We start from the raw sequence: 72,089 nt of genomic DNA, 5'->3' as shown, positions 1-72,089 counted from the left end.
AAGAGACAATATTAAAGGTGCAACTCTGTACTGATGCAAAGGAAAGATAGGAAGAATAATAAGGGGCTAATATGGCTGCATAAAGGTTCCTTAAATGACCTGAAAATCAAAAAGGAATATGACAAAAGATGGAAACTCAGACTAATACTGATAAGAATAGTGCAAAAAAAATAGCACAAACAAGAAGGAACAAAATCAGAAAGGTTAAGGCAGAAAAAGAGTTATACTTAACAAGGGACATAAAAGGCAAGGAAGTGATTCTAGAGATACATTAGGAGCAAGAGAAAGATTAAGGGAAGAATAGTTCTATCCTTTAGCAGGAAAAGAAACCTAATAATGAACAACACCAAGAAGTCTGAAGAGTTTATTGCTATTTTACTTTGGCCTATCACCAATATGGCGTATCATATTAACAACAAAGGGGAAGAAACACAAGCATGAAGAGGGAAAGAACATTTACACAACGTGCATATATTTACACACAGATACATACATATTCTTTTTTTAACATTTTTACACACTGTTTTAATTATTTCTGCATAGCAAATGCTTATTGGATAGTTGACAGGATAGTCACCTAGTCGCTCCCCGTCTCCCTTGCTGCCTCTACCAGGCAGAATTAGAAACAAATAAGAGACCAGGGCAAAAGCAAGTAAAATGGAAAAAAAGCTAAACTAAAGAAAAACGTTGGGAGTAGGTTAAAAGTAAATGAACAGAAGCTATTGTGGGTATGTTATAGACTTAATAACATGCTAATTTATGCATGCAACAGAGAGGGGTTAAAATAAGATATTTGTGATCAGGGACTGCATATTAAGAAAAACTGTTCCATCTATCTATTTATAGTACTCATCACTCCAGTGTCTTCTTGCTTCTCATATATTTGTGGAATGTTTTCTTGTTTCCTTTATTTCTCTAGCTAGTTTGAGCTCATTTTGTGCCTTGGCATTTCTAATTTTGCTTCTATATACTTGTGTTATTTTACATTCATCCTTGCAAATTTGACCTAGTTTTCATTTTTTGTATGTATATATTCTACTGTGTAGGACAGTTAGGAAGAATGGAAAGAGACTGCCTGTTTTAATAAAGATATCTTGGTTAAAACAGGTAGTCTCTTCCATTCTTCCTAACTGTCCTATGCAGTAGAATAGTTTGCTCTTGTGCCCTTAATAATGTCTCTTTAAAAAACTGCCATTCAGTTGTTTTTCCTCTTAGACTTGCTTCATGTGGGATCTTACCTACCCACTCCCTTTTGCAAAAGTTTGCCTACTTGAAATCCATTGTCTTTATTTTCCTGTTCTCCCTCCTACCATTCCTTAGCATCATGAATGCTACCATTTCATGATCACTTTCACCCAACTTGCCTTCAGCTTTCAAATTGTCAGCCAGATTCTCCCTATTTGTCAAAATCAAATCTAGAACAATATCTTTCTCCACCTTATGATATAAAAAACTGTTTCCAATACATTCCAAGAACTTCTTGTATAATTTGTGCCCTGGTATGTTGTTTTCCCAACAGACATCTGGGTAGTATAAGTCCCCCTTCACCACCAAGTCCTGTACAGACTTTTAAGATACTGAATTGATTCCCCCACCCTCAGATCCTGTGCTTTCGATGATTTTGTAAGTTGTTTAAAAAAAGCCTTATCTGCCTTTTTTCCTGGTTGAGTGGTCTACAGTAGATCCCCATCATGGCATCACCCTTGTTTTTCACCCCTTTTATCCTTATGCAGAGACTTTCAATAAGTCTGTCTATTTCCATACCTCCCTCAATCCTAGGCTGTGTCTACACTGGCCGCGAGTTCTTGCACAAGAACTCTGATGTTCTAATGTAAGAAATCAGTGCTTCTTGCACAAGAACTATGACACTCCCACTCAGGAATAAGCCTCTTGCTCAAGTGTTCTTGCACAAGAGGACAGTGTAGACAGGCAACATGAATTTCTTGCGCAAGAAAGACCGATGGTTAAAATGGCCATCGGAGCTTTCTTGCACAAGAGAGCGTCTACACTGGCATGGATGATTTTGCGCAAAAGCACATTCTTGTGCAAAAGCACATGCCAGTGTAGACGCTCTCTTGTGCAAATACTTTAATGCAAAAACGCTTGTGTTAAAAGTATTTGCGCAAAATCTTGCCAACGTAGACATAGCCCAAGGGTATAAGGCAACACCTCTTCCCTTTTTTTGTTTATTTATCCTTCCTGAGCAAACTGTACCCTTCAATACTAATATTTCAGTCACGTGTATAGTATAGTTGTTTATTTACTAGTATTTCTTCCTTCTTATTCCTTATACTTTTTTTCCATCAGTGTAAAGACTTTTAAGATACTGAATTGATTCCCTCCACCTTCAATTCGGTCTTATTTTTCCTTTATCCCTATTATTACATGGTAATGGAACCAAATGCATTTGGTGATTGACCCAGCAAATTCCCTGTAGTCCTAACAGCAGTATTATCCATGTGTCAGCTGCAGCACTGACATCTCCAAATGTCTCAAGTCCCATATACATTTGACACAATTAAAATGTTTTCAGGTCTTGTTACTAATAGGGAAAATCTTATTTTATTGGTATCAACAGATATTCCCAAAACATATCCCTGACACTTAGTGGTTAAAAGACAAAAGCAAACTTAAGCCATGCCGATTGTTTTGTGCGTGGATTAAAAAAAAAGGATCTTATGCTGATCCCTGTTTCATTCCCATGCTATGAAGTTCAAACCCAGCTTGTGTTTTTCCTGTTCTCCAAGTAGTCTGTACATTTCACCAGTACAGGCAGTACCTGGGTTACGTCAGTCCGACTTAAGTCGGACCCCTAGTTACGAACGGGGGGGGGGGAGGGGCGCAGCTAGTGCGGGGTGCCTCCCCCACTATCGCCACCTCCGGCGGCGCGGGGGGCACTTCCCCCCAGAAGACCAGGGAGACGTGGAGCTAGTGCCCCCCCCCAGCAGACCAGGCTTTTCTCGCTGACGCCTCGGGTAGAGCAGCTGGGGGGCTGCCGGGTTGGTCCCACAGCGCAGAGGTGCGGCGCTACTGGACCAACCCAGCAGCACCCCAGCTGCTCTGCCCCAGGCATCCCCAAGTCAGCCGCTGTTGACACTGATCAGCGGCTGATTCCAGGAAGCCTGGGGAAGAGCAGCTCTGCCTCGGGCTTCCTGTAGTCAGCCGCTGGTCAGTTTCAGCAGCATCTGACTTGGGAACACCTGGGCCAGAGCAGCTGGGGTGCTGCCGGGTTGGTCCTGCCACGCCAAGGGTCGGTGCTACCAGACCAACCCAGCAGCACTCCAGCTGCTTTGCCCCAGGCGTGTCTGATTCAGCCGCTGCTGGTCAGTTTCAACAGTGGCTGAATCTGGATGCCAGTTCCAACTTACATACAAATTCAACTTAAGAACAAACCTACGGTCCCTATCTTGTACGTAACCCGGGGACTGCCTGTATCCAATTCTTAAATTTTAATTATTGTTTAAAGGGCTGCATGTCATATTTTCTAAAGCACCCCTTCATTAATTTGGAGTTAGCAGAGTAGTCAGAAAGCTAATATGATGCTACAGAGGAAGTCTTAAGATGGCATAAGACACTTACACAAAGTTTTTTCTAATTCAATAATACTAACACTTCTAACATACTTGGTATATTTAAAACTCAGCCAGTAATAGTATGTACAATTTACAGATGCCATTTTACACAACTGGCCTTTATTGTTTTAAAGTTCTTCCAGGAAGGAAGAACTCTTTAAAGCTCTTCCAGGAAGGACTGCTTGGCAGAGATGGCGTTCACCTTTCCAGGAGCGGGAAGGCCTTGTTTGGACACAGACTGGCTAACCTTGTGAGGAGGGCTTTAAACTAGGTTCGACGGGGACAGGTGAGCAAAGCCCACAGGTAAGTGCTGAATGTGCGGGACTGGGAGATGCGTTGGAAATGGGGGGGACTACGGCCTATAATGGCAAGGAGAAAGGAGGGTCAGGGCACAACAGGGAGGCAAGATCAAATGAGTATCTTAGATGCCTATATACAAATGTGAGAAGTATGGGTAATAAGCAGGAAGAACTGGAATTGCTAACAAATAAATACAACTATGATATCATTGATATTACAGAAACCTGGGGGGATGGGACGCATGATTGGAATGTTGGTATGGAAGGGTATGGCTTGCTCAGGAAGGACAGACAGGGAAAAAAGGGAGGAGGGGTTGCCTTGTATATTAAAAATGTACACACTTGGACTGAAGTGGAGATGAACGTAGGAGATAGCTGTGTAGAGAGTCTCTGGGTTAAGCTAAAAGGGGTAAAAAATGAGGGTGATGTCATGCTAGGAGTCTACTACAGGCCACCTAGCCAGGTGGAAGAGGTGGATGAGGCCTTTTTTAAACAATTAACAAAACTATCCAAAGCCCAAGATTTGGTGGTGACGGGGGACTTCAACTATCCAGACATATGTTGGGAAACTAACACAGTGGGGCACAGGCTATCCAATAAGTTTCTAGACTGCATTGGAGACAACTTTCTGTTTCAGAAGGTTGAAAAAGCTACCAGAGAAGAAGCTGTTCTGGATTTGATTTTAACAAATAGGGAGGAACTAGTAGAGAACTTGAAAGTGGAAGACAGTATGGGGGACAGTGATCATGAAATAATAGAGTTCACGATCTTAAGGAAAGGTAGAAGGGAGACCAGCACAATTGAAGTAATGGATTTCAGGAAGGCAGATTTTGATAAGCTCAGAGAACTTGTAGGTAAGGTCCCATGGGAAGCAAGACTGAAGGGAAAAACAACTGAGGAGAGTTGGAAGTATTTCAAAGGGACGTTGTTAAGGGCCCAAAAGCAAACAATTCCGCTGTGTGGGAAAGATAGAAAATATGGCAAAAGACCAGCTTGGCTTAACAAGGAGATCTTGCAGGATCTCAAAGTAAAAAAGGAATCATATAAAAAATGGAAACTAGGACAAATAACAAAAGATGAATATAGGCAAGCAACACGGGAATGCAGGGGCAAGATTAGAAAGGCAAAGGCACAAAATGAGATCAAACTAGCTACAGGCATGAAGGGAAACAAAAAGACTTTTTATAAATACATTAAAAGCAAGAGGAAGACCAAGGACAGGGTAGGCCCACTGCTCAGTAAGGAGGGAGAAGCAGTAACAGGAAACTTGGAAATGGCGGAGATGCTCAATGACTTCTTTGTTTCGGTCTTCACCGAGAAGTCTGGAGGTGTGCCTAACGTAGTGAATACAAGCAGAGAGAGGGTAAGTTTAGAAGATAGGATACACAAAGAACAAGTTAAAAATCACTTAGGAAAGTTAGATGTCAGCAAGTCACCAGGTCCTGAGGAAATGCATCCCAGAATACTCAAGGAGCTGATAGAGGAGGTATCTGAGCCTTTAGCTATGATCTTTGAAAAATCATGGAAGACAGGGGAGATACCAGAAGACTGGAAAAGAGCAAATATTGTGCCCATCTATAAAAAGGGGAATAAGAACAACCCAGGAAACTACAGACCGGTCAGTTTAACGTCTGTCCCAGGGAAGATAATGGAGCAGGTAATTAAGGAAATCATATGCAAACACTTGGAAGGTAATAAATTGATAGGGAATAGCCAGCATGGGTTTGTGAAGAACAAGTCATGCCAAACTAATCTGATAGCTTTCTTTGATAGGATAACAAGCCTTGTGGATCGGGAGAAGCGGTGGATGTCATATACCTAGACTTTAGTAAGGCATTTGATACGGTCTCGCATGATATTCTTATTGATAAACTAGGCAAATATAACTTAGATAGGGCCACGATAAGGTGGGTGCATAATTGGCTGGATAACCGTAGTCAGAGAGTTGTTGTTAACGGTGCTAAATCCTGCTGGAAAGGGATAACAAGTGGAGTTCCGCAAGGGTCTGTTTTGGGACCCATACTGTTCAATATCTTCATCAATGATGTAGACATTGGGATAGAGAGTATTAAGTTTGCAGATGATACCAAACTGGGTGGGGTTGCAACTTCTTTGGAGGATAGGGACATAATTCAAAATGACCTTAGCAAGTTAGAGAAATGGTCCGAGGTAAACAGGATGAGGTTTAATAAAGAGAAATGCAAAGTGCTCCACTTAGGAAGGAACAATCAGTTCCATACATACAAGATGGGAAGCGACTGTCTAGGAAGGAGCATGGCGGAAAGGGATCTAGGGGTCATAGTGGACCACAAGTTGAATATGAGTCAACAGTGTGATGCTGTTGCAAAAAAAGTAAATATGATTCTAGCTTGTATCAACAGGTGTGTTGTAAGCAAAACTCGTGAAGTCATTCTGCTGCTCTACTCTGCACTAGTTAGGCCTCAGCTGGAGTACTGTGTCCAGTTCTGGGCGCCACATTTCAAGAAAGATGTGGAGAAATTGGAAAGGGTACAGAGAAGAGCGACAAGAATGATTAAAGGTCTAGAGAACATGACCTATGAAGCCAGGCTTCATAAACTGGGCTTGTTTAGTTTGGAAAAAAGAAGATTAAGGGGGGACATGATAGTGGTTTTCAAATATCTAAAAGGGTGTCACAAGGAGGAAGGAGAAAATTTGTTCCTCTTGGTTTCTGAGGACAGGACAAGGAGTAATGGGCTTAAAGTGCAGCAAGGGAGGTTTAGATTGGACATTAGGAAAAAATTCCTAACTGTCAGGGTGGTCAAATATTGGAATAAATTGCCAAGGGAGGTGGTGGAATCTCCCTCTCTGGAGATATTTAAGAACAGGTTAGATAGACATCTGTCAGGGATGGTGTAGACGGAGCTTGGTCCTGCCTTGAGGGCGGGGGGCTGGACTCGATGACCTCTCGAGGTCCCTTCCAGTCCTATGATTCTATGAAAGTTGTTATGGAATAGTTAAAATATGAAAAAGATTACTCTAGAGAAATAAGTACGCTTGCCCATTATGATTTCTGTTAAAATGTTCCAGTAATAAATAGCTAAAATAATTCTGCCCAAGAACAACAGGATATGAAATCATTCCAGCACAGACTGGAAAAGTATGTCCTGTTGGAGGGCAGTTCCACCATCTGGAGCTATTGTGAAGATTTGAAAAAACATTTACAGGAAACTTTCCCAGAGCATTCCATATGTCAAAGAGCTTTGGATTGAGTCCTTCTTCCTATCTGCACTTCCATTACTTTTCACCATCCTCAGCACTAAGCAAGATGTTATTCTTTCTGGGGTCAAACATCAGATTCCCGGATTTTACTCCTTCAGTCTTATTCCAGCTGGAAAAATGCAAAGGAACTGAGACTAAAGAGAAAATTGCAGGCTACAGCTACGAAACATCACAGGACTTGTTTACATATGGAAAAAGCCCATAGTAGGTAGTGTGTGCAAACTATTCAGCCTTTGAGAGTGCCTTTGTGCACAGTAGCTTAGTGCACATTGGAAGTACATTAAGCTAAATTCAAATACACCTGTAGTTAGGGCTGGCTTTAGGAAGTGCGGGGCCCAATTCGAACAGTTTTGGCAGGGCCCCACCACCCAGAATTTTTTGTTGAGCAAAAAAAAAAAAGACACCCACACCCACACAACAAACCACAATCACACACATAAATATCACATCAGAAGTAGATCTGATCAAAATGTATATCAATATAGTTGAACATTTTCAAAACAAAATGCCATCCTTTATTATGCCAAATTTTACACAAAATTAAATCAGTTGCTTTAAGTGTAGGTCAAATATTTTCAATTGCAAACTATCCAATCTTTTCAATAAAGTTTAAAGTTTGATTTTTAAAAAGTTACTAGAGAGCGTTGCAGTTTTCTGTTACGCTGATTTACTTTTTAAATACAGGCAGTCCCCGGGTTACGTACAAGATAGGGACTGTAGGTTTGTTCTTAAGTTGAATCTGTATGTAAGTCGGAACTGGCGTCCAGATTCAGACACTGCTGAAACTGACCGCCAGTTCTGACTTACATACAGAATCAACTTAAGAACCCCAGGCGTCCCCAAGTCAGCTGCTGCTGAAACTGATCAGCAGCTGATTCCAGGAAGCCCGGGGCAGAGCAACTCTGCCTCGGGCTTCCTGTAGTCAGCCGCTGGTCAGTTTCAGCAGCAGCTGACTTGGGGACGCCTGGGGCAGAGCAGCTGGGGTGCTGCTGGGTTGCTCCAGTAGCGCCGCTCCTGGGTGCTACTGGACCAACCTAGCAGCACCCCATCTGCTCTGCCCCAGGCGTCCTGATTCAGCCGCTGCTGAAACTGACCAGCAGCGGCTGAATCAGGACCTGGGGCAGAGCAGCTGGGGTGCTGTCGGGTTGGTCCAGTAGTGCCCAGAGCGGGCGCTGCAGGACCAATCAGCAGCGCCCCAGCTGCTCTGCCCCAGAGTCCAAAACAAAAGCCTGGTCTGCTGGGGGGCGGGGGGAGCACACTAGCTGCCTCCCCCCCAGCAGACCAGGGACACGGGGAGCAGAGCCTCTGAGGCTTTGCTCTGGCAAAGCCTCAGAGGCGAGGGACCCCGCCGCGGCTGCGGCTTCAGTCCGGGAGCCTGTGGTCTGCTGGGGACGGTCCCCAGCAGACCACAGGCTCCCGGACTGAAGCCGCAGCCGCGGGGGGGGGGGGGGATCCCGCGCCTCTGAGGCTTTGCCAGCAGACCCCAGCAGACCACAGGCACCCAGATTGAAGCGGCAGCAGCGGCGGTTCCCCGCGCCTCTGAGGCTTTGCTCTGGCAAAGCCTCAGAAGCACGGGAACCCGCCCGGTGCCCCTGGTCTGCTGGAGATGGTCTCCAGCAGACCAGGGGCACCGGAGCAGCTTACGAACGGGGCTTTCTCGCCCCGACTTCCGGGGCGAGAAAGCCCTGTTCGTAAGTGCGGATCCGACATAAGTCGGATCTGCGTAAGTCGGGGACTGCCTGTAGCAAAAATGGAGTCTTTGTTAAGAAAGCGTCAGTTCTATGGTCAAATTCCAGTCCTTAGTGATTTCAGCACCAATGATTTCACTAGGTAATATGGAACCTCACCACCATTGCCTTCTTTGCACTGCCCTTCAACACACTGCCTGCATGTTGAGTCCAAGGTCAGTCTAGACAAGATTTTATCAATGATTTTTGCTCAAGCGATCACTGAGACAAGACAAGGACTCTCAATTGATTTTAGTCAGCTCTGCCTTTAAACACTGGGGCTGTGTCTAGACTGGCAAGTTTTTCCACAAAATCAGCTGCTTTTGCGGAAAAACTTGCCAGTTGTCTACACTGGCCGTTTGAATTTCCGCAAGAACACTGACTTCCTACTGTAAGAAATCAGTGCTTCTTGCGGAAATACTATGCTGCTCCCATTCGAGCAAAAGTCCCTTTTGTGCAAATCATTTGCGGAAGAGGGCCAGTGTAGACAGCACAGTACTGTTTTGCGCAAAAAAGCCCCGATGGCTAAAATGGCGATCGGGGCTTTTTTGCGGAAAAGCATCCGTGCCAATCTAGACATTCTTTTCCACAAATGCTTTTAACGGAAAACTTTTCCGTTAAAAGCATTTGCGGAAAATCATGCCAGTCTAGACGTAGCCTGTATGTAAATTTTCAGATATAATTGAGGACTCCCAAATAGATTCTACACCACCAGAAATAAAACCAGTTTCCATCTTCTGTGACTTTCAGTTAGATGTGACTCACTATCCTCTGCTTAGTGTTCAAGTTATGGTAGACCCTAAGCCAGGTCATATTAAGTTCAGGTCTTTTACCTTTTAATCCTACAATATGGATAACAACATTTCATTCTCCCAGCTCCAAGTCTTAGGTGAATTTCAACCCAAAAGAGCCAACACTGATCACCTTGACACAGCAAGTGTGTCTACTGATCTCTGTGGCAAAGTAAGTTGTCTATATAAATGTCTGCTCCTGAAGCCTTTTCCTACAGTTGACTAACAGATGGCAGTAGATAGCTCATTCAGACCACTAGCTGATAATAGTTAGTCACCCTGACCAGTCATTAACCAGAGTCATGGACTCACCCTACTCTCCATTGTTGCTATGATTCTCTGATGACCTGTGACAAAAAAGGAGGGTGGAAAGGGAAACTGAAGGGAGAGTCCTCTCTAAATTCACCAATCAAAGAGCAACCCAAAAATCACAAGGAACACCTACACAAAAGTTATGACAATGGTCTACAAATCATAAGATTTTTTAAAAATAAAACGTGTTGGATTTTTATTGGCCTTTTGTTTCTTGAGTATTTAGGGTTCATGTTTTAAAGCTTTCCTCCTTACCTGTAAGGCCCAGAAATATAGAGCACTTTTTTAAAATGAAAGCTGAGATTCCTATATAATCAATTGACGCCAGGCTTTAGAAAAACACCAAATGTTTTGAGACTCATGGTAAAACAATGGAGGAATTGTTTTGCCCATGCTTTGCCCACAGTATAAATAAAAAAACCCACAATATCTTCTCCACTAAACATCCTAATGAGATACTGCAAATGGTGCAATGAATTCAACAGCTCCTGACATGAACAGGTATCAACCTAGTTTTTCATATTTGAGATGGGTTACTAGGAATCATACATGACACTATGAAATCTTTCCACACTCAAGTCAGCATATTCACAAAGCACCTATCATTTTGATCCATGCATTTATTGGATAGTGAAAGAGAAAGGAGGGGAATTAGTGTAGATAAATGTTCAAATTAAAAAAAAAAAAAAGCCTGCAGGAGTTAGGACTGGGCTCCTACATCTCATGTTCAGAACTGACTAGGACACTTATGACCAGATTTTCAAAGGTGTGTAAAGATCAGATAGATATCTTTGAAGAGCCGAGTTGGCAACTGTCTCTTTAGGAGCTTAATTACCTTTTAAAATCTGAGCTTAGATTTCTAAGTCCAATTTTCAAAAATGACTTTAGTCACTCAAGTGCTTTTAAAAATTTTAACTGGGGGCCTAAAGAGACAAAAATAGACAAAAGACAGGAAATATGGTATTCCTTTTAAAAACGTGTGACATCTATTTTTAACTAAATTTTATATTATTTTTCTCCCAGGGGCAACTGACCACTCCAGCCCTCTCACTACGCCACTGCCCCCCAACCCCTGCAGATCTATCATTTTATTCATGTGCAAGATCTGTGAGAGCTGTCCCATGAATCTGTAGTTAGCGTCTGTGGCACCTGCTTCTGGGTGGTGTCTTAATGCTGCCACATTCACCTCCAAAGAGGGGGCTTCCCAAAGCAGGCCCTTGCTGCTGACCCCCAAGCCATCCACAGGTCCAATCTCCTTTCAATGGGCCCACTTCCCAGGGCTCATTGATCTTGGATCTGGCTTCCATCCCCTCTCCAACCTTTGCAACTGCCCAGAGGTGCTCACCTTCCGCCTTATCTATTCCCACCTCATTCACCCCACAGAGACAGTCTCTGCCTCACTTGTCCTAGGGACTAGTCTACCAAGACGTAATACAAAGTTTCCATGTAAAAGGACTCACTACAAAGCTAAAAACTTTAATGAGAGTGATTAATACAGAGACGTGTCTACATCTGCTGCAGGGAGACACCTCTGCCTACCTCCACCCATTTCCCCCAGAGTCTACAGCCCCATTGCAAAGTGGGGGAGTGGAAGGAAAGAGGCTGAGGCCCATCAACGGGACTGAAGCAGTCATGAGCAAGCCATGCCCAGGAGCCATTCTCCTGTCCATTGCTGGTGCAGTGTTGCTTCAGGAACGCTAAAATGCAGTCACCTTTAGGATGGGCTGGACAGCTGTTTAACACCTGTACAAGGTTTCAGGCAGAGGGCAGTGCGGGCTGCCTTCTGCAGAGCCCCCATAAGAACTACTGTGCCCTCCTGGCTTAGGAAAAAAATGAACAGGAGGATTGGAAATTTACCCGCCCAGTCTCATGTCCCCTAGGCAGGGAATGAGCCATCTACATTAAGCCTCAGCTGGAGTATCATGTCCAGTTCTGGGTGCCACATTTCAGGAAACGTGGAGAAACTGGAGAAAGTCCAGAGAAGATAACACAAATGATGAAAGGTCTAGAGAACATGAGATATGAGGCAAGGCTGAAGAAATTGGCCTTGTGTACCTTAGAAAAGAGAAGACCGAAAAGGAACATGAAAGCAGCTTTCAAGTATCTAAGGGTATGTCTACACTACCACCCTAGTTTGAACTAGGGTGGTTAATGTAGTCATACGAACTTGCAAATGAAGCCCAGGATTTGAATTTCCCGGGCTTCATTTGCATGTTGCCGGGCGCCGCAATTTTTAAATGTCCGCTAGTGCGGACTCTGTGCCCGCGGCTACATGCGGCACGAACTAGATAATTCGGACTAGGCTTCCTATTCCGAACTATCTGCACGCAGAGGGAGGCTGGCGGGGGGGGGGGAGGGGCTGGAGCCCGCTCCAGCCAGAGTCTGGGGGAGACCCAGCTCCACATATTGCTGAAGCAGAGCCCCCGGCTCTGAATAGTAACTCGCCAGCACTTCCGGTTTCAGGGGCACAGGGCCCCCTTAGGCACGGGGCCCGATTTGGCCGAATCAATTGAATCTGCCTAAGGCCGGCCCTGCCTGTAGCATGCATTCAGAACATTTACCTGGAGAGTAAGCTAGGGTGCGAATTTAAAGCATACTAGAGACTCTGTATTAAATTCCTTATATAGACACAACCTTAGTAAAAGTATCTCACTTAAAAAATAGTATCATTTTAGTTCATAGATTACTCACAAAACAAATTTATTACATATTTTGAAGAGATTGTTTGTAGATTAAAATAAAGTCACACTTCTCAATTACCTACAGATACTAAATTTTGCATAAAAAATTCTGCCACTTACGTGAGTTGAATGCACTACTTTTTAAACCAGAATATGCTAGGTGAAATGTTTCAATAATTATTTTTGCTTTTCATTGGAAAAAAGTCATGACTATTATGATTAGAGTTCATAAAAATATTTGCTAACAAAATTAAAATCGAGTTGCTTGTCAACTGTCATTTTAGTGCAAAGAAAATTTTTACTGTTACAAGTCACGAAATAAGTCAAATTATTCCCAGAAAGAGTAATGGAAGTGATACGAGTTTCTGATTCAAATTTACCATGTATGGTAATTATTCAATAAAATGAACAACGTGTGAAGTTGAAATCCTACAAATTTAAAACTGTTCTTTTTCTTCTCTTTTGCAAGCACATTAATGAAAAATTCTGTTACATATCTTTAATTTATTGAATTTTCCTATAAGTGTAATCTGTGCAAAATGACTTTGCCTCGTCAACAACGGGCCTCACATGCTAGTTTGATATAATTCTGTACTGGTAGGACACCTTACCCTCAGTCTTCCATGAGGCAAAATTTATATTCCATGGTCTTAATTCCTTTGGTGGTACTATTTATCCTTTGTGTGATAAAGCGAGAATTTATTGTAATATTTTAAAGAAGCCTATGTGTGTGTCAGTGTCTTCTATATGCTGTATTGTTGCTTAGTGGGTAAAAGGGGACAGGCTAAGACCCAGATGAAAACTGTGCCTAGCTGTCTGGAGCCTTAGATCCCAGATCAGTGGAGCTCTTGAGAAGATAATTACAAATCCAATTTCCTAGGCTTGGACACCTAGCAACCAATGATCCAGAGAGATCTGGACATCCAGTGATGACTGCAGGGGAGAGTCACAAGAGGGCACTGGTTACATGACTGTCCCCCCACATGACTCCTCCCCATGTCACTTCTAGCCTGGGAGAATGCCCTGCTTCTTCCCACCTCAGGCCCTGCCCCCACTCCACCCTTTTCCCCACTCCACCACTTCTCCCACCCCTGCTCTGCTCCCTCTCTGGCTCCTCTCACCCCTACTCTGCTTCTGCCTTGCCCCCATTCCACCCCTTCCCAAGGCCTATCCCCAATGGTGCAGCCCAGGGACTGGAGGGGGGTTGGAGCAGGCTGCAGGGGTTGAGCTGACCCATGCACTCATTGGCTGTGGTGGGAAATAGGGCAATTTGCCCCCAGCTTGCTCTTCTCCACTCCGCTTCCCGCCGCTGATGAGCGTGTGGAGGCAGTTCCAACCCTTCCTCTTGGTTAGTATAGAAAAATGAAAGTTACAGCAGTCCATTCCGGGTGCTCTGCTTCTCAAAGCCATTGAATGTGGAGTGAGCCCGAACTCTGTAGCTGGCACCAGGCCCTCCCCCTAGTTACCTGGGCTGAGTTGTTGGGAAAGGGAGCTTGGGGAAGGGATGGAACCGCCACCCACATTCACCAGCAGCAGGAAGCACAACACCCAGAATGGACTGTGCTGAAACCTTCATTTTTCTATGTTAAACAAAGTCTTCCTAAGCTGTGTTCCAGTCAGCTAATAAACCCCACTGTTTCACAACACTGGGGCAGCGTCACTGCAGATTCTTGAGGAACTGAATTATTTCTTTAGACTGTGCAAGTTTGTCTCAGTGGGACTCTCTGAACAGTGCTCATGTTATGAACCAGGAACGCTGAAGGCCAAGAGATCCAGTTAAAGGGGCAACAAAGCTCCATAGCTTACTGAAAAGAAAAAGTGGGATCTCTAGGGGTCTGGCACATGGATGAGGTTCTCCTAAGATGGTTCCAAAGCTGGGACTATAGCACTGATCCTGTGGATCTGTGACAGCACATACTGAGTATAAAGATAGTATGAAATCATACAGTTGTAGTTTTGTAGTCAGGGGGAATACTTTGCAGTGGGAGTTTTGCCTTAGTAAAGATTACAGGATGTGGCCTTATATTCAGTATTCTGACACAAAGAACCTTGCACATAGAACTCTGTTCCCTAAAACAAGGGCCTATGAAGTACATACTATATTTGTGTTTGGTAACTTAGGATATGTCTACACTACCACCCTAGTTCGAACTAGGGTGGTAATATAGGCAACCAGAGTTGCAAATGAAGCCCGGGATTTGAATTTCCTGGGCTTCATTTGCATCTTGCCGGGCGCCGCCATTTTTAAATGTCCGCTAGTGCGGACTCCGTGCCGTGCGGCTACATGTGGCACGGACTAGGTAGTTCGGATTAGGCTTCCTATTCCGAACTACCGTTACTCCTCGTGAAAGTATAGGATAGGAAGCCTAATACGAACTACCTAGTCTGTGCCGCGTGTAGCCGCACGGCACGGGGTCCGCACTAGCGGACATTTAAAAATGGCGGCGCCGGCAAGATGCAAATGAAGCCCAGGAAATTCAAATGCTGGGCTTCATTTGCAACTCCAGTTGCCTACATTACCACGCTAGTTCGAACTAGGGTGGTAGTGTAGACATACCCTTAGAGCTACTGGACTTTTGTTACTTGGCACATGTTAATGAAGTTTGTACTCTAGCCCAGAGATAATTTCCTAGGAGTTTTTCAGTGAGAGTTATAAAGAGGAATTCCTGAAACTTCACGTATATTTGTAGAGTTCTTAACGGTAACAATTGGTGTATCTTGGAAACATTTTCATCCACTGTAAGACTGAACTAACTGTTGACACAGGTGTAATTGAAGACAGAATTTGTCCATAGACTGCAAATTTGCAAGATTTCTACTTACCCATTACTTTTTATATTTGGCTTTTTTTCTCCCCACAGCCTGCCACTTTTACATGAGTAGTGTCAGAGGGCTGAATTTTAAAGATTAGCTTGTCTGTGTTTTACTTAGCCAAAACGACATTGAGCTAGGTCTGTGACCTTTGCATTTTCTTCAGTCATTTCTTAATGTTAACTTGAAACCACTTTAAATGCACCAATGGTACATATAGCTTAATACGTGTTGAGGTATCAAGTTTGTACCAGTGACTAGTGGCTATAATTAGAAAGTGGATAACACTGGTATTGGACACCAGATAAGCAGGGTGACCAGGTCATAACAATGAAATATCAGGACACATTGGGGAACTATCAACCCTGCCCACATTCCATTCCTGTTCTGCGCAGGCTTTGCTCTCACTCCACCCTAAGTCCTAGGAGAAGCAGAGCTCCTGCTTTGCATCCCTCTTCACCCTCTGCCCACCATTGGCTTGCTGCATCCCTCCACAGTCCCCCACCCACTGCTCCCCTCTTCCCACCACCACTATCTGCCACTCATCTCCTCACTTCTCTGTCAGCCAACCCCCGGCCTACCTCAAAAATACCCTGCTTGCTGCTGGCTTGCTTCTCGCCTCCTCATTTCCCCTTCTACCTCTGCTGACTCACTGATTGCCTCCTCACTTCCCCGCTGACTGCTCACATTTCTGCTCACCTTCTCTCTCCCCTCTGTCCCCCACTAACCTCTCCATTCCCTTGCCAGACACCTCTCTGCCTGCCACAAGAATCCCTGCCAGCTGCTGGTTCGCTGCTCACCTCCTCACCACCCTCTGCTGCTGGCTCCCTGCTCATGTCCCTGCCCTGCTGCTGGCTCCTGCTTGCCTCTTGACTCCCCTCCCCCATCCACTGCTTGCTTCACTGCTCACCTCCTTACCCCTTCAACCACTGCTTGCCTGCTCTCATCTCCCCCACTGCTGGCTTCCCGTTCATCTCCTACCTCAATTGCTGGATCCCCCCTTGCCTCCTCCCCCGACCCCCTGCTTGCCTCCGTGCTCACCTCCTCACCCCCCGCCACTGCTTACCTTGCTGTTCGCCTCCTCTCATTCCTCCTGCCACTAGCTTACCACTCACCTCCTACCCTCACTGCTGGTTCACTGCTTGCCTTCTCACCTGAATATCAGGACAAATGGTGTCCTGATCATACATTGGTCAATACCAATTTTTTGGAGAAAGAGTTAAATATTGGCACAATCCCAATTTTATCAGGACATTGGTCACCTGAGCCACAAGGAATCTGGTTGGGCTAGTCACTAATATATTTGTCTCATGTATCATTTCACCTTGAGACTCCTAAAAAGCATGAGACAAGTACACAACAAGTACTTTTTTTTTTCTGGCAGTTGTGATGGAGTAAAATGACTCCCATGTTGTGACGGTTTTGGAAAGCATCAGATAATGATTGTTTGTTTATTCTGACCTAGCTGGTAGTACCCATTTCTAATTTCAATTATTTCATGATTAAAAAGTTACCCATGTTTATGTGTTTATCTTGTCATTGAAAGAGTGGTGAGAAGACAGAAGAGTTGGTGAGCAAGTCTGTTCCTGTGAAAACCCATTATTCATTATTTTCTTTCCCCTCCCCTCAAAGAGCTCTAGTGGTTTCTCTAGTAACGTCAGTTCTAGCACAAAGTCACCATTTACCATCTGCTCACTGTTAACCAGCAGCATGGTCAAGTGTCTAAGAATAAATCTATAGAGCACTGGCAGTCCTGCATTACAGGATCCCAAAATGACTCACAGAAATCAATTATTTTGAGGATTTTCTTCATTGTCACTAAAATATGCACAGTACAAGTGCTGCTGAGCAACAGTAGGTCATACTGAACCCAAGGATTTTTGAAAGCAAAAGATCTCATCTTTATTGAGCTTATAACACAAAATTCCAATACAGTAGCGTATTACATCTATGATTATAACTCATTACAAACATACTCTAAACAAATTGGGCTACAAGTTCATATTAAGCAAAATGGCTACTTGTGTTAATTTCCTACTTTCAAGTAGGAATAAGAAATCCTCCGGAAAAGGCTTTATTTTCCAGAGAATAACGTCTAGACTGGCGCTTTTCTCTGGCTTTTCCCCAAGCCGGAAAAAAGTGGCAGCCATGTTAATGCAAATGCTGTGGGGAATATTTAAATCCCCCGCAGATTTGCCTATTCCAACGTGCTACATTAGCATCCCTTTTCCGGAAGGGATGCCAGTGTAGATGTAGCCTAGATGGAGAAGCACATATTTCTAACCACCATAACCAAAGTCTGTTTTTTCCTGACAGCACTTTCCTTACCAAATGACTTTGGAAACTCTCCCTCTTCCTTCCTTCCCCAGGAGCCCAATGCCTGAGTTTATAGTAGTCCAGTGCACCAAGGATCACTGGCCCAACCACTTCCAACAATAACATTTCTGTACAAAAACCAAACCTTAACCAGCTATCTTTAAGGTATATGTGGGGTGTAGCTAGAGACCTCTGTTGAAACAGAGGTAAATATAGGGCAAGCAAAGTCATCAAAGAGCTGAGCTCCTCTCTGCCCATGGTCCAGGCTGGGCCAGCCTAACAATTGATGGTGCCCTATGCAGAGTGGTACTCTGCACTGACAAAAGGAAGGAAATCAGGCAGAGTTTCTTCTTGATGCCTGGAGACTGAGAAGGAACATAGTTTATAGGGAGAAGGAGATAGTGCTCTTGGATCACAGAGCATTCCCAGTGGCTTCTGGCTTTGTGTTTAAGATTGATCCTGGATCATTTTTTATATTGATAAATTGTTTGGGCCTGGTAAAATATTCTCCTTTTGGCCTTTTCCCACACACAAAAATGGAAAAGGACAATACTTTAATACTTTAAAAGTTTAAATCTTTGAGACATTGCAACAAAATACAAATGTTTAAGTGATTATACTGCTGACTTGCTATCATTGTAGTGTGATTGTTCTGAACCTTTGGAGTTCCTCTCCCAGCCCTGTCGAATTTGTGTAAGTGGTCGGTCTATACATGGGAATATCAGAACAAATTTTATAGCCAGGACAAAGCAAGGAACAATGAGAGAAAGCATATATGCAGCAGGAAGATACCATTTATACATCGAAGGGCTCAAGAATCTCTTTCCACCATAGACCAGCGTATGTGCAGTGCATAAAATCAGTGTCAGGTATCCCAGTTTGGACTATAGGGAGGGAAAAAGAGCATTGGTTAAGATTGCACAATAAACTTTACAGTAAATCCTATTTGAAACCTATATAAACTCTTGGGATATTCCCAAAATTGGGACTGAACTGAGATTGCTTAAAAGAATTTGCTTCATATTTTTAATTACAATTTTTAATTTTACTTTTCAAAATGTTTGTTTAGCAAAACTGATAATTTTTGGTAGGCCACATATATATCCATCTGCTTGTAATTTTCATGAAAACTGGAAAAATGAATCCCAAGGCCCTAACTATTTAGAGGCCAGTGACAGTTCAACAAGAGTCTTCATATCATTTTGGTTTCTTCAGTACACCAAAGCTTTCTTGACAGTAGATTCTTTCCCCCCTGTAGCTCAAAACGGATATGCTGAAGCAGCCAATGGTTGCCATGCTTCATATGAACCAGGCACAGACAGTAATTAGTGCTGCACTGTCACTAGGGTGGTACTGTTTATACCCACATGACAGCATGTGCTGTGGGTTCACCAGTTTTGCTTGTACATGAGCTAGACCTTAGGACAGGTGACTCTCTACATCCGTAGTGTCCAACCAGTTCTGAAGTAAGGATGTTAAGAAGTGGGTAATTGGCTAATCGTGCAGTCGATACAATTTGTATCAACGACACGATTAGTCAATAAGGGGAGGCGCTCTGTCCTGTTTCACGAGGCATAAGGGAGCGGTCGACAAAGGTGTTCCCTGTCAACCGATCCGCGTCTTGACTGCCGTGCTGTGCCGATGATCAGCTGAGCCGGCACAGTGCAGCGGTCATTTTTATTTTAATGAAGCGGGGGATATTTAAATCCCGGCTTCATTGACTATGTCGGGTAGTCTAATTTACATGCCTCTGTTGGTAGAGGCATGTAGTCTAGACATACCCTATGATCCCACAGGAAAGACAGCCTCCCTGAAGGTATCCAAGGCAGGATTTAGGCAGCAGGGATGGCTGCTAATGCAGCTGGACAAGCTATAAAATATCTATTGCCTCTCTGATAACTGGTGAGGTAGGATTATCAGTAGGGATGCCCCATATCTTTGCAGGTGAGTTGAGCAGTTTCAGGACAAGGGAGCAGTATCACCAGTTGATACAGTTGAATGTCAGCTGAGTTCCATTGACAGACTTACAAGTGAATTCAAATAAAGAGGGGGAAGGGACCAAAGCTGAAATAGAGGCACAAAGGGACTGAAGAGGAGGAAGAGGAGGCAGAAAGGACAAGTGCGCATGAAAAAGGGCAACTGTAGTCCAGCAAAGGTTGGCATTTGATGGCATTATACAAAATTAAATTTTGTATAACTTTGTGTTTAAAATAGTTTTTCATCACTGAAAACTTCAGTGTGGACTAATCTTTCTGCAATTTATTGACTAAAACTATTTTGTAGCCCCAAATTCTCCATAAATGGAGCATACAACTCTCACCTGACTGGGATGCTATAATGATGCAGGTAGTCCGTGCATACTCCCTCGCAGCCTAGTGTTACACTGCTAGGTTGTCCCAAGCAGAGCAGCAGCAGAATTCAGTTTAACAGGTCAGGCAAGAAACATCAGACTTTGTTTTGGGTGGGTGGAGGGGTAAATATCATGCCCTCTTTTAAAAAGGCTTCAGGCCAGGAGCCATTACCACAAACAGGCTCCTCAGGCCCTGGTTCAGGCTTTTCAAACTTAAAGTCCACACTTAAGTCTCTGAATCAGATCCATGAATGTCTTCTAGTACCTATGAAAGCAACTGTCATTCACTTCAGCCTACCTGACACCTACTTCTCCCTGTGCTTCCTGTTTATAGAACTCAGACCTGCCAGGACCTTTTTGATTATCATCAAGCTGTAGGCATCAGCCTGTCCCCTCCCTTCAAGGGACAGCACCTTCTACACTCCATTCCTTTACAGATGCATAATAGCATCACTACTACTACAAATATGCAAGTCTTGATTCTTCAAACCCTGTGACCCATGCAAGCTGGATGTCCAATTACTGGGTTTGAACATGAGGTAAAAGAAGTGGTGAAATAAAAGTTAACTCTCTCACCCTCACCCATATGACACATTTTTGGTTTTTAGCCAATCACTTGTTTCAGAGGATGGAGTATATTTTGCCCAACTCCTTTTAAGAGATGCTTATGATCTCAAAAAATAAGGAAATGTTTTTTTTTAAATCAGCGACTGAATATTTAATTGATTTATTTGATGTAAATCATCACTCTGTTTTATACAAACATCTTCTGAAAGCAACAAATTAGTCACTGTAACTTCTCATTTATTGTTTAGTTTTCCTAATTTTACTTTATGTAGATGGATGCCACCACCACAAGCTACAAGGGAAACATAAAAGATTGACAGGAGAGTGCAGGAAATGCAGCATAGAGAAAGGACATGAAATTAGTATTTTAGTGGAAAGAAGGTATATTCCTTACCTGTACAAATCGAAATTCTCTCCAGTTGACACTGTTGCTGACTGAGGGCAAGGAAGTTATTCCCAGCAATATAAATAGAAAAAATCCCAGAATACCTAAAGCCACGTAAGAGTCACTAATCCAGCCATTAGTGTTGTAAAATGGATCTGTTCTGTTGTCCTTTACCTGAAGAAAAAAAATCACATATACTTTAATAGTGCAGTAGCTGCAGCACCCATAGACAGAAATGCTCATTATTGAGATTTCCTTTAAAGTGAATTGTAAAGATTTGTGCAAACAGATTACAGAAGTCAGAAACAGCAGATCAGCTTGTCTCCTGAACAAAGAGAGGTGCTCTGAACTGCCAGCATGCAGGGTCTTCCATAGCATGTGCCACTTAGAGGCACTAGATACAGTGTTGCATACAGCCTAATTGTAGCATTGATATACAGTACAGTACATTTTGGTAGACTTATTGATGATTGTGGGAATATGGTTATTTAAAAAAATAAGCATGACTTTCTGAATGTCAGTGGCTGTGCTACTCTCATAGGGATTTAGAGAAATGTAGAACCCATTTCTCAAAATTATTAATAATTAATATTTTTCTGCATATGTTGTTAGCTGCTACACTAGCTAGAGGGAAGACTGAGATAAGAAGTCCCACATTTAACCACAGCATCAGTCTCCTTTGAAAATACAGATATCTAGAGGAAACACCAATCATATAAAGAAATTCAAGAGTGTAATCTGCAAGATAGTAGCAGACAAAAGTGGGGTTGGGTGGAGCAATAAACAAAAACTTACCTGAGATATGACGTAAACATTTATTCTCCATCTTACATAATAGCGAATAGGGATAACAAGAGTGTATAAAACATGTAGAAAAGCAAAAACCAAGGCTACTAATCCAAGCTGTTTCCTACAGAGCATCCATTTGTCCAGCCAGTCTGGGAAACGACTGTATTTTGTACCTCTGTGTAACTGGAGAATTGCAGCAATTATGCCAGGAAGGTAAACCAAAGCAAGAAGGATGAGTGCCACTATGGGGCAGACTCGATTTGGAATGGTAATTGCAATAAAAAATGAGACGTCTTTGTTTTCATATACGTAGGGGTAGATTACCTCACGGATCAAACAGTAGAAGAAAAAAAATACACTTAGACCAATAGCCAAGTAGATGGGAAACTTCCACATCGGAAAGAGCTGCAGTGGGTAATTTTCTATTTCTTTGGCTGCCACGAGAGAGCCTTGATCCAATGGTGTAAGACCAAGAGTCCGAACAATATCCATCACCATTTGTTTGGCTTTGTTGTCATTTCCACAGATAAACACCTGCAACAAAAAGAATGGGATTTATTTTGACAAATCTTTGAGACACATTTCACTATTGATCTGTATGAGAATAAAATAAAACTTTAAAGTTCATTACATTTCCAATATTTCTAGAAATCATTGGCTTTCTTACTAGTCTTTGGTGCAAGGGTGAATGACTAATAAACTCTACTACTGAGACATAGAATCAGAAATAAAATCTTTTCACTGGGAAGGTGGAAGGTTTAAAGTGAAGCAAAATATAATACACTTAACAATGGTATTTAGCTAGTACAGTTAAATTTTAGCACACACTTTGGAAGACAATTCTATCAAGCATCTTACTGGTAAAGGGTTCTTGAGGGTTGTATATAAATGAGCACAATCTTCCACTTTTGTCCTACACATATAAAACAGTGATCCACAAGGATTCCAGAACAGTGAGGATAGGTATTTCTCTTCCAGGTTGCTGAGATCAATGTAGAGGGAGCCTCTCTCAGGGTATGTCTACACTACCACCCTAGTTCGAACTAGGATGGTAATGTAGGCAACCGGAGTTGCAAATGAAGCCCGGGATTTGAATTTCCCGGGCTTCATTTGCATCTTGCCGGGCGCCGCCATTTTTAAATGTCCGCTAGTGCGGACTCCGTGCCGCGCAGCTACACGCGGCACGGACTAGGTAGTTCGGACTAGGCTTCCTAGTCCGAACTACCATTACTCCTCATTTCATGGTAACGGTAGTTCGGAATAGGAGTAACGGTATTTTGGACTAGGAAGCCTAGTCCGAACTACCTAGTCCATGCCGCGTGTAGCCGCGTGGCACGGAGTCCGCACTAGCGGACATTTAAAAATGGCGACGCCTGGCAAGATGCAAATGAAGCCCGGGAAATTCAAATCCCGGGCTTCATTTGCAACTCCGGTTGCCTACATTACCACCCTAGTTCGAACTAGGGTGGTAGTGCAGACATACCCTCATACAGTTAGGCAGGGTAGTAGAAAAGCATTGCCTCACTAGGCAATTGTGTGAACAGCACAGTCACAAGGATGGGGAATGTTTTGGGAAAGACAATACTCATCTAGGAGTCTGAAAAAAAAAAAAGGAAATCTTTGTCTTGTTCAGAACCACAATAAAAGGGATTTTTGAAACTTCTAACCATAGTTAAGCTTGAAAGAAGCTACATTTGTGCAGAGATAAGCCTGGTCACGAATACAATGCACCAGATCTTTGTCTCTGTGAAGTCAATAGCCCCAGAAGCACAAAACAGGTATAATGATGGCTAAAGTGATCAGTTGAGGCAGCACATGGAGTAAGGGCATTCTGATGGTTCCTGGCTGCCAGGGAAGTCAAGTTACTCCTGACATCGCACTAAACTGCTTCTCAGGTCTAGTCCAGCATGCAGTGGCTGAAAAGTCAGAAAGCCATGAAGATGGCTAACAAACTCCATAATTACTTCAGCCATCCCAAGCTAAGTATGAGAATCTCCATGCCCTTCTTGCCCAGTGTCCCTCCTCCACCCTGCCCACACCTCTGAATTCTGGGTAAGTCCAAATCTGTCTCTGAACTCTGTGGGAAGGGACATACATATATTTCCATGTTTATGCATTACCTCACAGTAGCCAGAATGGAAGCTTGATTTAAACAGGTTGGCATCTCTTTTCCACCCTATGCTCCTTTCTGTCTCATTTCTTATCCTCCTTGTCCAACTTCCCTCAATTGCCTCACTGTGCTTCTTCCTCTCTGCTTTCCCTCTTCTCTTGATTCTTTCTTTGATTCTTTTGTCTCAATTCCTTTCCTTAATCTTTCCCATCTGCAGCTCTCTGTGGCCCTTATTTCATCCTGATCTTCTCCCTCTTTTTAAAATTCCTCTTTAATTTACAAACTTAAATTATTTTAGAATCCGCCCAGCACTGTAGCATATGTAACAGTGGATTCCTTCTCTGAAATTTGTTGATATCTTCCTGCGGTTTGGGGTGGGAGCATTTGCTTAACAATCAAAAGACAGGGGGGAAAAAAATCAATATTTTTGAAATGTTTAGATTTATTTCTAGGCTAAGATCAAACAATCATATTGGAGCATGAAAGGATGTTTTAGCATAGTTAGTTGACTGAACACGGAATCATAATGAAGGTTGCAGCTGAACTTGGTATGATACTTTTCTCTTATTGACCTGTGTTTTGCTGTATTATTTAGAAATTGCTCACATGATATAATTTACAAGAAGCTCTTTCATCTTACCTGTCTGCTTGCATCCAATGTGCCTGACTGCAAGGCCCATGCTGACACGGTGTTAAATGCTTTCACTACCTTAGCGCCTGGCACCAGCTGAGCAAGGTATTCTGCATTGGATTCAGGGTACTGGTTTATTTTGAGGTTGTTGCTTACATCCACCAATACTTTTCCATGGAGAACGTCACTTAACTCTGTGAGAAAGTTGTAATGTTGTCGCTGAATTGCTACAATAATAATGTCAGCCTTGTGTGCAGCCTCTCCATGGCTCAGTACCTCTGCACCTTTGGGAATCAGGCTGGAAGTTTGTGCATTTCGGCTTCCAAACACTATTGAATAGCCACACTGGAGCATTTTATACCCCAGAGATCTTCCAAAATCTCCGGTTCCAAAAATACATACAGTCTCTTGTTTAGGAGAGTTTTCAGCAAGAGGGATCATGTTGGAAGAATTTTTCTCCATATCTAAAAAATAGTAATAAGAAAAAAAACCAATACAGGAATATGTTAAAAATAGACAAAGCAGCTTGATGTTTTGATTATACCAAAATGCATATTAAAGTCCTCTTTGTTTCTTGGACCATTTAGCAGGCAAGTCGAACAATTAACATACATTGTCAGAGGACTTACTGTGCAGTTGTATAAAGAAAAGTAATGACAATGTCTCTCTATGGGCTCAGAACACCTGACCTTGCCCACAGCTGATAGATGCAGACCCTGGATGCAAAAGAACTGTTTCAGTTCTGTTCTCTCAGGGTATGTCTACACTACAAAGTTAATTAGAACTAACAGACGTTAGTTCAAATTAACTTTGTTAGGCGCTACACATACAAACCGCTAGTTCGAACTTAATTCGAACTAGCGGAGCGTTTAATTCGAACTAGGTAAACCTCATTCTATGAGGACTAACGCCTAGGTCGAATTAAGTAGTTCGAATTAAGGGGTGTGTAGCCCCTTAATTCGAACTAGTGAGAGGCTAGCCCTCCCCAGCTTTCCCTGGTGGCCACTCTAGCCAACACCAGGGAAACTCTTCTGCCCCCCTCCCGGCCCCGGAGCCCTATTTATCATTAAGGGCAAATTAAGACCTGGAGGTTTTCTTGAGTCTTGAGCAATCGGTTAATCAGTGCATTAGGACTTCCTTGAAGGGAAGTTTTCAGAATATAACCTGAAAGCTAATTTGATTGCCTTGGGAGAAAGGGTGAACCTGGTCTGGCACAAAAATGAAAATTTCCCTCCATTAGAAGCAGTATCTGTCAGTTCCAGTTATCAGGGCAAGCAGGATCTATATCTTCAGCCTTCAACAGCATATCACCACAAATTGGGTCTGCCAGGAAATGAACAGAACTGGTCTAGCCTCCAGAGAGGACAGGCAAGCTGTCCCATAAGAGTTTGCAAATGTGAGCATAGAGAGGTACAGTGGGTGTAGCACTGTGAACCATGAGATATGTGCCCAGAAAGTTGTTTGTGAAGGCCAGTGTGGGTGTGGTGTATGACTACATGATAATGTGGCTGTGCTATCACAGGTTAGACTACCACAGGTTAACTGTACCTCATGATTGCTTGCTTATGCTTGACAGGCAGTGAAAACATAACAAAAGCACCCATGTTAACTCTAGGGAAGACATACCCCCAGTGGACTAAAAAATTATCTATGATGTAATTGCAATAACTCCAATCAGTGGTGTTATACCAGGCAAGAATTATTGCCAGCATTGTTAGAAGACTCTTCTCTGGAAAGCACTATATAAATAATTATAGAAGAAATCACAGAAACATTTACCACATAATGATACACTGTTTTCTTCTGAGACAGATATTTGCAATGAACTTTAGAAAACTTTTTATACAGCGTTTGTATACATGCTTCAGTTGCCATAAATGATCCAGTTGATTGACAGGTTGTGTCACTAAAGTAATTTAGCTTTGTCATTCACCCGCATGATCATTTTTTAAATGACTGAGCAGGTGGCAATTATTTGAGATAGTCACATGACTGTTACTTTCTTAGGGCTACTGTATACTAGAAACTCTACATTGGTGCAGCTTCATTGATGAAGCTGCCCTGCTGTAGCATGTCTGCTACTTCACCTCTGTGAGAGCCAGAAGCTATGTCAGTGGGGGTATGTCTACACTACAAAGATAATTCGAACTAACAGACGTTAGTTCGAATTAACTTTGATAGGCGCTACACATGCAAACCGCTAGATCGAATTTAATTCGAACTAGCGGTGCGCTTAATTCGAACTAGGTAAACCTCATTCTACGAGGACTAACGCCTAGTTCGAATTAACTAATTCAAATTAAGGGCTGTGTAGCCACTTAATTCAAACTAGTGAGAGGCTAGCCCTCCCCAGATTTCCCTGGTGGCCACTCTGGGCACCACCAGGGAAACTCTTCTGCCCCCCTCCCGGCCCCGGAGCCCTTAAAGGGGCACAGTCTGGCTACGGTGCCCGTGCCAGGTGCAAGCCTGCCAGCACCCAGCTAGCAGACCCTGCACCTGGCACGGCACGAACCAGCCACCCGCTGCCACCCAGCCCTCCACCTCTTCCCGGGACCAGTCTGGCGGCTCCCAGGAGCCTGCACGGGGCTGCAAGAGGCGGGCATCTGCCTGGTCTAGTGCGGAGATCATGGACCTCATCCACAACCTCCGCACTAGGAACAGGAAAGTGGCCGACTAGGGCAAGATAGCTACCAGCCTGGCCACCCAGGAGCAGGTTGGCATGAAAATCAAGGTGGTCCAGTGAGACCCCTGACCCTGAGCCCTGAGCTTAGAACGGCCATACTGGGTCAGACCAAAGGTCCATCTAGCCCAGTAGCCTGTCTGCCAAGAGCGGCCAACACTAGGGACCCTGGAGGGGATGGACCGAAACAATGACCAAGCCATTTGTCTCGTGCCATCCATCTCCAGCCTTCCACAAACAGAAGCCAGGGACACCATTTCTACCCCCTGGCTAATAGCACTCCATGGACCCAACCTCCATGACTTAATCTAACTTCTCTTTAAACTCTGTTCTAGTTCTAGCCTTCACAGCCTCCTGCAGCAAGGAGTTCCACAGGCTGACTATTTGCTTTGTGAAGAAGAACTTTCTGTTCTTAGTTTGAAGCCTGCTACCCATTCATTTCATTTGGTGTCCTCTAGTCCTTCTATTATGGGAACTAATGAAGAACTTTTCTTTATGCACCCTCTCCACACCACTCGTGCTTTTATAGACCTCTATCATATCCCCCCTCAGTCTCCTCTTTTCTAAGCTGAGAAGTCCCAGTCTCTTTAGCCTCTGTTCATATGGGACCTGTTCCAAACTCCTGATCATTTTAGTTGCCCTCCCCTCTCCCACCCTCTCTCTTCCCCTCTCCCACCTCCTTTTCCCAGTCTCCCCGAGTTTTGTTCAATAAAGAGAGTTTCTATTTTTGAACACACGTGTCCTTTATTTTGTACATCAGGAAGGGGGGCTAGGGAGGGGCAAGTGGAAGGAGGTGAGGGAGGAATGGGGTACGAGCCCCCGATGGGGAGGACTGGGGTGGCTCTGCGGGCTCCTCGGGGTGGAAGCTCTCCTGCAGCCCCCCGATTGACCTCCACCCCCCGGATGGCAGCCTGCGGCAAGTGCAGCTGGGCTGATGGCCGAGTGCTGTGATGTGCCAAGTGTGGGCATTCAGGGCACTCCAAGCCAGCACTGCTTTGCTGTCCCTCATCGACTTAGACAAGCGAGCGGGGAACCCCTGATAACTGTCTGTCCGGGATGGGGGTCGGGTCCCTTTAAGCACAGCCCTTGGCTAGCCTGAGACAGCAGCTCCACGCTCTAAATCCTAATCTGATGCCCTGCCTGCACTGCTTCCGGTCATCCTTAACCTCGGTTCAGGGTCCACTCAATGTGGACATGCTAGTTCGAATTAGCAAAACGCTAATTCGAACTAGTTTTTAGGTCTAGATGCACTAGTTCGAATTAGCTTAGTTTGAATTAACTAATTCGAATTAAGTTAGTTCGAATTAGTGCTGTAGTGTAGACATACCCTCAGGGGAAAATGATGAGGGAGGGTAAGATACAGGGAGAAGGAATAGTATTCACCCCATGTTTCAGGGTCATTTCTGCTTACTTTGCTGACAGAAACAAGTTAAAGGAGAATATACCAACAGAAATCAAAACCTGGAGGCTCTTTTCAGGAAAACTCAAAGAAGAAACATTACATAAAGGAGCAAGCTAGGAGTTTACTTGCCTTACTCAGGGTTTTATTGTTATTGCTCTTCAATGCCAATGTGTGATATTAGGAAAGAACCCCGGGAGAAGGGACCTTCGAGGCACTGGGTTACTAGAGTGTATTTTTTCTACTTACAATAATTCTATTATAAACAATGTATAAATGTTGATTTAACAGGTACTCATATGACCCACTTCTCCGTAATAGCTGAGTGCCTCATAATTGGTTTTGTCTTTATTATTTATTTGCATTATGGTATCACCTAGGATCCCCAAAGACCAGGCCCCCACTGTGTTAGATGTTGTACAAATAGAGGATAAAAAGACAGGCCGTGTCCCAACAAGCTTACAGTCTATGGATCCTTGCAACACACCTGTGAGATAGGATAGGAAAACAGTATTATCTTCATTTCAGAGATGATGGACTGAGGTGTAGAGAGACAAAGTGAACTGCCCAAGTCTATGCAAGAAGTCAGTGGTAGTTCAGGGAATTGACACAAGTCTCCTGAATGCCTTTACTATCCTAACTATGGTCCTTTCTCTATGTATGTAGCTATACATACTACATAAAGGAAACCCATTCAAAAGGAATGATAAGTAGAAAATTCTAGGAATTTAGTAGTGTATGCTCTGTTATGTGACACTACATTGTTCCACCACTGGACATGTTTAAGCATGTTGAGACTCTGTTGAGTCTGCTGATATCATGGGAGACTGTGATGAGGTGTGTACCTCAATCAGCCATGAAAAGGATAAAGTTAAATTGAGCCTGAGAGGTCAGTTATGGTATCTGGCTGCACCTGGAGGGAGAGCCAGGCTTAAAAGATCATGAAGCCCAGTTGGGCAGGTGCAGGCTGGTTAGCATAAAGCCAGGATGATGAGAGCAGAAGAGGGATGAAGAGAGAATGTCTGCTCTTATGCTCTGGATACAAAAAGGACACCTGCAAGAGAAAATAAGGCCTGGATCCTAACTCTGAAAGAAGAGTCTATCCAGAGAAGTTACAAAGAAGAAAGCATGAGAGAGGCTGCTTTGGAAGAAGCCCAGGGAAACAGCAGCAAGGAGCAGGACTAAGCAGAATGCTCCTACTGGTTATAGGGTTCCTGAGCTGGAGCTGGAGTCAAAAAGCTTGCCCAGACAGAGCACTTTGGCAGTCATGCCCTCTCTTAATTGAGATGTGAATGGAAATCAAATGACTGTTTTGATGTGATGAGCAGAATAATTAAATAATACAAATAACTGTATTTAATGAAAGGTACAGTAATAAGAAACAAATCTACAAAGTGTCTCCAGTGTTCTTTAAAATAAAATACCCAACATTTAATTCACTGATGATTGTTTGGAGCTAAGCACTTGCTCAAATAATCCAGAAAGCAATATTTTGACCTCTAGACCTTAAATATTGGGTTTTTTTGTATATATGCCTCCAATTACAGGACAAGTACTCACAAAACTAAATGTTCCTCATGTGGGCCTTACCATATGAGGAACTAGGAAGGGAGAGATTACATAACTGAATTCACCCACATCTGAAACAAAGGACAGATAATATAGTCTTTTACAACTCTTCAGTCTTCAAGGTGACAGTAATCACACTTGGGCTATGGCATAGCATAGTACTAATACATTTTTAGTTCCTTTAAAATAGTGTAAGTGGTATTTATAGTCTTATAAATATTGAACTGGCTTGTGTCAGAGAGCAATGATGGCCATCCTTTCCCAAAAAAGTCAACAAGAATTCTGTCTTTGACTTCAGAGGTGGCAGTCTCACGTTCTAAATATGTCTTAACGCATATTTATGCAATCTGTGTACCTTTTCCTCCACAGCACACTGAACTTTTCTCTTCATCCCTTTCTACAACTCTCCTTTCCTCTTCCCTAGAGAGAAGTCTTTAGAAGAAATGCTCCTCCCTCCCCCTGCTTTGCTTTATTGTTTAGGGGGTCCTAAACAATAAGGTTTAAACAGTTTCCTATAAGATTCTGAGCAGCTTCAATTCCTAGTTAAGCTGAGGTTGAGCTTGCTCAATACCGTGTAGGAACCACTGACAGATCAAATTCTGATTGCCTCACTCTCACTACTAGTCCCATTTTATGCAGGGAGATTGCTTGCATGAATAAAGTAATGATAATTCATCTTTATACTTTAGGGAATACTGGGTGTCAGACACAACAAAAGACACACCCATTGGTACTTATTATTAGCACCTTAATGATTTGATGACACACAAATACCTGAACTAGACAGTAGTTAATGTCTTCATACATATTCTACATTGTAAAATCTTGTTTAGTAACTTTGTGTAGCTTAACATTTGTTCCTTCAATACATAATCCAAGAATACAACACTGTACCAAGTGACATGGAAAAAAATTGCTCTGAAGCTACCAGCCATCTGTAACTTGCCTAGTTGAAAGAACAAATAAGGAAATTAAATGATATGACTACCTTCTAACCCTTTTCACTCTTATTATGCTCCCCCTCCCCCCAAGCTTTTTAGCAAAATTCAGTAAAATTTCCGGATTTTGCTGAATTGGCCTGGTTGTTTTCATTTCTACACTGAGGTTTATAATTTGTAATGCATCTTCTGCAATAAATTCCCAGGTCAGATTATTTGGGTCTCAAATCTCAGAAACCCACAGGCAATGCTGATTTTGTTCCAAGTTTTGGCTTTGCTGTGCACATTTGGTTCAAAATTAAAATTCAGACTACAGCTCAATGGGTATGACTGTGCAGCTGATGCATTTTTCATCAAGAACATCTGTGTATCTTGTGGCTAAGGGCTCAATCCTGCAAGGTGGTTGATAACTCTGGTCTGATAAAGTATAGCTTTAGGTATGATAAAGCAAAGCTTTAGACATATACTTGGCTTTAAGCATGACTTAAATGGAACAATTCGTGTGATTAAAGTTGAGCACATGCTCAAATACCTTGCTGGATGATGGCCAGAATGCTCAGCACCTTTCAGGACCAAGTCCAAACACTTTGGACTGGATGCAGTTCTCACCTCTATCACAGACTTCCTATGTGATCATGGCCAAGTCATTTAATCGCTACCTCAAAGCAAAGGCTGTCATATTGGAATAATACTTCCTGGCTGCGTCTAGACTGGCAAGTTTTTCCGCAAAAGCAAGTGCTTTTGCGGAAAAACTTGCCAGCTGTCTACACTGGCCGCTTTGAATTTGCGCAAGAACACTGACGATCTAATGTAAGATTGTCAGTGTTCTTCCGCAAATACAATGACTCTCCTGTTCGGGAAAAAGCCCTCTTGCACAAATGCTTTTGCTCAAGAGGGTCAGTGTAGACAGCTGAGAACCGTTTTGCACAAAAAAGCCCCGATGGTGAAAATGGCGATCGGGGCTTTCTTGTGCAAAACCGCGTCTAGATTGGCACGGACGCTTTTCCGCAAAAAGTGCTTTTGCACAAAAGCGTCCGTGCCAATCTAGACGCTCTTTTCCGCAAATGCTTTTAATGGAAAAACTTTTCCGTTAAAAGCATTTGCGGATAATCATGCCGGTCTAGACGTAGCCCCTTTGTCTACCAGACTTAAAGGCAGGGTCTATCTAATGATGCCTGTGTGCAGAGCACCTGACACAGTGGGATTCTAATCTTTGTTGGAACCTCCTGATGCTATTGTAATTATCTAAAACCCCCCACAAACAAAAACAAAATGGTGATGAACATAAAGTCTTATACTAATCTTTAAAGGACTATTAATGCTGAGTGTTCTGAAATAGCACACTATATAATCTTTCAAAAGAGCCATAATTAGTTAATAACACAGATTTTGTCCTACCACTTATTTTTAAAAGTGGTTAGAAAAAAATAATATACACTTTAAATTAGCCTTTTTCTGATCAACTCTGGATTTGTGTGGTCTGGATATGTATGCTTATTTTATTGCTCATTCAGTTAAAATGAGTTTCCGCTTTATGAAATAGCTCCAATAAAGTGGGAAGTTATTCCATGTGGAAAAAAAAATCACATGGAAACAGATTTAGTTACTTTCTTCTAAATGTTGTTCATTTAGATATATTACAAATATATAATATTTAATATATAAAATATATAATGGAAACTAAATGACAGATATTTTATCAGGGAGCTCTGTTACATTGTACTAATGCCAAATAACTAGTTTGTAGAATGTGCCATCATACTCTTCTGGTTCTACACTTCAGTCTGCATGTGATGCAAAATGTGATTTAAAGTGATTCTTGTGCTATCGGCTAGGATCTAATCCTGTGAGAACCTCAATACCTTCTGAAGGATATATACTTATGTGCTCTCTACTGTTTTATAATAGCTAGGGAGTATTATACAAACTTGACATAATAAAATAATAAGGTTTTGCTGCTAAACTAAAACTTCAAATGAAATGTCATTTTGTGTCTGTTAATACTCATTTAGGAAGAAGAACAAACAGTAATATAATGAACTTTGTCTCCCCATCACTGATCTGAGAGTTGAGGATGATCAAAACTTTACAGGATTGTGCCCTATATTTGAATGCTTTACATTTTCTTACAACTATTTGTCCTATTTGCACAATGAATATGAAGCTGTAATTCACTTGTTCTAAAAACACATATTATAATTATATGGGCTGGTCTTTTTCCTGGAAAACACAAACACACACACTCACTCTCTCCCTACCTCCTTTTCCAATTCAGTCATTCAGTAATTTGTCAGCTCAACCCTCATCTGAGATACTTCAGAGGAAAATAATTTCTAATTCACCAGGGAAAGTAATTTAATGTGAAATATTCTTTGGTATCTTTGTCTTTCCTTGAGATGGAAAGAGAGAACTCAGTTACAGTTTCAAAATAATTCTTCAGAAAATTTCAATCACTCTCCATCCCCTAAAAACAAAACAAACTAGAAATTGAAAAGTGTGTGTATGTGGGCCCAAACTTTTTGGGCTCCGGAGCCCTTTACATGCGTAAAAATTTATGCGGAGCCCCAGCAGTCCAGTAATTGTACGTGTTGTACCTATCAATGTTTCCAGCTTGTCAACCTTGCGGAGCCCCTGGAGAGGGCTCTGCAGAGCAAAGTTTGAGAAACACTGGTTTAGCAGCACCTTAAAGACGAATAACACATGTAGATAGGTTTATGAGCTTTTGTGTTGTGCCCACAAAAGCTAAAGATACCATCTACATGTTTGGCTAGTCTTTAAAGCGCTGCTAGACAATTCATTGTTTTTACTATATTTCTGAACAGCCGGTAGATGGCATCATAACCTAGCTTTGCTCTGTAATGCTGGTTTTACAAAACCTTCAGAGGGTTAGCCGAGTTAGTCTGTAACAGGAAAAACTTAAAGAACAACGAATGCTCTAGCAGCACCTTAAAAACTCATGATACCACCTCATGTTTTGTTAGTCTTTAAGGTGCTGCTATACAATTTGTTGTTTTTTAAAGTTTTTACTAGTTTTACAGTACCTCATGCATGGGAAAAAAGTAATAGGTATTATTTTTAGTTCTTTTCTTTAGATGTTCACACCATATAGGGATGAATGCCAAATAGCATCTGGCTTTTCCAATATAATTTTTTTTGGTAAAGATAGACTTCTTTGGAAAAGAATCCTTATATAAATTGTATAATGATTTGACTATCTGGTTTTTTGTTCTGCCTGACGTAGACATGAGATAGAGGATCACCTGGGCGTGTGGGGAAAAGCAGCTGGGCAGGAACAGCTCGGTTATTGTTGTTGGTTGTTTCCTAAAATAGGCTATGTCTCCATTACCAGGTTGAAATAATAAATCCCAAAACAACTATTTTGAAATAAGTTTATTCCTCTTCGCAAGCAGCAGTTATTATTTCGAAATAACAGGCTTGATAGTGTGGATGCTCACTGTGTTATTTCAAAATAAGGGGAGTTATTTTGACATGTCCATGGAGTCCTAGCCAACTCTCATTAAAATTAATGGGAGTCTTTCCACTGAATTCCACAGTAGGCCTGGTCAGAAAAAAAACACAGGACTTCATTAACCATGACCCAAAGGAGCTCAGAGTATAAATCAGACAGACACAAATCACCTCGTACAGACATATTTGATACACTGGAGGAAAGTAAATCTTTGGTTTAGCAATTTTGATCTTAGTTATTTCAGATTTTTAATAACTGTCCATTTCTTTGATTCGTGTTGAAAGGCTTCCTAGGAGAATCCTGTTTTATGAAAGGTTTTGGATGAAGAGACATGTTGCTTGGCGCACAAGAAAAGGTAAGAAGTTCATAGAAGTAGCACTGGTATGAAAGAAGTTGTGAAGCTAGAGAAAGCTAGACAGCAACAGGAGGGAGAGTAAGAAGAAACAAAGGCTGAAATACAGGCTGGTATAGAATCGAGCAGAACCTTGGAGGATGAGCAAAGTATAACTTGATATAAAAGAAACAGGAAACCAGTAGAGATATTTTACATGATTAGAGAGACATGAAGGAGAACACAATTACAACAAAACAGAAAAGAAAAGGAGACGTGGGAAGATCTTAGAGGCAATTCATTGTCAATGACCGAGGTGTGGACAAAGAGTTTTATTCATAGACATGTACAAGCTAGAATGTATTTTAGCAGAAGAAATGACATAGATGAGAGAAAACAGGAGTTGGTATGTGTGAGGGAGTGAGAGGAGGGCCTGGCAGTGCAGGGGCTAAACAAAGCCTTTTTGCCCAACTAGCCCTGCAACCGTTTACCTGCAGCAAATGCCAGGCCTGGAGGGAGGATAAAAGAGAGGAACCTGGCTCAGTTAGGGGCTCACCAGAAAAGAGACAGGAAATGGTGCTGCTGTCCACAGGACCTGAGCCAGAGCCATCTATTCGGTCAGTCACAGGAGCAAGTAAGATCCACATAGCACAAAGAGGGAGAACCTACAAGGAACCCTCACTGAGGAGGGGGAACTGGACTCTTGGGGCCATGCCCCAAGCTTAAGAACCAGACTCAGATAAGAATTCCTAGGCCCAGAGCCCCAGCAGCAGGGGCCTACACCACTTTGCCACAAGCTAACTCTGGGACCTAACCACTAGGGCTATGTCTACACTACAGAGGGTTTTTTGAAAAATGACCGTTTTTCCGAAAAAAATTCACTTACGTCCACACTGCAATCGCATTCTTTCGAAAAAACCCCAGAAAGAACAGAGGGGTTTTTCTGACATTGATAAACCTCTTTCTACAAGGAAGAAGCCTTTTTCCGAAAGAGCGCTTTCAGAAAAAGGCATATGTGGACGGGGAAGAGGGAGTTCTTTCGAAAGAAGAGGAAAAATATAGGTGCCCTGGTGGCCACTCCACTTATAGTAATCAAAGCTTAATTGTGAGATAGTGTCCAGTCAGTGTGGATGCTATCTTTCAAAAAAGCAGATCACTTTTTCAATGCACTTTGGCAGTGTAGATGCTCTCTTTCAGAAGAAGGTTTTTTGGAAGATCTCTTCCGAAAAAAGGTTCTTCCGAAAGAAGCCTGCAGTCTAGATGTAGCCTAAGATACCCCACTGCCCAGGAGACCTGGTCACAGTATGACACTGACGTTGTAAGCCAGGAAGACTGAGGGTTGCTCTGGTATTGGGGAATTGGGCTTGAGAACCCCACCATGAACTGTAAAGGGAAGGAAGTGGAAAAGAAAAGAGGAGTATGAGGGATGGGCAACCAGCAGATCCAGCTGTACAGTGAGCCAGGACATATAAGAACAGAAAGAGAATGAAACATACTGCCTCAGGAGGTTGGTGGAAGGTTTCCTTTCCCTGGAGGTTTTCAACAGGAGGATAGCTATCCATCTTTCTTGGATGGTTTAGAGCAGAGGTGGGCAATAATTTTTGGTGGGGGGCCATTCCAAGGTATTGGAAAGTGGTCAAGGGCCACACTTTTCTATGGAGGAGGTATAGGGTCTAGGATGGAGGCTGGGTACAGAAGAGTGCACAGGGAAAGGGACTGGGGTGAAGGAGATGGTGTGAGGCCTGAGAGGGAGTTTGAGTGAGAGAGGGGGGCTGTGACCTGAATCAGGGAAGTGGGGTGTGGGAGGGTGTTTGGTTGCAGGAGAGGATTATGGCCTGGGGGAAGGGCATTGGAGGGGGATACAGAACCTGGGAGGGGGTTGGGACTTGGGTCAGGGGAGTGCAGGTGGTTTGGATGGTGACCTGGGGGAGGGAGTTGGAGTGCAGGAGGGGCAGAGGTGCCAGAGCAGGCTCTGGCTAGGAGGCGTTTACCTAAGCATCTCCTGTCCAGCACTCCCAAGGCAGGCTGGGCTCCCTGCCTGCTGCAGAACCAATTCACTTAGAGCTGCAGACTATTCCCTCCATGTGGCTCTCAGCTCCTGGAGGGTGGGGGGAGAGGCTTGCACTGCCCCCAGTCCCCGGGCCAATCTCTCAGCTTCTATTGGCTGGTTGTTTCTAGCCAATAGGAGCTGAGAGATTGGCTGGGGTCAATTCCTCCAGAGCAAAGAGCCACTGGACTCCACTTTAAACCACGGCAGCCTGAGGGTCCCAACAAAATAGTTCACAGGCTGGATCCAGTGGCTTCGTGGGCTGGATCCAGCCTCCAGGCTGCATTTTGCCCAGCCCTGGTTTAGACACAACAAATCCTGTATCTTCACAGGGGGTTAGACTAGATGACCCTTGTGGTCCCTCTAACACTGTAGTTCTATGTTTTTTACTCCAACACAGTCCAGCCAGGCCCAATTATTGAGCACGGGTGAGGATGATGCTGGGGAAGGAGCTTCTGGTGAGAATGTAGTTTGCTTTGGAATTACAAGGTATGATCCCTCAAAGTAGCAGGACACATCTGTTGATTTATTTTTTACTTGTGAAATAACCAAGGGTATGTCTACACTGAAAAGTTAGTTCGAACTAACGGACGTTAGTTCGAACTAACTTTCCTAGGCGCTACACTAGCGCTCCGCTAGTTCGAATTTGAATCGAACTAGCGGAGCGCTTAGTTCGAACTAGGTAAACCTCATTTTACGAGGATTAAGCCTAGTTCGAACTAGCTAGTTCGAATTAAGGGGTGTGTAGCCCCTTAATTCGAACTAGTGGGAGGCTAGCCCTCCCCAGGTTTCCCTGGTGGCCACTCTGGCCAACACCAGGGAAACTCTATGCCCCCCTCCCGGCCCCGGACCCCTTAAAGGGGCACGGGCTGGCTACGGTGCCCGTGCCAGGTGCAAGCCTGCCAGCACCCAGCCAGCAGACCCTGCACCTGGCACGGCACAGAGCCACCCACCCGATGTCCCCCAGCCCACCCCCTCTTCCCGGGACCAGGCTGGCGGCTCCCGGGAGCTTGCCCTGGACCACAAGAGGCGGGCACCTTCCTGGGCTAGTGCGGACTAGGCACTAGGCACAGGAAAGTGGCCGTCTAGGGCAGGAGAGCTGCCAGCCTGGCCACCCAGGAGCAGGTGTGCATGAAAATCAAGGGGGTCCACTGAGACCCCCGACCCTGAGCCCTGAGCTTACAATGGCCGTCCTGGGTCAGACCTAAGGTCCATCTAGCCCAGTAGCCTGTCTGCCGACAGCGGCCAACCCTAGAGACCCTGGAGGGGATGGACCGAAGACAGTGACCAAGCCATTTGTCTCGTGCCATCCCTCTCCAGCCTTCCACAAACTTTGGGCTGGGACACCACTCCTACCCCCTGGCTAAGACTACACCATGGACCCAACCTCCATGACTTGATCTCACTTCCCTTTAAACTCTGTTCTAGTTGTAGCCTTCACAGCCTCCTGCAGCAAGGAGTTCCGCAGGTTAACTATTTGCTTTGTGAAGAACAACTTTCTCTTACTAGTTTCAAGCCTGCTACCCATTCCTTTCCTTTGGTGTCCTCTAGTCCTTCTTTATGGGAACTCAGGAAGAACTTTTCTGAATGCACCCTCTCCACCCAACCCCCTGCTTTTAGAGACCTCTATTCTGTCCCCCCTCCGTCTCCTCTTTTCTAAGCTGAACAGTCCCAGTCTCTGTAGCCTCTCTTCATCTGGGACTTGTTCCCAACCCCTGATCATGTTAGTTGCCCTCCCCTCTCCCAGCCTCTCTCTTCGCCTCTCCCACCTCCTTTTCCCAGTCTCCCCCAGTTTTGTTCAATAAAGACAGATTCCATTTTTGAACACAATTTGTCCTTTATTTTGTACATCAAGAAAGGGGGCTAGGGAAGGGTAAGTGGAAGGAGGTGAGGGAGGAATGGGGTACGCGCCCCCGATGGAGAGGACTGGGCTGGCTCTGCGGGCTTCTGGGGGTGGAAGCTCTCCTGCAGCCCCCCAATTGCCCTCTCTCCCCAGATGGCAGCCTGCGGCAAGTGCAGCCGGGCTGATGGCCGAGTGGTGTGATGTGCCCAGTATGGGCACTCCGGGCACTCCAAGCCAGGACTGGTTTTCAAGTGGGGCACCCCTTAGAACTGTCTGTCTGGGGTGGGGTTCGGGACCCTTTAAGCGCAGCCCTCGGCTAGCCTGAGACAGCATCTCCACGCTCTAAGTCCTCCTCTGATGCCCTGCCGGCACTGCTTCCGGCCATCCTTAAGCCCTGTTCAGAGTCCACTCAATGTGGACTTGCTAGTTCGAATTAGCAAAACGCTAATTCGAACTAGTTTTTAGTTCTAGACGCGTTAGTTCGAATTAGCTTAGTTCGAATTAACTAATTCGAACTAAGTTAGTTCGAACTAGCGCTGTAGTGTAGACGTACCCCAAGAGAGGTAGAGTTGCTATCTACTTTTAATTCCCCTTTAGAGTGCAGCAAAGAGGATCAGGTGGAGCAGTTTACGTGCACCAGGATGTTTTGTGAATCCTCCATAAAGATCTTGATGACACTTTAATGGAGGTCCTCAGCTGAAGGTTTCTGGGGAAGGCTGTCTTATTTCTTCCACTGAGGTAGAATACTTTCCCATGCCACTCAGTAAGTATTTTAGGAAGCACCATTGCAATTCACATGCTGGCAGCATATGGCATCAGGACGCAACCAGCAGCCGCATTCCATTTTTGTTACTCTTCGCAGTGAGATAGGAGCCAACATCACCACTGCCCATGGAAAATGGTACCTGTATTCAGTTCCATTGTGCTATAGCAATATAGTCATGCCTGCAAGCTATTATGCCATCATTTCCCCAACCTTCCCCCACTCCAAGAGCCATATTTTCCATGGCTGGTATTGGCACTGTGTTGTGTCAGTCCCATGGAGAAGTGAGAATGTGACGACTGTCTCTTTGGGGATCAAGAGGAATGCGTTCAGTAACCTAAAATGTGATTTCTGTCACGACTACACTAACAATGGCACCTCGGTGTGGTATCTGCAGCTGCTGCCACTATGGCCCTCAGGGTCTTTCCCTCCAACCCACAGGATGCTTGAGCCAGAGGAGCAGAGAGAAGAGGACTTGAGATGACATTCTAGGAGATCCTACAAGGCTGGCATTGGTGAACAACACCAGGGTCTGGAGGGCAATAATTTTGATGGAAGGCACGCCAAGAATTTGGTAAGTAGTTGAGGGCCGTACTCTTCCATTATATTAATGGAGGAGGTGCGGAGATCTGGGATGGAAATTGAGTGCAGAAGGTAGGTTGGGGTAAGGGACTAGGGTGTGGGATCTGAGAGGGAGTTTGAATGAAGGAGGGGATTGTGACTTGGCACAGTGGACTGGGATGCAGGGTCTGGGAGGGGAGTGTTACCTGAGGTAGGGGTCTAGGGGTTCAGGTTGTGATCTGGAACAGGGGATCGGACTGCAGAATCTGGGAAGGGTCTGGGTGCAGGAGAGGATTCTGGCCTGGAGGAGGGGTGTAGGAGGAGGGAGTACAGGCTCGGGGGGGGGGGGGGTCAGGGGAGCTGTAACCTGGGGCAGAAATGCAGGAGCAGATGCAGAGATCTGAGTTGTGACCTGAGATTAGGGAGCCAGGTCTGAGAGGTTGAGACCTGAGGAGGGATATACAAGGAGATGCAGTGTCTGGGAAGGTGTATGGGGGCTGGAGCAGGGGTGTAGAAGGTTTGGGTTACATGGGGTAGGTGTGTAGGAGGAGAGCAGAGGGTTGGAGGGAGCAAGGAGATGAAGTGCCAGAGGTAGACTCTGGCTGGGAGACCTTACCTGGGTGGCTCCCAGCCAACAGCGCAGCAGACTCCTTAGCCAGGGTCCCTGCTTTCCATGCCCGTGTATGTACTCAGGGCCGCTGCATGTGTCATGTTTGCTGCTGTGAGCTCAGGGAAGGAGGTAGGAGGGGCATGTCACATGCTGTCTGTCTGCAAACAGGGAACTGCTACTGGCTGGAAACCGGCCAATGGGAGCTACAGGGGGCAGGGACAGCATGAGAAGCCTCTGGCTCCCTTCCCTGGGCTCTCAGCATTGAGAGATGTGCACATGGCCCCATAGCCAGATTTAGTGAGCACCAAATAGGGGAGGGGCAGGCAGTTAGCTAGCTGAAACTCTCATGGGCCAGATCTGGTGTCTTGGTGGGCCAGATTTGGCCCATGGATCATATTTTGCCCAGCCCTGGTCTGGAGGATCAGCCTTGCAGACAGCAGGGAGAAAGAAAGAGTGGAGAGGAGAGAGGCCCGAGAGTTCAAGCAGGAAAATGAATGGGAGATGCAGCAGGATATACTGGGGCTTCTCAGGCAGCAGACATGATGCAGACTCTGGTTGACGCACAGGGTTTACAATTCCATGCTTGCCTTCGTCTGTAGCCCAAAGAGATCTCAACACAGTGCCTCAACATTCCACATGGCATCGGGGGTCTGTGTTGTATCCCACCGCTGTGCTCCAAAGGGGTTGGGGTTGGTCTTGCTTTGAGCAGGGGGCTGGATTCTATGACCTCGGAGGTCTCTTCCAACCCTATGAAAGGACATTAAAGACAATCACAGTTGCATATATGCTGCCCTGTGAAAACTGTGTTTGACGTATGTGCACTTGAAATGCAAATGTGTATTCTTTCCCCCCTTTCATTAAATTTTAAAAGATTTTTAAAATTGCCTGGTTCATGTTACCAAATAAAAGTCTGCCTTTTGGATTAAGATTCATCATTGTTAGTTAACAACACATGCTATCTGATGCTTAGCAGGTCTGACACACACCAATTTCTTGGTATGTCATTTTGTCATGAGGAGTAACGGTAGTTCGGAATAGGAAGCCTAATCCGGGACACGGAGTCCGCACTAGCGGACATTTAAAAATAGTAGTGCCTGGCAATATTCAAATGAAGCCCGGGAAATTCAAATCCTGGGCTTCATTTGCAACTCCGGTTGCCTACATTACCACCCTAGTTCAAACTAGGGTGGTAGAGTAGACATACCCATAGTAGGTTGCAAGAGGCTCTGATTATGCTTGACACCCGTGTGGAGCGTACTCCCTTGCACATCAGGGCAAAATTTGGCTCAGCCCTTTCTGAATAAACACATTTTTGTTGAGGAATTCACCTGCCTTGGTTGGCATTGGCAGTCTTTCCCCCCTCCATGCCCTAAGACAAAATGCTCTTTCCCTAGAAATAAATCCTGTCTTATCTCAATTCCTGGTCAGGTTCCTGCATATGTTTGTAGGAGAAAGAAAGAGCCTGAAGCATGGACCTGGTGCTTGAACCAAAGTAAGCAAGTTATACTATGAGAAATAGGCAGGCTGTGTCAAAAACAGATGCTTGCCCGAAGTCAGTGTCTCTCGGCACTAGAACTGCTAGCACTGCTTAAAGCACATGAAATATATAAATACATTCCACCAGGACAGTACAAAGACACCCAGCTGAGTACATAATAAAATAGTTTGAAACAACAAGAGTGAAAGCATAAGAATGGGTAGTGAATACTTTGGAGCAAAGTATATGGGGAGATACCAAATGTGTCATTAATGTGTAAGATGATATGTAAGGTGTGTATCATAGGGTATGTCTACACTACCCTCCTAATTCGAAATAGGAGGGTAATGTAGGCATACCGCACTTGCAAATGAAGCCCGGGATTTGAATTTCCCGGGCTTCATTTGCATAAGCCGGGCGCCGCCATTTTTAAATCCCGGCTGGTTCGAACTCCGTGCCGCGCAAATGAAGCCCGGAAAATTCAAATCCCGGGCTTCATTTGCAAGTGCGGTATGCCTACATTACCCTCCTATTTCGAATTAGGAGGGTAGTGTAGACATACCCATAGATTGTTTATCTCGGTCCATAAATGGGGTAACTCGATTTACCTCTTTGGCTGGCATAGGGGGCAATAGTAAAATACACAATTGATTGAGCTGGGTCCATTGTCACAGGTACAAACGCATAAGAGCTCAAAGGCCATCTGGCTACTGACAACTATTAATGTACTTCATTGGACAATAAACTTGGTCGGGTGCCTTCATATCTTATCTGAATCTGTGGTCTTTGGGGGCTCTTATGAAGTCTGTCATACTAGCTACCTGCACAGAGCTGGCATAATATATTAAGGGAGCAAACAGAAACGTACACAGTCAAGCGTTTATCATCACTGATGGAGCAGGAGACCTGTCAGAATACCACACCAGTAAATCCTGAATTTACTACATCGCTGTCCTGACCTACTACATTGGTGACCCCAACCTCTGATCTGGTAAGTAAGTGAGCTGTCCACTGTAGGACTCACATCTAACATAACAGAAAACCACAAGTTAAGGAACCCTCTCATTCTTTCCCTAAAAATCCCTAGAGTGTAATAAGGTATGGCCATGCTGAATTACAAGCAAAAGAGGTCTATATGAATTTATACAATATAGCAGAAGCAAGCAGAAGTAATCCCTGACTGCTTCTCATAATGAGATGCTTGGTTTGTGATGGAATGTCTGAAGCCTGAATAATTTTATCAAAGGGAAAAAGATATTCATGGGTATGCAAGTTAGACAATCGATCTGACTAAATACACTTAAACTAAATTCTCTTCCAGCAGCTAGATAAAGAGAGTGAGTAATTTTATATGACATACATATTGAATGGTAGTATCATTCTGAATGCATCTTTCTTCAGGTATTTTGCCATGTGTGTTTTAATCAATTACCTTCGTGGATTTTGGAAAACAAAGGAATAATGCAGTTTAAAAAGCAGCCTAATATATAAATATATGATACCCATCGATAGTAAAATGATTTTTTATATAAATGAATCTATTTCAAATTACACATGGCTGTGTTACAACTGAAAATACAATATATTCGTTTTTTTTATTAGTGCATAATTGTAAAACAGTTCCTCTCTTGGACCCACCCAACCTCCCTATCTTCAGCTGATTGCCAGCTCTAGCCCAGGGGAAGCTGCTGGTGGCTGTCTGGCTACTCTCGGAGTGTGGGTGGGTCTCAAATCCACAATATAAATGAGGAGGATAGGAACTGTTTTACGACTGTCCACTAATAGAAAATATGATAGACATAGATATATTTTTTTTAATTCACCTACAACCAAGAGACTGATATTTGACTAAACTGGATAGAGGAGAACAAAACAAATGTGAGGGATCAAAGACTTATACACACATCACAACCAATTATTGGCCAATTTACCTGTCAGTAAATGATGTTCTTTCCTATGCCGTTTCTCTCAGTAAAAAAATCCAGATCTCTGAGTTTGACAAAGCTGATAAATCTTAATACAGACAACACACAGGTATTCCATTCTCCACATCTCTGCTTTTTATCAGGAGAACACTAAAGCTGCCTAGAGGCTCTTTAAAAATATGAAATATAGGCCTTAATAGGTGTGATTAGGTGTGCTTAACGTTGTCTGAATCATAACACAGTACTGAGAAAGCTGCAAATCTTACTGCCTCAGACTGTACCCAAAAATACACAAGACCTAGCTAAAAGTCAAGTAATTTTCTCTGCACTTTCAGAGTTGTGAAACTGGAGTTTTAAAAGTATCAAGCACTATTTTAATCCAGTGAACTGCACATTGAGGTTACATCTACACAGCAGCACCGAAATAACTGACGTTATTTTGAAATAAAGTGTGCGTCTACACAGCAAGCCATTATTTTGAAATAATATGGAGATGGAGGACTTCTTACTCTGACTCCTGTAACCCTCATTTCATAAGGACGAAGGGAGGTCGAAGGAAGAGTGTTCTTCCTTCAATTTCCTGCTGTGTAGCCAGTGCCAAAACCCAAATTAAGCTATTATGCAATTGATGTAGCTGAAGTTGCATATCTTAATTTCAACTTTTGCCCTCCAGTGTAGACATGCCCTGAATCAGAAATGATTCCACAAGACCAGAAGTCTAAGGCCTACTTAAAGCACTGGACGGAGAGGCAGGAAATCTATTAAAACTAGATCAATGACTTGCTCTGGGATGGTGGCCAAATCACCTAAGCCCACATTTTCAAGTTCCCTGTGCACCAAAGAACAATTCCTTTGTGGGTTCCTGCTTTGACTATTAGCAGATTCATGTCAACTTGTGCTTAATATTCAGTAATACTATAATAATGGATATAATAAAAGTGCCTAAAATGCGTGCGCGCGCGCGCGCGCACACACACACACACACACATATATAATATTTTCTACTTGTCAAAAGACAAGGAGGTTGGTGAAAGCAAGTGAGTAAACATGTTTGAATTATGATTCTCCTAAATTATTTTCATCTATACATAGACTACAGAACTATGGGGTGGTGGAATATTTGGAATGTCTACCGGTAGGGCATTGCTAGACATATCCATGAAATAGTTAGCTGACTATAAACTTGCATCCAGATAACTACACTCAGAGCTCATTCAAAACCAGTCACTTTGAACAATACACACTGAATTAAAACTTTATTCAGCCATGGAAACATACTATTGGCTTGATTCTCTTTGCACTTACACTAGAGGCTGTGTCTAGACTGGCAAGTTTTTCCACAAAATCATCTGCTTTTGCGGAAAAACTTGCCAGCTGTCTACAATGGCCACTTGAATTTCCGCAAAAGCACTGACGATCTCATATAAGATTGTCAGTGCTTTTGCGGAAATACTATGCTGCTCCCGTTCGGGAAAAAGTCTTTTTCCAAAAAACTTTTGTGCAAAAGGGCCAGTGTAGACAGCAGAGATTTGTTTTCCGCAAAAAAGCCCCGATCGCGAAAATGGCGATCGGGGCTATTTTGCAGAAAAGCGCATCTAGACTGGCCACCGACGCTTTTCCGCAAAAAAGTGCTTTTGCGGAAAAGCGTCCTGCCAATCTAGACATGCTTTTCCGAAAATGTTTTTAACGGAAAACTTTTCCGTTAAAAGCATTTCCGGAAAATCATGCCAGTGTAGACGTAGCCTAGGGTAATAGTGGAGTTACTCTTGCTTCTGTATTGATGCAATTGAGAGGAAAATCACACCTATTCTGCTTTATTGCCTACTGCTTTCTGGAATGCACATGAATAGATTAAATCAAACTACAGGCTACCTACAGTTGTGGAAAGGCTTCAGTGGGTTTCTTGGCTCTCCATCACAAAGTATAAAGTTGCAGAGGAAGAGGGAGAACAAGTGGGAATTATTAAAAGAGAAATAGCTCAAGCAAGAGTTTTGTCTGCCAAAACAAGCAGAACACATGATCAGGATCAAAGACACAATGGATATAGTCCAGAACTGATTTTACATTACATTCATTTTATCTGCATTCTTGCTTGCACAATCCTGTGAACTGTCATATTTTGATAAAATACTATTTAAAAAAATTAATAGCATGCACTTTTATCAGTAACTTAGACCTTCTGAAATAAAATATACTAATTCTTCTTTCCCTCTTGCTTTTTTCTTTGTCTTTGACAGAACCTGGAAGGACTCATCCATTTTTTCTCTCATTAGGTCCTGCATGACAATCACATTGCACCCATAAAACATGTGCTTAACTTCAAGATACTTTGGATTCAGGGTAAACTGAGGGGCAAAGATCCAATTTTGCTGTAACTTCTATAAAAAGTGATCACCACATTGAAAATATTACCAACACTGTTTTGAAAAGAACCTGCAAACTGAATATTCCTCTTTCTAGAGACTTAAGGAAGGACTGATATTAGCACTTAAATGTAAACTTGGTCAGATTAATAACAAAGTAAACATGACATTTGGTCACCTAATATTTGAACTGAGTCTTTAGGCACCGTTTAGCCATCTCAAGACAACCGAGATTCTCTGACTGTCCTTGTTTTCTATTCATTTTAAGATTCTGTCTCGAATGGATTAAGAGCAGCGCCTTCTCAATTCAGCAATACCTTCAATGATCCTCCTTCCCTGTTTTTGTCCGCTAGAGTCCTTCTGTAGTTTTCAAAATTTGATTTGAAACTTCCTTGTGCAGCTCTGTTCACTTTGACCATTTTGGCATCCTTTTCTCACTTTTTCCCTTTTGGATTTTGCTCTTTATCTCCTGTTTCTCAGATTGGCTCAGTTTTCATTCCCCCCCCCTTTCCTCCCTCCCATGACTCCGATTCTTTCTAACTTATTGTTGCAACCTGTGTACTGTGTTCCAGATGCTTTTTGATGGGCAACACTCCTGAATAAATACAAATAATTCTTTTGCTACTTGCAAACAGAAGAGCTGGGGAAGTAACTGTTGATGAAGAAAAGCCCCAAGCAAAAGGATAGCAGGCAGCTTAGCAAATAGTTTCTGAAAAGCTTGTGTGAACAAATGCTGCTATACCTATGAAATAAAAAACCCTCGATGAGGATGTTTTGTGTATTCCTGAGCCTTGCAGCAATTGTATGTGTCCACACAGCAACATCATTCTTGACAATCCATATTGGTATGTACACACACAGCTTATCTGAAAACTGTGCTTGTACTAATGCAGATTGGAACATCTTATAAACCAGCACTGCTGTCCAGTTACTATTGCTGAAAGCAAGGACTTTGGAATCACCTGCAAATGTGAGGCACCTCACAAAGAAACACAGTGAAGGGGGAAGACAAATTGAACCAGCTGAACCCTGCAATCCTTTTGGCTTGCTAACCCACTGGGGAGAATCACTGAAGAATGAACTGGTCCAACAGGCTTAACTAAAGATTTATCAACAGATGTTGCAATCAGATCACACTACAAGGGTCATTTCTTGTAAAGTTTCCCAGGCAGCCTAGACTTCAACTTCTTGGTATTGCTTAATGTAATACACATTTTTCACATCTTTTAACCTAATATAGGCAGTGCCCATAAAGGAAACTCTTGATTAAAGCATGTAGAAGAGGAATATTTTGTTACACAAATGAAATATTTAGCAAACTAACCTGCAAAGATTTCTGCTACCAGGCTGATAGCATGAATGAAATCCCTGGTGGTGAAGAGTGTACAGTGTCAGTGAAAAGGTGGCTAGGATAAGTCTTTTTTACCTTTCCTTAGTTCCTCAATGTCAGGCCAGTCTTCTTACCAGCTAGCTTAACTCCCAGGCAGTTTAAGAGCACAGCCATCTGACTGGCTAAAGAGCACAATTGGCTGAGGAAATCAGCAGTCTTCTTCCTAAGACCAGCTGCAATTCGTCAAAATATTTGCCTGTGGATTAATTCGTTTCTGCTTTGCCTTTGTGCCTTGTCTCAGTCTTGCTCCTGCCTCAGCCCAGCTCCTATGTTCCCTATTCCAGGTAAATCATCTGTTCTGACCTTTGCTTTGGATTTCTGGCTCTGATTCTAGCTTGACCCTGGGTTTTGGCATCTGGCTTCTTATTTTGACCCTTGCTTCCGTTTCCCTGCTCTACATGCCTGCTCTAACCACTAGACATGAGTCCTTCTCTGACAGCCAGGCAGGACTGCCCAAGTCCAGGTTTCTAACACTGTGTACTGGTCTGGTCAGCTGAGGGCAGCTCTAAATTATGGTGGTTGCCAATGGCTCTGAGGGGGGTCAGTGCTGCAAGAGAAATCTTGGTAATGCCCATTTCTCAACCCTTTATATTTCAATGAGGCTCACTGCCATTGGAGCTTTATATTTCAAGGAGCTTACTGCTCCTTAAGTTACTGACATGCTGGTTTTTAGACTACTTTGCACTGGAGTCACACCACAAGGCGGAGTATTGCAGAACTCTGGAATTATTCTGGAATTTAGGAAGCAGCAGGGTTAAATAAATTCTTATTTGAAATTCTTGACGTTTTCTCTGAATATATTTTCTAAAACAGATCAGCAACACTTGCAAATATTTTTCATGTATGGAAAAGCTATTTGAAATGTGTAATTTCCATAAATAGTGTGATATCCTGCAGAAGAGAAATGAATAATAAGGAATACTTTTGGACCCCAACAGCCAAAATCATAGCAGAGCTTCACATAAAAATAGCAGGAATTATAATACACTGGATCAAATGGGATCATCTGCTAAAAACTACTTGATAAAAGATTGCAATACACAAGCCACCTGTTATTTCAAAATATTTTTCGAAATAACGGAGTGTGCTATTTTGCCATTCCGGTAATCCTCGTTGCACGAGGAATAAGGAATGGCTTGAAATAGTGTGTTATTTCAAAATCTGGCACTGTGTAGACACACCAAATTTCAAAATAAGCTACTTCGAAATAGATTCAAAATAAGGTATCTTATTTCGAGTTTAGGGTGCTGTGTAGATGCACCACAAGTTCCTAGAGGTCTAGCTAAATTACATTATGTATTAGAGAGGTTGTTTGCTGGGGAGCAAAATAGTTGCTGGCGTCACTGGAACTAGTATATTCTGAAGGTGTTGTCCTGTAATATAGCAACAAGTAAGGCTGAAGACAGGGCTGTTCATACTTACTTATTAATTAAGCAGTAACAACATTAATAAAGTATTTATGACAATAACTCAGATTTTTACTTTCTCCTGCTTCACCTTGTTAAGGCTACATCTAAACTACAGCTTCTTCCTGACTTACGAACCAGTTACGGACCAAGCAATCGGTCGTAACTCGGTTCGTTCGTAAGTCAGACCCCATTGAGTTATACGTGACCACGCTGTTGGTAAGTGCGGATCACATTCGTAACTCAGGGTCCGCCATTTATGACAGTTTTGGTTGTAACTGCAAATGGTCGTAAGTCGACTGTTCAGAATTCGGGGACCGGCTGTACCCAGTTTGGTTGATAAAACTTATGTCGACACCGAAAAGCTGAAAAAACAAAAATGGCCGGAGGGTGTTAACACTTGCTCCCTTTGTGGACAGATCATGTCCACAGTGGGAACACTTTCATTGATAGTATGACCAATGCACTGTGGGTACATAGCCCACAGTGCCATGTTGTAGGAAGGCAGAGGTGATCCTTGTGCATCTGGGGATTCCATTAGAGTTTTTCCACAGCCGCCTCAGCTGCTGGGAGTAGCATCTAAATTACTTTGTGAACTCTTTGAGCTGAGGAATGAGTCACAAAGATGTCTGTACATACAAACGAGAGTTTTCATTTCAGCCATCTGACATTCTCCAGTATCATTCATTATTTCATTCATTGTTTCTTTATGACAACTGTATTCATAGCCTCTAAGCCACCCTTCCCCTCCAGCACAGTTTAATTTCAAAAACTTTCTTCAACCAAAAGCATCATCTCTGCCATAATCTTACACATGTAAGTGGAAAAAATACACGGAATTAAACCAGGAATGAGCCTGTTAGAGACCAAGAGTTATGTAAAATAGATAATAGAAACTATGGTGGCTTCCCTCTGAAGATAGATACCAGTGAATAATGGTGCTAACGCGATAGAGATGTATAAAAACACCACATGATAGTTCCTATATACATGTACTAAAAGAACAGAATACATAAGACATAGTGCTGATTTGGGTTTCTTCTGCTCTTGGTAATTTTGTGGCAGCTCTAAGTCCTACAGGACTGTACTCTGAAAGTTAGGTCTCTATAATATCAGGTGCAATATTCTTATTATTCCAATTCACTCTTATTTGCAATGCAATGTTAAAAAAAACTGTAATGGCCCAGTCCTGTAGTTAGTACACGTGCAAAACTCTCGTTGAAGTTAATGGAAGTTTTGTTCAGACCCTTTATTATGGCAGTTGTGTATAAATAGCCAGTAAGTCTCCCATGCTGGAATTGATCTGAAGCTGTTTCTTACATGCTCTGTACCACTAAGAAGATTTTCAACTAGCTCTAAGGGTATGTCTACACTGCAATGTCTACTCCATGTCTTTTGAACGTGTCTGCTATTGTGAAATATAGCGGATGCACTATTTCAGCATCCTTTGTAAACCTTGTTGCACAAGGGATAAGGGATGTCTCAAAATAGTGTTTTATTTCAAAATTTGGTGCTGTGTAGATGTTCCAAATTTCAAAATAGCCTATTTCGAAAAAGAATAAAAATAAGATACGCAATCTCATATCTTAGCTTGTATCTTAGTTCGAGCTAAGGGTGCAATTCATGCACATTTTAAATCCAGTCTTACAGTTAATTTTGAGATGGATTTTGGTGTTTAAAGACCTCTGGCTTCACTTTCTCAATGAGAGCAGGATTTTCCAGGGTGTTTAAATAATTAGTTGGCTGAAACTTTTCCTGTTGAAAAATGAGGCTTCACTGAAAACAATGAATTTCTGTAGGAAAATATCACTTTTGTTGGGGTTTTTTTTGTTCTATTTTTGTTGGGGAAATTGAAATTTTATTCCAGTTTTGAAAAAACAAAAGAATTTGAAAATTTTGCCTCCCCCATATTCCTTACCTCTACTTTTTAGTCAGTGAGTACGATAACAGGAATAATGTTCAAGGATCTCCTCCCACACTTTTTCATTTTTTCCTGTTTTCCTTCTCCTCCCACCCCTTCTAACTTTTCAGAGCTTCTCCAACGTGGTTACTTTTGAAAATTTAGAATTTCACTTTTTTGCTTGACACTGGAAAGTTTTGAAAAGTTAGAGTGGAAAAAAGGCAGTGTGTGTGTGAATAGGACTGGATGATTCCTGGGCATTATATGTTTTATTGCATTAAGTCATAAACAAGAAAAAAAGAAGAGAAAGTTTATGTGTGAGGAGGAATACCCTAAAATGGGGAAAAGTTAGTTTTCAATAGCCAAAATGAAATTGAAATAAAAATCATGTCATCCAGAAAATTTCCTGAAAAATCAAATGAAAAAATTAACATGAAACAATGTTTTTTTCCTACCATTTCTAATAGAGATTATCTATTGGAGCTTCTTTCTCCCTCCATTTTGTCCCAAGACAATCTTAAAATGATCCAAGAAAAGATTTTTGGGTAAACAAAGAGTTGGTTGAGAATGTACAGATCTGTAATATCATACTTTAAATTGTCAATTCTTCTGTAATGCTCCTGTTTTAAGTGAGCTACTTTAGCTACTTCTGTAATGCTCCTGTTTTAAGTGAGCTACGTGTCCTCTGTGTTCTAAGGGAAGTAATTGGAACATTCTGTCTGGCCCACTGCTATACAAACATGTTAAGTACTTTTCACTCTGGAAGAAGAATGTACTAGTGAACTTGATATCACATAAACTATTGAAATATTTTGGTGCACTAAGTGTACTTTTTTAGTTATTACAATTTCATGCTGTTCTGAATCATTATTATCAACATATGCAGGAACTTTGGAAAGGCCATATCTTAAAAAAATAAAAATAAAAACAATTTACAGCCTCCGTGAAATGTGTTTTATAAAAGAACAACAGTTCAAAAAAATGTGCTGTGCTTTGAGTGACATTTTATATGATTGCAGGTTTGCAGAGAATACGAAATTTCCACATATCAAAGATAAGAATAGTTCTGACAGCCTCTGGTACCAGTCATCATTAAGGAAAAATTATTTTCCTTCTGCAACAGTGGAGACACTTGTTTATCAACCTATAGCAATATACATTTTAAATAATAATACATTAATATTGGAAAGCTGATTTCTGATCATATAAACAATGAACTCCATATTTGAATCTGCAAAAAGGAAAAAAGGAATTTGCAGTATCTAGTTGTACTTTCTACAACTGATGAGTTATAACTACAGGAAACTCAAATATCACGTGGAGTGTCTCTGCTTTGATTGCTCAAATCCAAAACAAAATTTCTGGCATTATAGTTACAAAGAAACTGCGAAACTGCTTTTCAGTCTGATCAATTGTATTTTATTTAACAACAGCAGCGTTTCTGGATACTTTACTTCCTTCATTTAAATATGAGAAATATCTTTAAAATCCTGAAAAACTTGGGGTAAGATAGAGAGAGAGAGAGAGAGAGAGAGAGAGAGAGAGAGAGAGAGAGAGAGAGAGAGAGAGAGAGAGTGTGTGTGTGTGTGTGTGTGTGTGTGTGTGTGTGTGGCGGGGGGAGGGAGGGGGTTAAACTATGAATTCTGTAACAGACCTGATAATTTCCTGTCCACTGTGATTTTTAGCTGACAAAGTCACAACAAATCTCTTTGCATCACCTGGGAAATGTCATGAACAGAGAAGAAAGATACAGGAGCATCCCTGTGTATGTCAAGCAGGGGGACTGTCGGGGCAAGCTCCTACGGGACACTTGAGAAGTTTAGTTCACGGCTATCTGAGTAGCGCAGTCCTGGCAAAAACATAACTTGCCTGGGCTCACCCCGAGAGGGGGGGCGGTGAGCAATGCTGCGAGCCGCCCCCCTCCGATGGAGCCGTGGCAGGCGAGGGGACACCGGAGAAACTTGCTTAAAAAGCTTACCTGCCCCTCCCACAAGTTTCGGCGCGGAATGCGCGCAGGAGGCAAATCAGCGCCCCCCTTCCAGCCGCCGGGTCGCGTCGCTGCAGAGCCGCGCCTCGCAGCCCCTGAGCGGAGTGGAAGAGCTGTGGGACGGGCGCGAGCCTCCCAGGCATTTATCAACCAGCTGGCGGGGGAAGGGGGGGGACGGATTTTGCAAGAGGTCCCCAGTGAGGAGGGAGAGTTTCCCGGCAGAGCCCCCGGGAAAAGCCCGCGGTTTGCAGGGCGCTGAGGTCACAGGTGCCGCGCGCCAGAGGCCTGGCGGGGCTCCCGCCGCGGGGGCGCCAGCAGCTGCACGCGCCAGGGGCACAGCGCTGCCGGAGCCCCGGCCAGGGGGGCAGCGCGTTGCTCTGGCTGATGGCGGCTGCTCGGCAGCGCGGGGGCGCCAGGGGCGGAGCGGCCCTGAAAGTGGCCGAATTGGTGCCAAGGCGGAGGCTCTGCCTGAGCCCACAGCAGGGCAAGTGCAGCAGTGCCCTCGAAACTCCCTGGGCCCTACCCACAGCGCCCCTGCACCAGGCACAGCGGGGGGGACGTGAGCCTTTAAAAATAAGGGTGGGCGGAGAGGATGGTTTGGAGAGGCCACTCCAGGCCTTGCCCTTTTTGGGGGCGGGGGAGGGAACTAGGGTGGCTCCCTCAACCATCCTATGGACAGGTGCCAGGCAGTGTCCCCTTTACATTTTTCCATCCATGTGCAGAATAAATTTTATATGTGCACCAAGGTATGTGCAGATGTGCACCACCAGTAGAAACATGCTGTTGGCTATAAGTGCTCTGGTAATTAACTGGATGGCATTTGAATCTCTCCTGGGTGCCTGCCCAAGTGCTCTGCTTACCAGGAACCTGATTCCAGCATGGCCCAAGGGGTAATCTGAAGGGCAGAGTTGGCGGAGGTTGGCAGGGTTGGCTCCCCCCATACACACTCACCAAGGTAGTGAGAGCTGGAGCGGCCCAGCAGCCTATTCAGCCCCACCTTGCTACCCTCTCCCGGACCACTGTGGTTACCTTCACTGTGGCATTTCTGCAGAGAAGCAGTGCACAGCAGGCTGGATGAGGGCAGCAGGCTGGAGAGGAGCAGGTTGCTGGGTACCTCCAGCTCCCGCTGTGGTGAGTGTGGGAAGGGGGCTGACCCCCCTCCCTCTGCCTGTAATTTCCTGGCTGATGTTGCTTGCGGGAGGGGACTTTGGCAAGGGGGAGGAGCAGGTATAGGTCTTGGGGAAAAGGGTGGGGTGGTGATGGGGTCTGTGCTTGGGATATGGTGGGGCAGTTGCCCCAGGTCCTGGCTCCCCTACAGAGAGCCCAGAGGGTGGACCTAAGATGGGGTCCCCAGAGCACTCTCCCCAAACTCAGCAGAGTTACTTACAGTGTAAGCCCTTCAGTGGCAGGCTCTGTAGTTTATCCCTCCTCCCATATAAGGGTGAAGCCTTTTATTTTTTCTCTGTACTTTCCTTTGTGCTTTCTGGCAAAGTATTAGAGCAGAACTGAGTTGTTGGGCTGTGAACACATGCCAGTGATTTTGACATGGATGGAATTTCCCAGTTATTACTATATGAAAACTCCAGAAAGTTGGCTGGCTTTGGTCCGTTTCTTAACCAATGATTTATTTGTAAAACTCCAAATTGGAATGGGTGTGCAGTGCAAATGTCCTAAAGCTGCAGACACAGGGAAACAACATTTTGTAATGTGTCTAACAAATGATGAAGACAAATATACAGAGAAGGGGAAGTTTCAAATGTTAAAAGCCAGGGAACAGCTCATTCTTTTGGAGAGAGGGCAACTTTTCTAGCTACAGTCATCTGAACAAATCACTGGTCTTGCCCAACCTGGTCATTGACCCAGAACATAAAGTGTGTCACTGTTCTCTTTTGAGAAAGTACAGTATTTAAGAGATAAGGGAAAGATCTGAAGGAAACCATTTTTGTTTGGTCAGAATGACACTACACAATAATAAGGGAATGGCCACCAATGATATTTGAGTACATACTTATTTGCTATAGTAAGTACTTTGAAGCAGTGCATTATGCTCAATTAGCTATCTTGGGATTCACTAGACTAGCATAGCATTATCACTAAGTCAAATGAAAGAAAATAGAAAATAGAAAATGTCTGATTTATTTCATAAAGATGGCTGAACAGATGGTAAATCCCATGCACTGTTGTCAGCCTCTGCCAGACTTGACTACTAGCTTAGAGGTGTCCTAACACATCTATCCTATCTTGTCTTCTCCTGAAGTTTATTCAGCAAAGTCCACAAGGTGTTTTCTCCTCCTCTTTTTCCCATTATTTGGATTTATGTCAGTTCCACAAAGCAATGCTATTATGTTATGTCATCATGGGTTATTTTATGGAACAACAAATCTCATCCTGGTTTTGATGCCTGCCCATTAGCTTTTTTCTTCATAATTTTCTGAAACCAGCTCACTTGTGAGGATGCAAATATCAGAGATTTTTTTAACTGTATTATGATAGTTATATTGGAGGAGGAGGAACTTTATAAGTTCTCAGAAATGTGTATTTGTGCTGCTGTCACCACAGTTGTTATTTTATGCAGTATATTTGGCAGCTTTGAAGCTAAAATATAATGGCTGAACTTAAGCTGCAGTAAAAATATTAATTACACTGTGAGCAGGATATATAATGAAAACCAGACCAAGTAATCAAACGAGAGATCTTGCTCTCTGTTGTAATTCATCCATTAATTTTCAGTACTTTCCCTCTTGGTGTGAATTTCTGATACTAAGGCGTTAAAGGCTGAAGTTTCATGGAGTAGTTTAAAAACATCCTTTTCAGAAGCCAGTTCTCCATGACCGCATATGTTTTACATTTCCCTTTCTTATGTTTACTGTTTTAATCACAAACATAATTTTCAGCTGAGGAATAAGTAGTAGGAACAAATCAAGATATAGGCTGTAATTCTAACATAATGCCTGTGATGTCATAGAGATATGCCAATTGTTATATGATGTTATGTTAGTGATAGCACAATTAATTGCAGAGCCATAATGTAATGCATAGGGGTATGTCTACACTACAAAGTTAATTCGAACTAACAAACGTTAGTTCGAATTAACTTTGATAGGTGCTACACATACAAACCGCTAGTTCGAACTTAATGAGAACTAGCGGAGCGCTTAATTCGAACTAGGTAAACCTCATTCTATGAGGACTAACGCCTAGTTCAAATTAAGTAGTTCGAATTAAGGGCTGTGTAGCCACTTAATTTGAACTAGTGGGAGGCTAGCCCTCCCCCGCTTTCCCTGGTGGCCACTCTGGGCACCACCAGGGAAACTCTTCTGCCCCCCTCCCGGCCCCGGAGCCCTTAAAGGGGCACAGTCTGGCTACGGTGCCCGTGCCAGGTGCAAGCCTGCCAGCACCCAACCAGCGGACCCTGCACCTGGCACAGCATGAACCAGCCACCCGCTGCCACCCAACCCTCCGCCTCTTCCCGGGACCAGGCTGGCGGCTCCCAGGAGCTTGCCCGGGGCCGCAAGAGGCGGGCGCTCGCCTGGTCTAGTGTGGACATCGTGGACTTCATCCACAACCTCCGCACTAGGCACAGGAAAGTGGCCGTCTAGGGCAGGATAGCTGCCAGCCTGGCCACCCAGGAGCAGGTTTGCATGAAAATCAAGGTGGTCGAGTGAGACCCCGACCCTGAGCCCTGAGCTTAGATCATAAAAACATAAGAATGGCCATACTGGGTCAGACCAAAGGTCCATCTAGCCCAGTAGCCTGTCTGCCGACAGCGGCCAACACTAGGTAGCCTGGAGGGGATGGATCGAAGACAATGACCAAGCCATTTGTTTCGTGCCATCCATCTCCAGCCTTCCACAAACAGAGGCCAGGGACTCCATTTCTACCCCCTGGCTAATAGCACTCCATGGACCCAACCTCCATGAATTTATCTAACTTCTCTTTAAACTCTGTTCTAGTTCTAGCCTTCACAGTCTCCTGCAGCAAGGAGTTCCATAGGCTGACTATTTGCTTTGTGAAGAAGAACTTTCTGTTATTAGTTTGAAGCCTGCTACCCATTCATTTAATTTGGTGTCCTCTAGTCCTTCTATTATGGGAACAAATGAAAAATTTTCCTTTATACACCCTCTCCATACCACTCATGCTTTTATAGACCTCTATCATATCCCCCCTCAGTCTCCTCTTTTCTAAGCTCAAAAGTCCCAGTCTCTTTAGCCTCTCTTCATATGGGACCTGTTCCAAACCCCTGATCGTTTTAGTTGCCCTTTTCGGAACCTTTTCCAAGGCCAAAATATCTTTTCTGGGGTGAGGAGATCACTTCTGTACACAGTACTGAAGATATGGCGTACCATAGTTTGATACTTCCCCTCCTAGTTCTTCCCCTGGCTTCCCCCTTCCAGCTCGCTCCTCCCAGGTTTCCTCCTCCCCTCTCGCACCCTCTCTCTTCCCCTCTTCCACCTCCTTTTCCCAGTCTCCCCAAGTTTTGTTAAATAAAGAGAGTTTCTATTTTTGAACACACGTGTCCTTTATTTTGTACATCAGGAAGGGGGGCTAGGTAGGGGTAAGTGGAAGGAGGTGAGGGAGGAATGGGGTACGAGCCCCCGATGGGGAGGACTGGGGTGGCTCTGCGGGCTCCTCGGGGTGGAAGCTCTCCTGCAGTCTCCCGATTGACACCCTCCCCCGGATGGCAGCCTGCGGCAAGTGCAGCTGGGCTGATAGCTGAGTGCTGTGATGTGCCGAGTGTGGGCATTCAGGGCACTCCAAGCCAGGACTGCTTTGCTGTCCCTCATCGAGCTAGACAAGTGAGCGGGAAACCCCTGAGAACTGTCTGTCCGGGGTGGGGGTCGGGTCACTTTAAGCACAGCCCTCGGCTAGCCTGAGACAGCAGCTCTACGCTCTAAGTCCTAATCTGATGCCCTGCTGGTACTGCTTCTGGCCATCCTTAACCTCGGTTCAGGGTCCACTCAATGTGGACATGCTAGTTCGAAATAGCAAAATGCTAGTTCGAACTAGTTTTTAGGTCTAGATGCACTAGTTCGAATTAGCCTAGTTCGAATTAACTAATTCAAATTAAGTTAGTTCGAATTAGTGCTGTAGTGTAGACATACCATTACAGGCAGTCCCCGACTTACGCAGATCCGACTTACGTCGGATCCGCACTTACGAACGGGGCTTTCTCGCCCCGGAAGTCGGGGCAAGAAAGCCCCGTTCGTAAGCTGCTCCGGTGCCCCTGGTCTGCTGGAGACCGTCTCCAGCAGACCAGGGGCACCGGGCGGGTTCCCGCGCTTCTGAGGCTTTGCCAGAGCAAAGCCTCAGAGGCGCGGGGAACCGCCGCTGCTGCCGCTTCAATCTGGGTGCCTGTGGTCTGCTGGGGACCGTCCCCAGCAGACCACAGGCTCCCGGACTGAAGCCGCAGCCTCGGGGGGGTCCGGGAGCCTGTGGTCTGCTGGGGACGGTCCCCAGCAGACCACAGGCACCCAGATTGAAGCCGCATCCGCGGCGGGGTCCCTCGCCTCTGAGGCTTTGCCAGAGCAAAGCCTCAGAGGCTCTGCTCCCCGTGTCCCTGTTCTGCTGGGGAGGGGGGGGGCGCAGCTAGTGTGCTCCCCCCCCCCCAGCAGACCAGGCTTTTCTTTTGGACTCTGGGGCAGAGCAGCTGGGGCACTGCCGATTGGTCCTGCAGCGCCCGCTCTGGGCACTACTGGACCAACCCGGCAGCACCCCAGCTGCTCTGCCCCAGGTCCTGATTCAGCCGCTGCTGGTCAGTTTCAGCAGCGGTTGAATCAGGACCCTGGGGCAGAGCAGATGGGGTGCTGCTAGGTTGGTCCAGTAGCACCCAGGAGCGGCGCTACTGGAGCAACCCAGCAGCACCCCAGCTGCTCTGCCCCAGGCGTCCCCAAGTCAGCTTCTGCTGAAACTGACCAGCGCTGACTACAGGAAGCCCCAGGCAGAGTTGCTCTGCCCCGGGCTTCCTGGAATCAGCTGCTGATCAGTTTCAGCAGCAGCTGACTTGGGGACGCCTGGGGTTCTTAAGTTGATTCTGTATGTAAGTCAGAACTGGCGGTCAGTTTCAGCAGTGTCTGAATCTGGACGCCAGTTCCGACTTACATACAGATTCAACTTAAGAACAAACCTACAGTCCCTATCTTGTACGTAACCCGGGGACTGCCTGTACTTACAATACATTTTCAAGACTGATATTGTTATATTTGTGCCACAGAGAAGATTCAGCTAATTATCATACAAATGACAAGTTCATTTGAGTACTGCAATCCTGTCATTTAATACTGTAAAAGTTGTTCTGGGTTATCTTTTAAAAATAATGTTTATGACCTTTCAAACAAGAAATACAGAGATTCGATTACCAGAGCAATGGAATAAATAATATAGGTTGAAACTGTCTTAACCGGGACTCTCTGGTTAGATTACGGATGTTCCAGTACCAGTAGAGGGCTAGTGCCTGGGAGCCCTGCAAGCTGTCAGGGCAGCATGGCTTCCTGACAGGGCTGCTGGAGCTCCCCACGCTCTTCCACATGGGAGCCTCATGTGTAGCAACAGGAGCCCAGTGCAGAGGCTGTGAGACTGCCCAGAGCAGCAGCAGGAGCCCGACTCTGCAGCAGGTACCCAGTGCACAGGGGCAGCAGGGCTGCATAGCGCAGCACTGAGAGCCCGGTGTGTGAAGGTAGTGGGACGGCTTGGCACAGCGGTGAGAGCCTAGTGAGGCCTAGTGCGGCAACAGGAGCTGTGCTCAACAGCAGGAACCCAGTGCACCGAGGTGGCGGGGATGCCTAGTAGGGCAGTGGAGGCTGATAGGCCAGCGAGAGGGGGAAGTTAGCTGGGAGGACAGCAGTCGAGCCAGTTCTAGAGGGGGCTGGCAGCAGAGGGTCCAGAAATCATCACTCCTGGACCAGCAAAATCCCTCACCGGGTGCCAGACCTAGGAAGTCCAACCTGTAGTTCTTTTTTCATGCTGTTCATTAGTAGATCTTAAAAAGTTTTAGATGCTAGTTGATTTAGAAATTATAAATTTCTGTCTTGAAAGATATACTGTGGACACTTCCTTTGTGATATAGGTTTTTGTCACAAAGAGACTTGCTATAAATTAAGTTTCTCTACAATAGGAGAAAATATTCCCTTCTCTATACCACAAGTATAATGTCAAGGCCTTGCTCCAGTACCTGAAGGTTCAGGAGACATTGGCAAGGAGCCATATGGACATGAGCTTTGGAAGGACACATCTTTTCTCAGAGCAGGGAGTAGCTGTAGCAAAGTGGAAACTTGGGATTCCTCTTTGTCCCTCCTCTAGCAGGGAAAGAGCCAACTTCTCTGCTGTGGCTGAAAGGGAGAAGATGAAAGTAATAATTCTAGTGGAATGCATCAGTCATCTCCTGAGTAGCAGACCACAGCTGCTGCATTCCAAAGGGATTAGTACAATGAAACCCAATTGTAGTATGTCTTCACTAAATTGCAAGGCCAGAAGGGTCATTGTCATCACCAGGTGTAATGTGCAAAAAAATCCCCCAAAATAAGTCCTAGGCCAGATCTCTTAGAAAAACAATTTCAATTTTAAAAATGGTCAGTTATGGAGAATGTAATAGGTCCCTTTGTAAATTGTTCCTATTATTAATTACCCTACTGTCAAGAACTTACACCTTGTTTCCAGTCTGAATGTGTTTAGCTTCAGCTTTTAGCCACAGGATCGTGTTAAACTTTTTTCTTGTTAGATTGCAGAGTCCATGATTAAATATTTGTTCCCCAGGTAGAGACTTACAGATTATAATCAAGTCATTCCTTAACCTTCTCTTCGGTAGTCTCAAAGAGCACAATTCAGCTGCTTGCCTATCACTATAAGGCATAATTTCTAATCCTTTAATTATTCTTGTAGCTCTTCTCTGAACCTTTTCCAGTTTATCAACATGCTTCTTTAATTGTGGGCATCGGCACTAGACACAGTATTCCAGTAGTGGTTGTACAAGTGCCAAATCGAGGTAAAATAAGTGCTAGCTAAACCAGGTAAGGAACTGGGTTATCCTAGCCCGGGTGTGAGCCACAATACTCAGAACTCAGAATGCTGACAATGAATTGTGGGAGAATTTGCTCTTCTGGACAGGTGGAGTGTGTGCAAGGGGTAGAGGGGGGAAGGGAGCGAAGAATTGTGGGAAGGCCTTGGAGAATAGTTGATACTGTTGTGGTATACCCTGCATTCTCACTGCACAACTGGTAGGTTACCAGCCCAAGTGAAAGCCTCAGGTCTGATCCACACTTGAAAATTAGATTAACATAACTGCATTGATCAACTGTGTGAAAAATTTAGGCCCTGAATGCCAGGGAGTTAAGTCAACCTAACCTCAGCATAGCTGCATCTAACTAACACCTCATAGAGAGGTTGAATAATTACATAAACAGGAAATTGTGTTCTGTTGGCATAGGAAGCATTATAGCTGTGTTGCTGTAACACAGACAGTGCCTCTCACTCATCTTTTGGCCTATAGCCGCAGATAAACTAGCTAGGCTGCGTTGGAAACACCACTAAACATAGGAGAGAGGATTTTGCGTGTGGATGGGAGGGGACTTGGGGAAACATCTTACTGACAAGGCTTGTCTTCACCAGAGAATTAACCAAGGCTTAGTTTTGGGTTTTTCCCCTGACATGCTTTGCGTTCGCACATCCATGTGTGAAACTTGGTGGGATAATACACATGATTAGAATATTGGTATGGAAGGGTACAGCTTGCTTAGGAAGGATAGACAGGGAAAAAAAAGGAGGAGGTGTCGCCTTATATATTAAAAATGTACGCACTTGGACGGAGGTGGAGATGGACATAGGAGACGGAAGTGTTGAGAGTCTCTGGGTTAGGTTAAAAGGGGTAAAAAACAAGGGTGATGTCATGCTAGAAGTCTACTACAGGCCACCTACCCAGGTGGAAGAGGTGGATGAGGCTTTTTTTAAACAACTAACAAAATCATCCAAAGCCCAAGATTTGGTGGTGATGGGGGACTTCAGCTATCCAGATATATGCTGGGAAAATAACACAGCAGGGCACAGACTATCCAATAAGTTCTTGGACTGCATTGGAGACAACTTTTTATTTCAGAAGGTTGAAAAAGCTACCGGGGAGAAGCTGTTCTAGATTTGATTTTAACAAATAGGGAGGAACTGGTTGAGAATTTGAAAGTGGAAGGTAGCTTGGGTGAAAGTGATCATGAAATCATAGAGTTCACAATTCTAAGGAAGGGTAGAAGGGAGAACATCAAAATAGAGACAATGGATTTCAGGAAGGCAGATTTTGGTAAGCTCAGAGAGTTAATAGGTAAGGTCCCATGGGAATCAAGACCGAGGGGAAAAACAACTGAGGAGAGTTGGCAGTTGTTCAAAGGGACATTATTAAGGGCCCAAAAGCAAGCTATTCCGCTGTGTCGGAAAGATAGAAAATATGGCAAAAGACCGCATTGGCTTAACCACGAGATCTTGCATGATCTAAAAATAAAAAAGGAGTCATATAAAAATGGAAAGTAGGATAAATTACAAAGGATGAATATAGGCATACAGCACAGAAATGTTGGGGCAAGATTAGAAAGGCAAAGGCATAAAATTAGCTCAAACTAGCTACAGGAATAAAGGGAAACAAGAAGACTTTTTATAAATACATTAGAAGCAAGAGGAAGACCAAGGACAGGTTAGGCCCACTTCTTAGTGAGGAGGAAGAAACAGTAACAGGAAACTTGGAAATGGCAGAGATGCTTAATGACTCCTTTGTTTCAGTCTTCACCGAGAAGTCTGAAGGAATGCCTAACATAGTGAATGCTAGTGGGAAGAGGGTAGGTTTAGAAGATAAAATAAAAAAATAAAAGGTTAAAAATCACCTAGAAAAGTTAGATGCCTGCAAGTCACCAGGGCCTGATGAAATACATCCTAGAATACTCAAGGAGCTGATAGAGGAAGTATCTGAACCTCTAGCTATCATCTTTGGAAAGTCATGGAAGACAGGAGAGATTCCAGAAGACTGGAAAAGGGCAAATATAGTGCCCATTTATAAAAAGGGAAATAAGAACAACCCAGGAAACTATGGACCAGTTAGTTTAACTTCTGTGTCAGAGAAGATAATGGAGCAAGTAATTAAGGAAATCATCTGTAAACACTTGGAAGGTGGCAAGATGATAGGGAACAGCCAGCATGGATTTGTAGAGAACAAATCATGTGAAACCAATCTGATAACTTTCTTTGATAGGATAACGATTCTTGTGGATAAGGGAGAAGCAGTGGATGTGGTATACCTTGACTTTAGTAAGGCATTTGATACGGTCTCGCATGATCATCTTATCAATAAACTAGGCAAATACAACTTAGATGGGGCTACTATAAGGTGGGTGCATAACTGGCTGGATAACCATACTCAGAGAGTGGTTATTAATGGTTCTCAATCCTGCTGGAAAGGTATAACAAGTGGGATTCCGCAGGGGACTGTTTTGGGACCGGCTCTGTTCAATATCTTCATCAACAATTTAAGTATTGGCATAGAAAGTACGCTTATTAAGTTTGCAGATGATACCAAGCTGGGAGGGGTTGCACCTGCTCTGGAGGATAGGGTCATAATTCAAAATGATCTGGACAAATTGGAGAAATGGTCTGAGGGAAACAGGATGAAGTTTAAGAAAGACAAATGTAAAGTGCTCCACTTAGGAAGGAACAATCAATTTCACACATACAGAATGGGAAGTGACTGTCTAGGAAGAAATACGGCAGAAAGAGATCTAGGGGTTACAGTGGACCACAAGCTAAGTATGAGTCAGCAGTGTGATGCTGTTGCAAAAAAAGAAAACATGATTCTGGGATGCATTAACTGGTGTGTTGTGAGCAAGACATGAGAAGTCATTCTTCCACTCTACTCTGCACTGGTTAGGCCTCAGTTGGAGTATTGTGTCCAGTTCTGGGCACCACATTTCAAGAAAGATGTGGAGAAACTAGAGAGGGTCCAGAAAAGAGCAACAAGAATGATTAAAGGTCTAGAGAACATGACATATGAAGGAAGGCTGAAAGAATTGGGTTTGTTTAGCTTGGAAAAGAGAAGATTGAGAGGGGATATGATAGCAGTTTTCAGGTATCTAAAAGGGTGTCATGAGAAGGGAGAAAATTTGTTCATCTTGGCCTCTGAGGATAGAACAAGAAGAAATGGGCTTAAACTGCAGCAAGGGAGGTTTAGGTTGGACATTAGGAAAAAATTCCTAGCTGTCAGGGTGGTCAAATACTGGACTAGCCCAGGGAGGTTGTGGAATCCCCATCTCTGGAGATATTTAAGAGTTGGTTAGATAAATGTCTGTCAGGGATGGTCTAGTCAGTACTTGGTCCTGCCATGAGGGAAAGGGACTGGACTCAATGACCTCTTGAGGTCCCTTCCAGTTCTAGTTCTACTATTCTATGATTAGTGCTACATGGTGAGATAGTTACTACTTCCTGAGCCCTAGAGCAGAGCCCAAGTAATTGCAGTGAAGACAGTATTAAGCCACAGGTAGTCACAACAGTAGTGACAACTTTGATTGTCCAATCCCTTTCCATAAGCCTCCTGACTGGAAATGGACTATGAGAGGCTTCAGGTGGCTTGCCAGGCTTTCCCCTTCCCCATAGAACAATGAGTACAGGAAGGAGAACGAGGGAGAGGCAGGGACATTTCAGGGCTCGGAATAGTTCACCTGCAATTTGGGGCTAAGCAAACCATCCCATTGATGTCACGTGGACAGCAGCCAACTGAGTGTGGGACCCCAACAGGCAGAACATTATCAATCAAACACATTTGATTCAACTCAGACAAGGAATGTGGACACAAGGTCCCTGTGCCATTGAGAAAGCTCCTGCTGAGCAGAGAGCAGCACAGTATGGTGTGTGCCCTCACAGGTAACAGTCTATCTCCAGTGAGGCAGCATTAAACAGGTGTGGCTGCTTCATGTAGAAGATTTTTTTTGAGAGGAGGTGGGAGGAAGCCTACCCAAAGCCCCATTGAGGTGAGCTAACTGCCTTCTTTTACTGGGGAGACAGGCACAGTTCTATTTCGTGGTGCTCAGACCCCAGCCAAAAGCAGTGAAACTAAGGGAGCTAAGGAATATTGCAAAATATGTGACTCCTGTTCAGTTTCATGCCGGTGTGGTGCCCATGGGATGGGTATTTTGCACTTGGCTGCCTCTTCCACTATGGCCAGACCCTATTTATCATTAAGGGCAAATTAAGACCTGGAGGTTTTCTTGAGTCTTGAGCAATCAGTTAATCAGTGCATTAGGACTTCCTTGAAGGGAAGTTTTCAGAATATAACCTGAAAGCTAATTTGATTGCCTTGGGAGAAAGGGTGAACCTGGTCTGGCACAAAAATGAAAATTTCCCTCCATTAGAAGCAGTATCTGTCAGTTCCAGTTATCAAGGCGAGCAGGATCTATATCTTCAGCCTTCAACACCATATCACCACAAGTTGGGTCTGCCAGGAAATGAACAGAACTGGTCTAGCCTCCGGAGAGGACAGGCAAGCTGTTCCATAAGAGTTTGCAAATGTGAGCATAGAGACGTACAGTGGGTGTAGCACTGTGAACCATGAGATATGTGCCCAGAAAGTTGTTTGTGAAGGCCAGTGTGGGTGTGGTGTATGACTACATGATAATGTGGCTGTGCTATCACAGGTTAGACTACCACAGGTTAACTCTACCTCATGATTGCTTGCTTATGCTTGACAGGCAGTGAAAACATAACAAAAGCACCCATGTTAACTCTAGGGAAGACATACCCCCAGTGGACTAAAAAATTATCTATGATGTAATTGCAATAACTCCAATCAGTGGTGTTATACCAGGCAAGAATTATTGCCAGCATTGTTAGAAGACTCTTCTCTGGAAAGCACTATATAAATAATTATAGAAGAAATCACAGAAACATTTACCACATAATGATACACTGTTTTCTTCTTAGACAGATATTTGCAATGAACTTAGGAAAACTTTTTATACAGCGTTTGTATACATGCTTCAGTTGCCATAAATGATCCCGTTGATTGACAGGTTGTGTCACTAAAGTAATTTAGCTTTGTCATTCACCCGCATGATCATTTTTTAAATGACTGAGCAGGTGGCAATTGTTTGAGATAGTCACATGACTGTTACTTTCTTAGGGCTACTGTATACTAGAAACTCTACATTGGTGCAGCTTCATTGATGAAGCTGCCCTGCTGTAGCATGTCTGCTACTTCACCTCTGTGAGAGCCAGAAGCTATGTCAGTGGGGGTATGTCTACACTACAAAGATAATTCGAACTAACAGATGTTACTTCGAATTAACTTTGATAGGCGCTACACATGCAAACCGCTAGTTCGAACTTAATTCGAACTAGCGGTGTGCTTAATTCGAACTAGGTAAACCTCATTCTACGCGGACTAACGCCTAGTTCGAATTAAATAGTTCGAATTAAGGGCTGTGTAGCCCCTTAATTCGAACTAGTGAGAGGCTAGCCCTCCCCAGCTTTCCCTGGTGGCCACTCTGGGCACCACCAGGGAAACTCTTCTGCCCCCCTTCCGGCCCCGGAGCCCTTAAAGGGGCATGGTTTGGCTACGGTGCCCGTGCCAGGTGCAAGCGCTGCCAGCACCCAGCCAGCAGACCCTGCACCTGGCATGGCTCGAGCCGGCCACCCGCTGTCACCCAGCCCTCCGCCTCTTCACGGGACCAGGCTGGCGGCTCCCGGGAGCCTGCCCAGGTCCGCAAGAGGCGGGCACACGTCTGGTCTAGTGCAGAGATCATGGACCTCATCCACGACCTCCGCACTAGGCACAGGAAAATGGCCGTCTAGGGCAGGATAGCTGCCAGCCTGGCCACCCAGGAGCAGGTTGGCATGAAAATCAAGGTGGTCCACAGAGACCCCCGATCCTGAGCCCTGAGCTTAGAATGGCCGTACTGGGTCAGACCAAAGGTCCATCTAGCCCAGTAGCCTGTCTGCCGACAGCGGCCAACACTAGGTACCCTGGAGGGGATGGACCGAAGACACTGACCAAGCCATTTGTCTCGTACCATCCATCTCCAGCCTTCCACAAACAGAGGCCAGGGACACCATTCCTACCCCCTGGATAATAGCACTCCATGGACCCAACCTCCATGACTTGATCTCACTTCTCTTTAAACTCTGTTCTAGTTCTAGCCTTCACAGCCTCCTGCAGCAAGGAGTTCCATAGGCTGACTATTTGCTTTGTGAAAAAGAACTTTCTGTTATTAGTTTGAAGCCTGCTACCCATTCATTTCATTTGGTATCCCTTAGTCCTTCTATTATGGGAACTAATGAAGAACTTTTCTTTATGCACCCTCTCCACACCACTCGTGCTTTTATAGACCTCTATCATATCCCCCCTCAGTCTCCTCTTTTCTTAGCTGAGAAGTCCCAGTCTCTTTAGCCTCTCTTCATATGGGACCTGTTCCAAACCCCTGATCATTTTAGTTGCCCTCCCCTCTCCCACCCTCTCTCTTCCCCTCTCCCACCTTCTTTTCCCAGTCTCCCCGAGTTTTGTTCAATAAAGAGAGTTTCTATTTTTGAACACGTGTCCTTTATTTTGTACATCAGGAAGGGGGCTAGGGAGGTGTAAGTGGAAGGAGGTGAGGGAGGAATGGGGTACGAGCCCCCAATGGGGAAGACTGGGGTGGCTCTGCGGGCTCCTCGGGGTGGAAGCTCTCCTGCAGCCCCCCGATTTGCCCCCCCTCCGGATGGCAGCCTGTGGCAAGTGCAGCCGGGCTGATGGCCGAGTGCTGTGATGTGCCGAGTGTGGGCACTCAGGGCACTCCAAGCCAGGACTGCTTTGCAAGCGGGGAACCCCTGAGAACTGTCTGTCCGGGGTGGGGGTCGGGTCCCTTTAAGCACAGCCCTCTGCTAGCCTGAGGCAGCAGCTCCACACTCTAAGTCCTAATCTGATGCCCTGCTGGCAGTGCTTTCGGCCATCCTTAACCTCAGTTCAGGGTCCACTCCGTGTGGACATGCTAGTTTGAATTAGCAAAATGCTAATTCGAACTAGTTTTTAAGTCTAGATGCGCTAATTCGAATTAGCTTAGTTCGAATTAACTAATTCGAACTAAGTTAGTTCGAATTAGTGCTGTAGTGTAGACATACTCTGGAAGAGCATCTCCTGCTGACGTAGCACTAGTGTAGAGAGCATTTTGGTTGCTGTAATTTGCATTGGTCAGGAGGGTGATTTTTCTCACACCTCTGAGTAGTGTAAATTATATCAACATAAGTGGTAGTGTAGATCTGCCCTTGGGGAATCCTTAGCAAAATGCAAGACAAGCAATACCACTTGTAGGATTAATGAAAATGAACAAGAAAAGATCATAAGCCCAATTTTCAAACATTTGTTAATTGACAAATCCAAGTACTGCAGTTATGTGTGCAAAGCAGCATTTATGTATCAAATCAGATGTTGATAAGTGCGTCTGAATTTTGATTTGAACACTCCAGTATAAGAGTGATAATACTGGAGCGATAATACTTTCATACTTGAAAACTGAGCTCCATTATTTGAGTTATTTGCACTTATTCTGTCCCCAGTACAACATCATTTTGAGCACATTTTGAGATTGCTCCGTACATATTAACACAACACCCCTGTCAGCTGGGCAGTACTATCTCCATTTTACAGATGGAAGGGCTAAACTCAGAGGATTTTATTTTCAGCAGGTAGCCTCTGTACCTGCATGTGCAATTTTGTGCAAGGATACACCTATGTGCACACTGTGCATTCGTACATGGTAGAACTTCTATTCACAGGATGCATTTTTCTAAATAGATTTTGCGTGTGCATTCTGCCCTCCTATAAGAAATCATTAATACTCTCCATTTCACACTTAATTTTAACCAGATGGCCATGGATCCATCTTGCAGGTACGAGCCTGAGGAACATCAATGTTTAATGAGTGAAACTAGATGCATCTCAGCCAGAGATAATGTGATGTTTGTAACAGGACATTGAACTTTCAGGTGAATGCATTCAACAGAGTGTTCCAGTTACATCCCTTCAGGCTTTTGAAATTGGAATATACTTGCAGGACACATGCCCACTCCTAGTCATGTTCCCTATAGGAAATCACACATAGGGCTTCCTTCTCGTAGGATGAGGAACAGATCAGAGAGGATCGGAGTGAAGGAAGGACCTGGCAGGGGAACTCTGCACCTGTCAAGGTAGAAGTCATGAGAAGAGGACACCTACATGGAGCGGGAAACAGCTGTGGGGAAGAATTAACTTAGCAGATCTGCGGAACCCTGGAGACAAGGGCTAAGACAAGCCCTTAAAGGCAGTGAGACAGATTTGGTTTGCTTAGAATCTGTGTTTTTACATTAATAAAGAAAGGAACTAGAATGATGCAGTTGTTTGGAGCATGACTTCACCTTCCACAGATAATGGAATAGCTCATCAACTTACAGTCTGTAGACTTGGACCTGGCAACACAAATGCATTCAGGCTAGTCTGGATCTGAGTGACCTTATCATTTCACCTGTTAGTTCCCTCAAATAGAAGGAAAGACAGCACACAGAAAGAAAAACGGAATGTGTGATGACATTATCATTGACATCCAAAGTACACAACTCCCTACAAACCCACCTGCGTAGGGTGTGACTAAAAATTGTGGCTCACAGTGAGCTTCCCAGCCCAGGTGGACAGATTTGCCCTGAAGGGAGTGGGGGGGGGGGGGGGGGAGATGGGATTGAGCTAGTATGCTAAACAGAGAGCCAGCTTGGGCTCTGAACCCCACCCAATACCTTAGGTTTGAGTTTGGGTGGCTAGCCAGTGCCTCTACCCCAGCCACAACATCTATGCTGCTATTTTTAGTGCACTAGCTTGAGGCTGGCTAATGCAAACATGCTTACTCTAGAAAAATCGCCAATGTCAACAGAGGAAGGAGAAATCTGGCCCCTGCACATCAATGTAGTCAGGACTGGCATCAGAGTACTTGGAGGGGAAAAAAAGGAGGCATTGGGGGAGATGGTGATCTCAACAGACAGACATTAGAGGGAATCTGCATCTTATATGTATACAGAAATAAAAAGGAGTATGAAGAATAAACAGGAAGAACTGGAATTGGGGGCATATAAAATGAAGTATGACTTTGTGGAAGAAAACAAGCTTTCACTCTGCGTTTGTGGGCAACAAGTAGTCAGAGACAGTTTATTCGAGCAATATTGCAAGGGAGGAAGCTACTGCTAGGCAGATCGTCAAATACAAAACAATTAGAAGCCAATATTTATACTGTCTGTTATATATAATAACAATAAACAGTTATTCCCCTTCCCATAACAATTCCCTTCAGATGCCACCTTATCTCAAGGTCTTCACTAGAGTCAGCATTCTATCCTTATCTCAAAAGAGAGGTGAAAACAGCTCTCGTGTTGTTAGGTCTCAGAGTTAGCATGAGTTAGGCTAACCAAACTCAAAATGACTACGTACAAATCCCTTTGCTTCCACAACTTAAATGGCAACACAGAAACTTTCTGTGATGATCTCATGACAGGAATCCTGGTAAAGTGGGGGATAGCTTGCTCAGGAAAGAGGCAGGTAAAAAAGAGAAGCTGTACGGTGTTATGCATCAAGAATGTACTCTTCTGTTCTGAGGTCCAGAAGGACGTGAGTAACAGACCAGTTGAAAGTCTCTCCGTGAAGATAAAAAACCCTGGGTGACATGGTAGATGTCTAGTATACACTAAAAAATCAGGGAAAGGAGGCCAATGAGACATTTCTAAAACAAATGACAGAAATATCAAAAGCACCAAAATAAGGACAATAGATTTCAAAAAAGCAAGACTTTAACAAACTCAAAATTGGTAGGCAAAATTGATCCCATGGGAAGAACATTTTAGGGAAAACAGAGTTCAGGGGAGCTGACCGTTTCTCAGAGAGACAATGTTAAAGCTACAACAGCAAGCTATCCTATTGCAAAGGCAAGTTAGGAAGAATTGTAAAAGGCCAATATTGCTTCATCATAAGCTCTCTTGTGATTCAAAATAAGAAAAGAATTCTTCAACAAGAGGAAACATGAACATATTGCTAAAGATGTGTACAAAAGAATAGCACAGTAACTAAAAAGTTACTTGTGATTAGGTACTTAACACAATATTACCATCAAGGGAGAAGGAACACAAGCTAGAATAGGGAAAGAACAGATTAAAGACTGTTTAATTAAACAAGCTGTATTCAAGATGGCAGGTCCTGATGAAATTCTTCCTACAATACTTACGGAATTAGCTGAAGCAATCTTGGAACCATTGGTGATGACCTTTGGGAGTTCATGGAGGTCAGGTGAGATCCAAGAGGGCTAGAGAAGGGTAAATATACAGTAGTACCTGTTTTTACAATGGGAGGGGAATTATAGACCATTCGGCCCAGCTTTGGAACAAGATATTGGAACAAATTAGTAAAAAATCAATTTGTAAGCACCTACTGGATATAGTGTTTTGAGGAATAACCAACATGGATTTATCAAGAGCAATTTATGGCAAAGGAATTTAATGTCCTTCTTTGATGTTGTTATTATCCTAGTGGATGCGGAGAAGCAGTAGATGTGATAAATCTTGATTTTCATAAGGGTTTTGACACAGTCTCACATGACAGTCCCATCAGCAAATCTAGGTATTGTCTATACAAAACTTTTAAAAGGTTATTGCAGTACTGGTTAAAAGACAATATTCAAAATGTAGGTATCAATGGTTTGTTGTCAAATTGGTGGTGAGGGACATATCTGGTGGGATCGCATAGGAATCAGACTTTGGTCTGATAGAATATAATATTTTCTTTAATGAAATGTAATGAAGTGGAGAGTATGCTCATAAAATTTGCAGATGACATGAAACTGGGAGCGGTTAG

The 72,089-nt window shown here is 43.9% G+C and overlaps 1 protein-coding gene across 2 annotated transcripts; it reads right to left on the bottom strand.

Moving 5' to 3' along the window:
- Positions 1–17,310: 17,310 nt before the first annotated feature.
- STEAP4 (STEAP4 metalloreductase) lies at positions 17,311–53,386 on the bottom strand. 2 transcript variants are annotated; one of them, XM_075922412.2, is made up of 6 exons: positions 53,231–53,363; positions 41,379–41,538; positions 24,591–25,045; positions 21,847–22,374; positions 21,061–21,225; positions 17,311–18,633 (listed from the first exon to the last, which is right to left on the bottom strand). In XM_075922412.2, exons 3-6 carry the CDS (start codon positions 25,041–25,043, stop codon positions 18,364–18,366), a joined length of 1,416 nt encoding a protein of 471 aa, XP_075778527.2. In that variant the 5' UTR covers positions 25,044–25,045; positions 41,379–41,538; positions 53,231–53,363; the 3' UTR covers positions 17,311–18,363. The 2 variants fall into 2 exon arrangements, with proteins under 2 accessions (XP_075778527.2, XP_006134172.2); XM_006134110.5 differs by lacking the exon at positions 41,379–41,538 and having other exon boundaries at positions 53,231–53,386.
- Positions 53,387–72,089: the final 18,703 nt, after the last annotated feature.

Source organism: Pelodiscus sinensis, chromosome 2 (assembly GCF_052426305.1).
Source record: "Pelodiscus sinensis isolate ZL-2025 chromosome 2, ASM5242630v1, whole genome shotgun sequence".
Classification (NCBI taxonomy): Eukaryota; Metazoa; Chordata; order Testudines; family Trionychidae; genus Pelodiscus; species Pelodiscus sinensis.
Note: the sequence above shows the minus strand (reverse complement) of the source record. Positions and strands in the feature narration are given on the sequence as shown.

What these genes read in the sequence shown, in the direction of transcription:
- STEAP4 (XM_006134110.5), bottom strand. Translation starts at nt 25,043, where the DNA reads ATGGAGAAAAATTCTTCCAACATGATCCCTCTTGCTGAAAACTCTCCT. An exon ending in ATGTTTACGTCATATCTCAG is followed by an intron (nt 21,226 to 21,846) that starts GTAAGTTTTTGT and finishes TTTTTTCTTCAG; the next exon opens with GTAAAGGACAACAGAACAGA. An exon ending in GAGAATTTCGATTTGTACAG is followed by an intron (nt 18,634 to 21,060) that starts GTAAGGAATATA and finishes CCCTCCCTATAG; the next exon opens with TCCAAACTGGGATACCTGAC.